The following is a 61,075-nucleotide window of genomic DNA, read 5'->3' as shown; positions in this document are numbered from 1 at the left end:
GTGTGTAGAATCTCTAACAGATCTGTGTTATTTTAGTTATTAGAGTTAATTTAATCTTTTTGAGTTGTTCAAATCAATTCTCATGGAGTTATTTTTTCCTCATGTAAATTTAATTCGGTAAGTGATTATGTTAATTTGGCATTAATATCTATAAATTAATTGTTTAATTTTAATTATGCAATTTCATGTGAGTTTTAGATTCCTCCATGGATGATAATCTATTTTTCGCCTGATCAATCAATATTATTTGTATTGTTTAACATTTTTTTTTTCTTTTGTGTGAATTGTATTTGCTTCATTGGATGAAGTTATTCTTCTATAATTGTTATGAGTTGTTCAAATCTTTTCCTGTGTTGTTTTGTTTTACTTCTTTTGCAGAACTGTGATCATCTATACTTGCACAAATAAAATACAATAAATTCACAATCAAGGTGTCCCAAAATGTTTTAGTAAAGTAGAACTGTGATATTAATTAGAGCTATGTTATGGAACTTTGAGATGTTCTGTGATTTTCCAAGTAGATTAACATTTTTTTTTGTAGAATCTCTAACAGATCAGTGTTATTTTAGTTATTAGAGTTAATTTAATCTTTTTGAGTTGTTCAAATCAATTCCCATGGAGTTATTTTTTCCTCATGTAAATTTAATTTGGTAAGTGATTATGTTAATTTGGCATTAATATATGTAAATTAATTGTGTAATTTTAATTATGCAATTTAATGTGAGTTTTAGATTCCTCCATGGATGATAATCAGTGTTATTCTTCTATAATGGTTATGAGTTGTTCAAATCTTTTCTTGTGTTGTTTTGTTTTACTTCTTTTACAGAACTGTGATCATCTATACATGCACAAATAAAATACAATAAATTCACAATCAAGATGTCGCCAAATGTTTAAGTAAAGTAGAACTGTGATATTAATTAGAGCTAAATTACTCCTTTGGTTTTAGTGAGCATGCTAATTTATGGTTATATATAGCCTGCTAATTTATGATTATATATAGCCTGCTTCATGAGTAACCAATTGACTCTTAAATACTTATGTAAAGTGACAGATGCTGAATTATTCACCATAAGGATGCATTACAAAGTGGATGAAATAGAGGGCATGGCAGGATATATAGATTATTGTTGTGCTGATCAAATATCCAAGATAGAAATAATTGCCATGGCAAGAGAGTTAAATTTGGTGGTAGAGGGTTCTTCTATATGGTGGTTAGACACAACAAGTGCTAACAAAGGTTACAAGGAAGTGAAAACTGACTTGGATGCCCTAAAAATGGCCATGTCTTTAGGGCCTAGCAAAGAAATTTGTGTATGTATGAGACTTCCTAGTACCAGGATGCCATTACCCCATGACCTTAACAGTACTTCTGTGAATGATGAAGATGTGGGACTAGGCCACTGTAGTAAGGTTGCATCGTTAAAACATGTTGTTGAGGATGAAGAAGATGAATCAGGTGATGCAAATTTGGAGGAGATTTTAATTGGGGTTCACGGCAGAAACAACAATATGGATGAAGGTGATTTGGAGGACTCTGATTATAAATTCAGTGATGAGTCTGAAGAAGAGGAAACACCCAATGTTGGTGGGTCAAGGCCAGATGCTGTCAGTGGTGATGAAGCTGCACGAGATGGTGATTGTGACAACTTTGAGTCTGATTATGCTGATTCAGAGGGATTTCAGTCATGTTCTTCAACAGATGAAGAATTTGTTAAATCACCAAGAGCTAGATACCCTGACTTTAATGATGAGGTTAACATGAGCAACCCACAGTTTAAAATTGGGATGAAATTTAGCAGTTTTAAACAGTTTAAAGATGCTGTGAGAAACTATGGAATCATGAATAGATATGAAATGAATTTTAGACCCAATACCAAGACAAGATGTAAGGCTTTTTGTAAGAAAGGATGCCCATTCTATTTGTGGGCCTCACCCATGGCTAATGATAAGAACACCATCCAGATAAAGTCAGGTGTGCTAGAGCATCAATGGGCTAGGGGTCATGATAATCGACATGTGAATGCATATTGGATTGCAAGGCATTATCTTGAGCAATTTAGAGCAGACCCCAATTGGAAAATTGCTGGTATAAGACAGGCTGTCAAGATTAATCAAGAAGTGGAAATTAGCAGATTAAAAGCTTTTAAGGCAAAAAATATAGCCATCAGGTAGTGTGTGGTTCTATCACTGTATTTTGATGAATTTTCTCTTCAATTTTCTTAATTTAGTCTTTCTGTGTGTGTGTGTGTTTTATATTATGAAGCATCATAGATGGTGATGAGGAGTCACAGATGACCAAACTATATGATTATAGGCTTGAGATAATGAGGACAAACCCTTCATCAACATTCATTATTGAAACCAATGAAGAAGGTTTCTTTAAAGGTATGTATCTTTGTCTTGCTCCATTGAGAGCAGGGTTCTTGGCAGGTTGTAGGAAGCTGGTGTCTGTTGATGGTTGCTTTCTCAAAGGACTTTATGGAGGACAGTTATTGTCTGCTGTCGGGATAGATGCAAATGACTGCATCTATCCCATTGCATGGGTTGTTGTCAAGAAAGAGGACAAGGAGAGCTGGACCTGGTTCCTGCAGATGCTAGCACAGGACCTCAAGATTTTTGACAGCCACAAATGGGCCTTTATGTCTGACAGGCAGAAGGTGAGTCCTTATTGTTGAATGAATTTTTTTATGTGTTCTGTTTATAGCATTAAGATCAAAATCAAGCAGGTCTTCATTTTTTTATGTGTTCTGCTTATGCCAAATGCCTAGTGAAAATGTAGATCTAATTCAATTTTTAAGGGAGAAAAATTATTTGCCTAGATCATAACCTTTGTATCTTAAGTTACTAACAGGACAAAGTGTAGAAAGAAGTCACAGAGCAAGGTTATGGATCTAACTTCCAAGTTGATTGCATTTATATTATGTACCCAGATTGTCAACTTTGTATCTTAACTTAAGAGTAACAAAATTATATACAGAATATAGAAAAAATTGATTGCATTGCAGTAATACGATAAAAGTTCTAATAGATTGCATGCCATGTTATGTAATGATTTTTTTTATGTGTTCTGTTTATATCATTGTGATTGAAATCAAGCAGGTCTTCATTTTTTTTCATTTAGATTTCTGTTTATCTATTTTAGCATGCCATGCTATGTAATGATTTTTTTTTTGTGTTCTGTCAATAGCATTATGAGCAAAATCAAGCATGTCTTCATTTTTTTCATTTAGATTGTTGCTTATCTGTTTGCTTGCCATGCTATGTAATAATTTTTTTAATGTGTTCTTCAATAGCATTATGAGCAAAATCAAGCAGGTCTTCATTTTTTTTCATTTAGATTGCTGCTTAAATGTTTTTAGCATGTGTTTATCTGTTTATTACTATTTAATTCCTCTTGATTGTGTGTTTTGTTTCATCTGTTGTACACTGTGCTATGGCTGTGGATGATGGTATACCCTTGTTAATGTGTAATAATTCTCAATTTAATTAATATTAGGGACTAATGCCAGCAATAGCTCAGATATTCCCCTATAGTGAACATAGATATTGTGTGCGGCATATTCACACCAACTATATGAAAACATTTAAGGGCAAGGCACTAAAGGACCAGCTTTGGTCTTGTGCTAAGGCAACATACAAATCAGCCTTTGATAGAGCCATGGATAATTTGAGAGGGATGTCCCTAGGAGCATTTGAATACATGAGAAAGATTGAGCCCAAACACTGGAGTAGATCACATTTCAAGAGTCAATTTAAGTGTGATATCCTTTTGAACAACCTGTGTGAAGTTTTTAACAGTCAAATTTTGGAAGCTAGGACCAAGGGAATTATTAACATGAATGAAATGATAAGGACACAGTTAATGAAAAGGATCCAAAAAAAGGAGGGATGCAATGGAAAAGGTTACTACTACCCACTGCCCTAGAATATTGAAGAAACTTGAAAGATCCAAGCAATTGAGTTGGGTTTATAATACCACATGGTCTGGTGGGGATAAATATCAGGTGCTAGGTCCTCATGGGCAGTTTGTGGTTGATAAGGTAGACTGTTTTTGCTTATGTAGGAGGTGGCAACTCAGTGGTATTCCTTGTTCCCATGCAGTAGCAGTTTTGTATTACAATAAAGAAAAACCATAAAACTACTTGCACTCATGTTATGAAGTTAAAACTTTTAAGGACACATATAGGAATATACTCTACCCAACCCATGGCAAGGATTCCTATCCAAAAAGTGACCAAGGTCCCATCATCCCTCCAGAGCCAGTGAACAGAAGAAGGGGCAGAAAAACTGTGCTTAGGAGGAGAGAAGTGGATGAAAAACATGCTTATACCAAGGGAAAAGTAAGTAAAAAGGGTGTTAGCATGAAATGCAGCATTTGTGGTAAGACAGGACATAACAAAAGATTCCATGGTCAGGTTAGTAGATTATTAACTTTAATTCATGACTGTTCAAAATTAAGTAATGTTTAGCATTCATCATATTATACTAACTTTATTTTATAACTAACAGACAAATAGCCCAGGGGCCTCAACAAGTATACCAATGGAACATCTTCCCAATAAGAATATTGCGGGGTTGGATTTAACTGTAGGTGATGCCTTCAACAGGGTGGATTTAATTACAGGGGATGCCTGTAAGAGTCAAGTAGAGCAACAGGTGAATGCACTTTACTTATTCATTTAAATGCATCTTGATTTTGAATTTATTCTATTTTATTTGTGCATGTACAGATGATCAAAATTGACATACAAACACTGCATATGAACTCATTTAAGAACCTTGAAAATGAAATTTCAGAGCCAATTGTATTATCACAGGTGAATAATTTTATTTTAATGTCAACAATATTTGGGTCTTGTTTCAAATGTTAGAGAAATTCCCAGTAGACTTTTTTCCCATGTGTGATACCTAATACATTTCCAATTATTGTACAGCCACTGCATAAAAGTGTTGCATCTTCAACAGAAACTCATTTAAGAATGCAAGGGACAAACATAAGGGGATACAAGGGTCACTGTGGAAGAAAACCTATCACTAAATCACTAGCTCCTCCATCAACTATTGATGGACAGAGGTCTCAGTTGCAACAGAGGGATGGCAGAGATAGAGACCAAATAAAAAAAAATTTCTCTGACAAGAGGAGAAGAGTGTGGTTACCACCAGGAGGTGGATCTTCTGCTGGTGTAAGTGACGTTTACAAGAAGGCACATTGACAAATGACATTTTAGTCTTTTGTAAAAATTGCAGCTTTAGAATCAATGCAACCTTTTGTAAAATGCAACTTCAGAGATCAATGCAGTATTTTGTTATTTCTGTAGCTTTAGAAATCTACAGATTTTGTTAATATTTATTTTGTAAGATCTCTGTTTAAGTTGTATTGTTGACTAATTGCATTTTTTGTAAATCTGCACTTTTTTTTTATAAACATAACCAGTTTTTTGTTAATTCTGTACAAGTGCGTCTTTTATTTTATTCTATATACAACTGGTATATAGAATTGTATTTCTTTTCCCTCCTTTGTCAATCTACAGCTATTGCAGTGAATTTGTATTATGTAAATACTGAAGCTTTTGGAATGAATTGCATTATTTAATTCTACAGTTTTACTTAACCTAATAATGTATGGGATTTTTTAGCTCTGCAGGAATGACAACATCTACTTTGTCCCAATTAAATAGATCACTTAATTCTACGGGTTCACTAAATTTGTTGTTTGGAATTTTTTAAATTATGCAAGAATGACAATATCTGGTTTGTTCCAATTTTCAAATGTTTTTATTTCATTATAGCATCAAGATGTTACCCAACACCATAATAAATGCTTTCATTTCATGCTAGCATCTGGAAATATAAATATGCAGTCATTCCAATTTATCAAGTTTGCATCTAATAGTTACAAGATCTTTTCCAGTACTCATGATTACACAAAAGAAAAAAAAAACCATGACTCAAAAAAAGGATGCCCTGACTCCTTTACCAGCAATTCCTCATCGATGACTCCCACGCCCATCTTTTCTAGCAAGTGCTCACTCTTGGTCTTTGCTATGGCCATGGACATACTACACCTCACATGAAAACATGCACTCACGCTACTCGTCCTCCTCCCTATGCCGGTCGCCATCAATCTGTGCCCTAGGATTGTTGGACATAACACTGAACAACGGGAGAAAAGGAAGATCGTTTTGCACACGTGTACACTAATATGTCATTGCTTGGCTGATGAGGAAAAAAACCGTGACGTGGATGCTCCAACATGGAATAAGTATGGTGATGAGGAGTGCTGACAGTGTATTCCGAGATCCACATCAGCATCAAGCGCCTGAAAATGACAGAGTGACCTGCCGGTGGACAGGAATTAAATTTTGGTAACAGTTTAGAAACAAATTAAAGTTCAGGTACCCAAAATAAATAAAGGAAAAGTTAAGTAACCTCACAAAAAATTAACTCAGAGCCTATATGTATGGGTTCTTTATAGATTACAAACTATATAAAAAGGTAAATCATTGCTCAAGAGAAAACACCCATTTAAGGGAAAAATTGATAAAATAATGTATCATGAAACATAAACCATATTTCAAAGCAAAATTATAAAATATGTTATGCATTTGTTGCACCCTAGGAGGAGAGGTGATTCTCTCTGCACTTAGGAGCCGTAGAGCCCTTGTTCCTTCTTATTGCATTAATCTTTAATAGATTTCTGCTTTGTACTTGTTGTTTTATGTTTATTTTATGTTTATTATAATTTTTTTGTTTAGTTTAGTCTCTACCACTGGACTCTTTTTATGTTTATTTATTTTTGATAAATGTGGATAAGTCACGTGCGAGGACACCCACATGCCAAAAGATGAGTTTTACAACACTTAAACTCAAGAATATGGAAGGGCCAAACTTGAAAATTTCAAATTAATGCTAAACATAACTTTGAAGTTCCAAGACATAACAAAGTAAATGGTTTAAAAAGTTCTATAACTTAAAAACAAGGAGACTAGACAAATATAAATGTCAAAGTCTTTAAGGATCAAAATTGAAGGAGATAAAATTCATGACTTATAAACATAGAAAATTCATGATTTGATACCCAAAAGGTAATCTAAATGCAAACTAATCAAAGTAGTTAGTTTGTAACTCGACAATGTTAGAGGATTATGATATGATAATATCAAAATCTCAAATAAATAACAAGAAAAGCTCTATAGTTCTAAAAAATAAATAAGTCAAAAGCTCAAAAGGTTTTACCAATTAAAAACTTGAAAGCTTCACAAATATAAAACACATAAGTCTTTGAACATTAAAGCCAAAAGGAGATTAAGTTTGTAACTCACAAACATAAAGGCATCACAACTTGAGATCTAAGAGATGTTTTTAGATGCAAGCTCAAATAAATTTGGAAAAAACTATTTAGCTATCAAAGATAATTAAGCTATTTTTTATTTTAATAAAGAATAATAAATTTTTTTTTGTTGTGCTCTAACATGACAAATATTTGTTGTCATTATTATTGAGACATAAAAATTTATGAAATTATGTTGTATTTAATTACTGTTTTATGTTGTCCTCTTATCTTATTTGTAAACCAGACAGTTAAAAAAATTACTTCAATTTTTCGCAAATTAAACCAGCCAGACCAGAGTTAAAAAAAAAAATAGTAATAATAAATTTAAAAAATAACAGAAAGACTTAAAATCTAAGCCCTCTAACACATTTGCCATCCATATTCTAATAAACTTTTTATTCTAATTTTATTTTCTATTCATATTTAAAACTAAAACTAATAACACCATCTCTTACTTTGTAACAAGCTCATCAATTTTTTAAATAAATTATTTTTATTATGATCGGAAGACAATTTTACATATCATTATCATTCTAACATTTAATTTTGAGGTGGACTTAGGTGTAGTGCAATAGGTGTAGTTGGTGTAGTGCCTAATGAGCTTTTGACACATGTAGCAAAAATATATTAAAATATAATAACTTTCCTATAATATCCTTACTCTTTCCATTAAATTACTCATTTCAGGACAAGTGTCAAAAATCCAATGGTGAATTACATGAACTTCACTTATTGCACTTCACCTAAGTTTTCTCCTTTAATTTTTACCAAGTGCCACTAATTTAAAAAAAAAAAATCCAAAAAAGATAGCAACAGTGATAGAATCATGGATCCTGGAAACCTTATCGGATCCAGATCCGCAACAAGGATAATCCAACCCGTTATCAGATCTCGATAAAACAGCGAGATTTCTCAAACGCACCGAATTCGTTTCCCAAATTTTGATCTTTCTATCTTCGTTTCCATCTTCTTCTAGTGCTCCATTTCGGATCTCGCCGGAGCGAGAAGGGGAGGGCTACTGCTGCGATGGGGGTTCCCGCATTCTACCGTTGGCTTGCCGATCGGTACCCGCTTTCGATCGCCGACGTTATCGAGGAGGAGCCGCTGAGAGGCGCCGCCACCGTGGATGCGTCCCGGCCCAACCCTAATGGCATGGCGTTTGACAATCTATACTTGGATATGAACGGCATCATACACCCGTGCTTCCACCCCGATGGAAGGGTTAGATTATTGATCCGAGCCTTTTCAATTTGAGTTTATGGTTTGATTTCTTTGTTTTCTGTGGTTTGGTTGATGGAGATGATGAGACTTTGAAATTGCTGGTGAATTTGGTTAGGGTTTGATGGGAAGATGTGTTGAATTTTGATTGTGTTGATGTTGTTTCTGACTATTAAAAGGAGTAAACCTCTTAATAGTCCCTCTACTTTTTCAAATGTGCCCTTTTGGTCCGAAACTTTAAAATGTAACCTTTTAGTCTAAAAAGCGATTAAACTGAGCCTTGTTAGTCCCTCAAAACCCTAAACCCTAACCCTAACAGGGACTAACAAGGCTCAGTTTAATCACTTTTTTGACTAGAAGGTTACATTTTAAAGTTTCAGACCAAAAGGGCACATTTGAAAAAGTAGAGGGACTATTCAGAGGTTTATTCCTTTTTTTTAAGGTGATAAAAATTAGAATTATAACATATTGGGGTTGGACTGATGGTTTCTTTGGTAAGTTTAGTCGAAATATAGTGGAATTTTAACATATTGGGAACTATAGAGTACTGGCGAGCAAAAATAATCCAGAAGCAGTATTTAGTAGGGGCATGGCTTGATTATGTGACATGTCTAATGCTCGATTAAAATTCTATATTTGAGGAGATAATGAGTACATTTAGTGCAGCTATTATTTCTAGTTCAGGCCTTTCTGTTTCGTATTTGTGCAGACCCATTTCAAGAAGTCAATCTTGATTCTATACAAGGATGCTTTTGGTTGGAGCAATTTGGAAATAATTTGGATTTAAAAGATAATTTTGTGTTTGCTTTATGAGTTTTTCTGCTTGTTTGGAAGGATTTTGAAATTTTGTTATTAGTCAGGTGCAATGATGTGATTATGTTACTCAAAGGTGGTGAATTTACCCGATAATTGTGCACCATTTAAAAAATTTATATTTTTAGTTTTGAGATTTAGTTTCAATTTATGCACAACAGCTATAATTAAAGATTGTATCATGTAATAAGTGATCAAAATAGCAAAATTTGTTCCATGTATTGTTATATTCTGCTTGACTATGGAAAATTATATAATGACGATTGGGGAGAAAATCTCAAGTTAAACAATGTGAATTATTTACTAATTTACATACTAATGGGTAGAAAACTGTGGGAAGTAGGTGATTATACACAAAGTAGAAGAATTAAATGCAATCCCAACCACCACAAACCGAAGATGGAAAACCAAATCAAGGTTTCAACTTAAACCCTAAATCTTTTGTGTAAGACAAAATCAAGATTTCAAGCATTATAATGACGATTGGGGAGAAAATCTCAAGTTAAACAATGTGAATTATTTACTAATTTACATACTAATGGGTAGAAAACTGTGGGAAGTAGGTGATTATACACAAAGTAGAAGAATTAAATGCAATCCCAACCACCACAAACCGAAGATGGAAAACCAAATCAAGGTTTCAACTTAAACCCTAAATCTTTTGTGTAAGACAAAATCAAGATTTCAAGCATTATTTGGAAAGTGATTGGTATTTCCAATGCCATGCTACAGTGAAGTACTTTTGAACAAACATTGGGTTTATTTCAATTGCCGGATTTGAAAATTTGGGTAATGGGTTACCACTAACCAAATGGCCCTGCATTGATCCTAGGAACTTATACTAAAGTTGTGTTTGGCACTCCCTTTAGTGGCCTATAATAATTTTTTTTTTTTGAAACACTTATTTGTTTGAAAATGGTTGTTTGGCAATATTATAGAAGTTATGCTAGGAGTCAATCTCAAAATTCAGGATAAATGGCCTTAAGAAAAATCTCCAATTTAAAGGTTTATAGGAGCACTTCTCTAACCAAGAAAAAGCTCTTTTATGAATTGGATCCCTCTCACAAAACACTTTTCAGGAAAGAGCTTCTTTTAAAAGCTCTTTTAATAGAAGCAAGTTGGAGGCATGCTGATATTTTCTTCCTTTTCTTGGATTGAGGGGCAACCAACTGTCTGCTTTATTAATCCCATAATTGTTTGTGCTTTTGCCAAAGAACTTCAGTACATTAGAATTCTGGAGGACATCATTTGCTAATTTGGAATTTTCATTTATGGGCACTGTTGGACCATTCTTACTTTAGCACTTTTTTTGTACTTGAAACGCCTAATTTGCTTACAAGTTCATACTCCTCTATTCTCTTTTTTTCAAAGTGATCAGTTGAGTAGACCCGCTATTTGGTACCATGGGTCTCCTATCTGGCTCTATTAATGGTTTAATTTAGAGTCACAACCATAAAAAGTAAGCTGTATATGAATGAGGTTTATGATGTTTGTGTCTTTGATGTGCCACTTCATGTCCAAAATGGCATAGACCTGTGGCATGGACAAGTGTTTGTACTTTTTTGGAGATAGAAGTAACTTTGGACATGTAATTGTAATAGAAGCATGTTCCACATTCCATTGTGGCATGTTTTGATATATGTACTTTGTACGATATCATTTGTCTGCTCTTCGCTGTTTGCTCAAACTAAATGCTTTAATTTATTCCTTGGGATGCTTCCATAAAGTCCACACCTGTGGTTGTTTGCGTCATCCGGTTTTTGGTGGTTTGTGATTTCATAGTGCATGTGGGAATCCTGAGCAGGTGGGTTTATGTTGTCGGGACTAAAAGGAATAATTGTCTGTTTCTTTCCTTATGTTTCCGTAATATTTTGTGCTACAACAGTGTAGATGGAATATATATTGAATAACTACCATATATAAATGTTTGAGAACGAAAGCACTGGTGGTTCAGTTTTTTCAATTTATTGGTTATCTTGACCTTAGGTTGTTGTCATATGGCTCACGTCTTTTGATAGAAGATGAACAAGAGGTTTTGCAATGTAATTGTACATTCAAAAGTTATGAAAAGAAATCATTTCATAACATTATCTTTTCCTCAATGCTAGTTTTTTCATACAGCTAAGCACCTGCCCTATTTTTTGTCATCTTTCCAGTTTCTTAGTTTGTTTCTACCTGCAACTTAATTATCTTATAATGTTCAGACTGTTGCACATTTCTCCATCATAGAATGATCTCCTTAATCTCTATATCTCACCAACTAGATGTCCTCTTTTTTGTAGAATTGTTTAAATTAATATTATCTTGATCACTTAATGTATTTGGGGCAAGCGCTTTTTTTCACTCTTTCCAAGAATTATTCCTAAACATGTGCTAGACAGAAGTCTATGTACTGCAGTTTCCTGACCTAGCAGAATACAATTTAAAGATGCTATCACATGTCACTTGCGTGATCCAATCGCATGCTTCTACAATCAGGTGAAGATAAAATTGAACCCAACTTCTTTATGTAGGAAGACATCTTTATTCTACTAGTTCTGGTATTCTGGTGAAAGACTGCATGAAAAGCTAAATTGAATTAAATGGCCCACAAAATTTATAAAACTCGAATATTGTTCTGTTCTCAGCATTCATTCGTTTTCCCATTTTGATTACCTGACTTGACAATATTATCCCGTTTCCCAATAAACATTTATTGCGTTTGCTACTTGTATTCCCCTTCTCTAAATATATATGGGATTGATAACCTCACACCAAACTTTTATTCTGACAAGATTATTTGTGAGGTAAGTGCTGGTCATTCAATGCATCTTGTCCTTATATTACATGGCTTGATACAAATAGTGGGTTGCATGATATGCTGGCATACTGCAAGAATTAGTGGTCCTATGCTATTGGCTCAAGCTAAAAGAGATTTCCATATAATGTGGAATATTTCTATAGATATTGAACTCTCTACCATATTTACAAGTTATATGAATACTAATAATGCCTGGTTTTACTTTCAGCCTTCACCTGCTGCTCATGATAATCTGTTCAGGTCTTTCTTTTATTACATTAATGATCTCTTCGGGCTTGTCCATCCTAAAAGAGAAAACCTTGTATATTGTGGATTCTGGAATTCTTCAATCAGTATCGAGCTCTCGATCATTTGCAAGCTATATAAATGCTAAGAATTCATGGTTTCACTTGCAGCCTCCACCTACCACTTATGATGATGTATTCGGGTCCATCTTTGATTACATTGATCATCTCTTTGGTCTTGTACGTCCTAGAAAGCTGTTGTATATGGCTATAGGTAAGTTATTCAGTCATTTTAATTCCATTGGATGAATGTTAGTTTATCTTGATTGTCATTCATCAAGTCAACTTTATATTCCCAGATGGTGTTGCTCCTAGAGCTAAAATGAATCAGCAATGTTCTCGGCGATTCAGGGCAGCAAAAGATGCTGCCGAGGCTGTATGCAATTTTTTAATTTAATTTTTTTCTGCCGTGATCACCTTCCACAATTACATAATTTCCAAAAAAAACATATTTTCTTTTCATTTATTTGGCCTCATTTTTAGGCAGCTGAAGAGGAACGGTTAAGGAAGGAGTTTGAAGATGAAGGAAGAAATTTGTCTATTTCTGAGAAACCCGAAACACTGGACTCAAATGTTATAACTCCAGGGACTGGATTCATGGGTGCACTGTCAGTTGCCCTCCAGTATTACATACATCTGAGACTGAACAACACCCCTGGCTGGCAGTCTATTAAGGTGCGGATCTTAATCAAGTGGATTTTATCTACCTCAGGATCGTATTGGTTCTTTGATCCGCGGTGTAATCATTGCTGCTTTTATTTCTTTAATCACTTTGATTTTCAGGATACTTCTCTCTCTAATTGTATTCATGGAGCTCTACATTGGGTGATTATTTGAAGGTTATACTGTCCGACTCAAATGTCCCTGGTGAAGGAGAACGCAAAATCATGTCCTACATCCGGTTGCAGCGCAATCTTCCTGGCTTTAATCCAAATACACGACATTGTCTCTATGGATTGGTGAGCTTGAAACTGTTTCTTTCTTAAGATCATTCTTCAGGCTACCATGAGAAAATACTTAGTACGTTTTATTGTGCAGGATGCAGATTTAATTATGCTGGCTTTGGTGACACATGAGGTTCACTTCTCAATTTTAAGGGAGGTCTGTAGTTCTAGTCATCCATTATAGTATGTTTACAGCAGTGTCCTTCAATTAATTAGATTATATAATGTTATAGTATTCTCCTCTGTACCTGTCATTTCAGCATTCTTCCTAAGTAACTCTTTGACGCAAATACTTTGAAACTGACTGTACAGGTTATCTCGATGCCAGGGCAACAGGAGAAGTGTTTTCAATGTGGTCAAATAGGGCATCTTGCAGCTGAATGTAGAGGTAATTCTGATGCACAAGGCCCTGAGTTTCATGATAAGGACGAGACCCCAATTTACAAAAAGAAATACCAGGTGATGCTCTTATTCGGAATACTTTGCTCCCACTAGTGTGACACAATGGTATTATTTCCTGATTCACTAACGAGTCATTCTTGTACCAGTTTCTGAATATCTGGGTTTTGCGAGAATACTTGGAGAATGATTTGAGAATTCCTGATCCTCCATCTGAGATAAACTTTGAAAGGCTCGTGGATGACTTTGTATTCCTTTGCTTTTTTGTTGGAAATGACTTTCTTCCTCACATGCCTACTTTGGAAATTCGTGAGGTTTGCACAAAGCTGTCTTGGGAGTTTTCTTCTTCAATTTAGAAGTCATCCTATTTAGATTTTTTTTATTTGCTTCAATGGCGCCAAATTTATTTGTCTTTCTGGATTCTTCTTAGATGATTTTATGTGGCGACAATGTTAATCCAGTGCTTTGTATCTCCACAGTCTGATTGATTATCACTGAATCTCTTATAATGCTATAGGGTGCGATTACGCTTCTGATGTTTGTCTACAAGAACGAGTTTACTGCTATGGGTGGTTACTTGACGGAGGCTGGTGAGGTAAATTTCATGATGAACTAAGTTTCTAAATTGGGGCTAGTCTTCTGGCTTAAGTTTGTTGTGCTTCCTTTTTGACATTGTGAGAGTAATATTCTTGTTTATATTTACTTGTAATATCCACCCAACTACTGCCTCAAAGCTTTTGATGGAGAAACTATTAACTTTGTGTTTAAGTAGTTCCTACACACAAGGGTAATACTAATTCCGCTAAAGAATTTCCATGATCATGTTAATTAATGAGAAAATATTTATTAGTTAAGTATATTAGTTTCTAATCAAAATTGGAAATACAAATAAGGATGACAGCTAAATTACAAATATTTACGGAAAATTGTTAAATTGGTGCACTGAAATTAGTTCCTGCATCGTTATTATGTGGAAATGGAATAATGGTGTAAAATACCAGGACCTTTCGTACGGGGGATTAAATGTATATTTAGTTTTGATGAATACATTAAATTGGATACTATTTTTATACCACCTTATTGTTATTTTTGAACATGATTGTGCTATAGAGATTATGGCCTAAATGCTTTGATTATTTTTGGGTTCTTCATTTCTTCCTGATCATGCACAGGACTGATAACTTGTTCATAGTTAATTGGGCATCTTGACAAAAGCAGATGGCTAGGTGGTAATCAGTGAACTAGTAGCTGGCTAGCAATTAATCAGCTGATTAAATGGGTCATTACCCTTTTGTTGATATTGAATGACCAGTAGTCCAGACTCCCGTATTTGAAATTAGATGATTCTCATTGTCTGTTTAGTCTAGTATGGATACAAAATTAAATGATTCATTGCGCGTAATTTGAAATTTAATCCCAAATTTGTCATAGTTCAGATCTTCAGAATTGGTGAAGTTTGCGAGTAAAATACACTTTCATAAATGAAATGAGTGTATTTTTGAATTTTTTATGAAAAGCATATTTTATTTTATTTTTTTAATTGTCTGGCATATAACTAGAAGTATACCTAGATGCCCAAGCAGTTGTAGATTTGCATTCCCAGGCCCTGTCTGCCTTATAAATTAATATTTTGCCAATTACTAAAGTATCTTCTGGAGGTAGGTTTGGTGACTTGGGCTGCTTCTATTGGAAGAGGAATTTGATGCTTATGCAGAAGTGGTACTCCTTACTCTTCTGGTGTAAATATTCTGTTTATAACACCATGACCAGTAAACAGGATAAGTCTGTAACAGTTAACGAAGTTAAATGTGTGCATTTGCTATGTGGATTTGGACCTTTGCTTGTTTAAATCAGTTGATGCTTTTCTCAATGTTGATTATCAATCATTTGAGCAGCACTGTATAATCCACATTACATTTAAATGATAAGGATAATAGGATATGTTGGCTGCTTATTGGTTGGCCATGTTCCAGACTTCAGTGAGCAATTAGCATCCAAAAATCTATCCTGACACATGTTAAGGTGTGAACTTTATACAGCATGCCTTGATGCCTGGTTTTGATAAAATTTAAAGTGATTTGACTTTTCGTCTTTATTTCATTTCAAGGATATTTTAAAATATCCTCTTATTGATAACACTGAAACTGTTTCTGTCATTGTGTGTTTAGTTGATTGCAACGTTTCATTAACTTTGCTCCACTTGGATTCTATAATGCATTTAGGTTTCATTGGAGAGGACAGAGCACTTTATACAGTCAGTTGCGGTTTATGAGGAACAAATATTTCAAAAGCGGGCCCGGATTCAACAGGTTACAATCTAAATTTTGGATGCAACAGTTCTCAATAATGAATATTTGAGGGGTTGAATTGTTATTTTATGCTTTTTCTTTAGAAATATTGGTCATCGGACAGTGTTGCCCTACAAGAAGTTATTTTTGCACATTTTACGTTTAAGAAGAGTCCATTATTGGTTAAATCAAATGGCTTTAACAGACTGAATCAGAATTGAATCGGGAATGTTTATAATCCGAGCAGTCATTAGCTCACTAAATTGCTGTCTCATCTTTTTCATTTTCTTAACCATGATGTCTAGTTAGTGACAGTCAATTCTTTTGTTCTTGCGTGGTATCACAGTTTCCTTTCTCACATGTAAATCTTCTGTGCCTCATTAGTGAAGTTGTCCTAGAGATTTTTGTTTATTATTTGAATGTATTTGGTGCAAACCATCCACAGGGTGACTGTTTTCTCTTATATTCTAGCCTAATTTGCTGTTTACATGGTGATGTGCTGTCTACTATTCCAGGCCATTGAGAACAATGAGGAGTTTAGACTTAAAATGCGGAGAGAGAATTCTGAGGGTCTTCCATCTGTGTCTACAGAAAAGGTTTGATCTATTACTATTTTGGTTTTTGTGCATGTGAAATGAGGCCATCTGGTTTAGAGCTTCTCTGGAGCCATTGCTTTTTGGTTTTGTATAAAACTAACTTTTTGTGGTGTTTTTCTTTGCATAACTATAAAGGGTAAGGTTCTTTGCATTAGTAATTTTTTTAAAAAAAGGGGTGTGGTTGGAAAGCAAATAGCATGCCAATAATTGCTGCTGATTTATGATTTTGTCATTGTTGTTTTACTTTAAAACTTTCCATCATAATATGTTATTGGTAACGAGGGATCTGTTTTGTTTTTTGTCTTTTTGGCAATCTATAACTTTGGAGCGAATCTTAAGTTTCAGATATAAAATCACTTTTTTTTATATCTATGCTGCTGGTCATGACTGTTGTGTCGATCTCCTTTCTCAGATATTTTTTTATCTGTGTGTTTGTTACAGGTAAAATTAGGCCAACCTGGATACAAGGAAAGGTATTATGCTGAGAAGTTTGATGTAGAAGAGCCTAAGCCCATTGATGATATCAAGAAAGATGTCGTGAGTTTCTTGTTTTTCTATAAGCAACTTGATTGTGGGGATATCTTTTCTCCCTTCAAATGGTTTTAATATATTTCTTAGATGTAACATTCATATATTGTATTTAAATTTTGTAATTAACTGTTCCATGTTAACTTTTACGATTTGCAGTTTGTCTTCAACAATATGTTTCCTTTGGTTGGAGTGGCAGAAATGTTAGCCCTTTTAGATTGCTCTAATCTTTGATTGAGCATGTGGAAAATATCATACTGTTTTGGTTGAAATTCTATCCACTGGGATTGATGTATAACGGGGTTCTGATTTTTGAGCTAACTCTTGCCATTGATCCTTAGATTTATATATTCCTAGTATCATTAAATGGCAACATTTTATGGATTATAGATTGAATTATCACATTTTGTTGGTGAAGTGCTTAAGTTTATATTTAATACTGTTTATCTCATTTTTGTTTTAATCCAATCAGCGGTTTCATTCTTTATTTATGTTAAACAAGTTCAAACCTTGGTTTGACAGTATTCGTTTGGAATGCCATTAAATTTTTTGTGACCAGACAAGGCATATGCATAACTATTGTAATAAGGGAAGAGCAATTGCTTGTGCTTTTATTCGGTTATTACCCTATCAAAAGGAATATTTTGTACTTCTATGTTCTCTTGTTCAAATTAACTACAGTAAAGTAGGATCGCATTGGTAGCATGTAATGAAAATCTGTCTCTATTGTATCATACCATATCTAACGTAAATTTCCAAAGGCTGCCATTTGAATAAAAGCCTAGTTTAGTCTTTTTATGGAGTGAGGGCCTGACCAGTGGAAAGGGCGGTGAAGCACTCTACTGTTTGCATTTCGCTAATTTACTGTTGGTCTAGTATTTATGTATTTTCTGCGATGTTTTGTTTACAAAGAGGAAGAAATCATGGTTTTTTTTTTATTTATTACTTTTTCAATAATAATCATTTGATTCTTTCAGGTTCAAAAGTATGTAGAAGGCCTGTGCTGGATCATGCGATATTACTACCAAGGTGTCTGCTCTTGGCAATGGTTAGTTGAAATCTTGAAATGTAATATTAGGTTATATGCTAGTCGTTTTATCGTCCAAGCATCTTGTGAAGTATCCTTAATAATATCTATGTGTTTCTGTTTCTAGGCTAAATAATTAAAGATGCTGATGCCTTGAATAAACTAATTTTTTTAGGATTGTTTCATCATAGTTTTAGCAAAAATAACACCAAATGATTCACATATTTATGCGATATGTTGTTTTCCTGGTTCTGAACTTTTAATTACAGGTTCTACCTTTATCATTATGCTCCGTTTGCATCTGATCTCAAAGGTCTGGCTGATATGGAAATCTTTTTTTTTCCTTGGACAACCATTTAAACCATTTGACCAGCTAATGGGGACTTTACCTGCTGCCAGGTAAGGTGAGATCTTGTTAGTTAATATACTCAAGTAATAGGTTTTCTTTTTCAAATGGAATAGTGTGATGAGTTCCCTGTTTTTTCCCCCTGCAGCTCAAGCGCCTTGCCTGAGCATTACAGGGCTCTTATGAATGATCCAGAATCTCCTTTAAGTTCCTTTTATCCAAAAGGTTCAAGTTTTCCTCCTCTCTTTTGATGGATTCCTTTTGATTTTTAGTTAGTCTGTCTATATCCTTCCCTTTTCTCAGTGCTAGTATCAGTTAAATATTACCAAGAGTTTTGGTTTGTTTCATTTGTAGATTTTGAAATTGATATGAATGGGAAGCAGTTTGCATGGCAGGTAAGCTATAGTCATTCTCTTTGGAAGGGCATCATTCGTTATTTGTGTAATTTTTTTCCAAATATTTTGTTGTAACTCAGGGTGTCGTAAAACTGCCATTCATTGATGAGAGACGTTTACTTGCTGAAACGATGAAGCTTGAAGACACTCTAACCGTAAGTTGTGTGAAAGTTGTTCAATTTTAATTATCTTTGTGTTCCTTATGAACAACCTATATGCTTAAACAGGAAGAGGAAAGGTATCGGAACAGAAGGATGTCTGATATAATTTATGTCAATCGAAATCATCGTTTGGCTGAGCAAATTTTTGCACTATATCAATGTGTGTGCAACTTCCGTTTGAAGAACGATTCGTTTGTATTCCTATTGATGCTAATCTTAGGTCAGTGTGTTTGATATTGTTTCTGTTACTTTTTTATTTGTATCCACTTCTTTAGGTTTCTACCTCTTTATTTTGTACTGGTTCATATATTTGCCGTTTTGCAGTGCTGGGATGAATGGTTTTCTTTCATTGTCTGAGAGAAACTTTTTCAGCACGTCAATACTTGCTCCAGTTAAAGGTTTGAAAAATGTTGACCACAACCAAGTCTGGTTAGTCTTTTGTTTGATAGTATTGTTTCCTTTGTATGTTCTCTGGAAAGTATTTCACCATGAATCATGCTGCTCCTGTACATTTCATTGAGGTTTTTTCTTTTCTTGTTTTTTTGGGCAGGAATGCGACTTATCTTAATCCTCCACATCATGAACACATTTCAGAACCACCTCAAGGTGTGGTCGTGCCCAAAAAGGTAACAAGAGAGACTATGGATACTGTTTTAAATGATATTTATTTGAGATTACTACTTTTCCGTGATTCAACGAATTAATTTTTTAGCCTTTATGTCTTACTATCCTGCAATGTAGCAATGACTCAAATTGCAAAATCAATCGAAAGATTCATGTTCTTTTATTTCAGTTTTCTTTTCTCTACAGATTTTGTGAACAAAATCTTCTTAATGGAGTTGTAAATGTGCAACTGAGCATTGAATATAGATATCTAAACTAGCTCTGTCCATATTGATGTCGATCTTGAAGTACAATATTCTTTGTTGGTTTTAGTCTACAGAATGGTTTTTGGAGAGATAAACACATCAAATTTTTTTGACAAATTAATGCTTTTGTGAAGAGAAGCAAATTTATGCACCATCTTATTGGTAAATCTATGGTGCCAATGAAAAAAATATGATGCTTTCTGTTGATCATGTTGGCTATGAGCAATGGAGTCCAACTTTTAATTGCCGATAGATAGAATAAACTACTTTTTGTGTGTAAGAATAAGACATTATTCATCGTGGAATCCATCTTTTTTGTAAGATGGCTTTGATGATTTTTGGAAAGAAAAGACAATGAAGATAAGCTTCGCTTAATGTGAATATTTTGGTAGGCATGAACTACATCTACTATTAGTCAGCCTCCTGAAAACATGCAGCAAAGAAAACTGCAAATATTGAGTGAATTACTTGCAAATTAGTCCTTGGCTTGTTATTCTCAACTGTATTCTAGTCATCTGCTCTCTAATTTCCTAAATCCTGGTAGAACTTATATTTTTTGCTGGTAGCTTGATTCAATATATGTGTGACCTCATACTTTTCAATGGTTGAGCGGTTAAAGCATGGGACAACCGCAAATAGGATGCATGTGTACCAAAAAAAAAAAAAATCGTTCCTAAAACAATAAAATTATTTAAGTTGAAGTGGAGGACATTTGTATGTGTGTGAACATATATATGAAATATTTCAAGGTGTTTATAGTAAATTGGTGCTTTATATATATATATATCTTGCAACCATTTTTCAAAAAAAAAATTCACTAAATTTATTATAGATATATATAATTTTATGTTTGAATTTTTTTAAAACTATATTTATATAATTTTATAATAAACACAATTTCTGTTTTCATTTTTAAAAACTCATTTATTGAACATATCAAAACAAACATGTTTTCTTAAAACAAAAAAAATGTCTTACAAAAACAAAATTAGAAATGGAAAATAGGAAAAAAAGAACTCTGAAAAACAAACCAGCCTTAATTTTTAGTCAAGATTTTCATGATTTGAACTGACCAAATATGTTCTTTCTAGGTCCACACCTGATCCCAGGGATTGGTGTAAGCTTTATTTCTGGAGTTATTGATCTTAATATTATGGATGAAATTGTCAAAAGCTACCAAACTTCACATTTAGGCAATGTCATTGTGCATTCATGATTTTATCTTGCAATTTGAAAGGATTTATGTGGTTTGACAAATTTTCAACATTTTCTGATGCAAGGGCAATACATCATCAATTCATGAACATATTGGCCTATATTCATTTGTTTTGTGTACATAAAAAGAACATGCATCATTTATGCAAACAATTTGGTTTGTGTAAATAATTGAAGACTGCTAGAAAATGTAGTTTGTGAAATTTCTATTCAAGATTTCTGTTACTCTAGATGAGGATTTACACAAAATACAGTCACTATTTCTTGATCTTGATGTACTTTGTGGGTTTTATTTTTTTTCAACTTCTTTTACTTTGGATTTCTCTGCATCTTTTTATTCTTATTGCACATTAAACACCTAAATTTTGTGTGTTGGTGATTTGGCAAAAAGGTTTCAAGTGAAGAAGCTATTGAAACAGCAAAACTTCTTGCACTGATGGAAGGGTTGTTGGTGAATTTATCAATGCTCTCTTACATTTACAAACCTCAAATGATGAGAATTCTATAATAGTCTATACATTGTCTAGTGTCTCTTGTTTGTGATGCAAAAATAGAACATTACTTTGTAGGTTGGTATATCATCTGGTGCTGCTGCCGCTGCTGCTATTAAGCTTGCCCGGAGACCAGAAAACGACGGGAAACTCATTGTTGTAAGCTTATACCTTTTTCAATTGCTTCATAGATTATTTTGTCATCTTAATTTTCCCATCCTGAAAGTTCTTCACTGCAGATGAATAAATTGCTGAGAAAAAAATCCATGTCCTTCAAATGAATATTGCATTGCATATCTTTGCAAAACTTTTCCGCATGTGAAACATCAATAGCTCACATTTTGCTGATAATCAATTCGTATTCTTGCGGAGTCTACATAATCTTTTGAGTATACTACTCGACTTCTAAGTTCTGTAAAGACTTAAGAGAATCATATTATTTGATTTCCTCTCCAAATTATATGGAGTATACAAAGTGCAGCCACTAAAAACTTTCAATCATTCCAAAATTAGTTACTAATCTGGCAGTCCGAAGATCTTAATCGAGGTAAATTTGTTGCAGACCTTTACCACTAACACAAATGTCTGCTCTTGTTGAATTTTCACAAAAAATTCTTTGAGAATCTCCCTCAATAAACTTCTCCGGTTTTGTGCTTTCATGTGACTGCCGTATTAAGCTTTGGTTACTTTAGGAACCAATCTTAGAAACTGAAGAACTTCTCTTGCATCCATTTCATGGCACCAGTGCACATGTGGGGCTATAAATGTGCCGGTCTCAGCTTGAGCTCAAAATTAACTTAAATATATTTGCTTGAGGTCGGCTTTCTGAAAGGTTGAGCCTAGGCACAATGTTGTCAAGAGCTCAAAATTAAATTGTTCTATACAATAGGCAAAACAAACTAAATTTAAATTTCACCATGAGGGTCGAAATATGTTCTTGTTCCTCATATAATAATTGTATATAATTGAGCCAATCTCGGCTTGAAATTAATTTTGAGCTTGAACTTTTACCCAGCTCAAGAGCGGGCTTAATCAATTGACAGGCCTAGGCATAGTACTATTTCTAAGTGAATTTTGCTGATAAATGCAGGTGATTTTACCTAGTGCCGGAGAGCGTTATCTTTCCTCTGTGCTCTTCCAGTCAATCAAAGATGAAGCGGAGAACATGGTTTTTGAGCCTTGAGAATTCGAACAATCAACATTGTTTTACCAGACATCATCGTGTCTGTGTTTCTTTGGAGTGATTGGAATAAGAGAAGTTATCTACTGAAGAAGCACTGTCTATGTGCTTCATAATGTTCTTGAATAACAAAGAACTTTAATGTACTGAATCTTCTATTAAATTTCTGCCTGATTTAATGTTCCATTAATGGATCAAGGAAGTAGTCTTGTTTGTTTGTTATGTTTGGAATAAGTGAACCAAGATGCCCGGTGGTATTAATTAATTTCTAATTATGGTCTTTAATCATAATTAAGGGTAATTGTTGCTTGATTTTTGGCATTAATTAACAGTAGGTGTTGGAAGAGCTTAGGTTTTATGTTTTCTCTTCTTGTGGTTGGTTATTTGTAGTTTTATGTTGTTTTGTTGTTATTTCCTTCATTACTAGACACTAGACAGTGAAGGGTTGTTGTTTCCTTAATTAAAGTAGTTTATTTATTTATTAAAATTATTGTGGGAGCTAATTCATGATGAGAGTTGTGCATTGATTGGTATTATAAAATTCATTCTATAATATTTCCCCTGGTAACAATGAATAACTCCAAAATTTGAATAGCAAATAAGGTTATAGATTGCATTTTCACAAACTTAAAGTATAGGTGTGGATTACAAATATGATTCAATTCATCTAATTATCGACAATATTTTCTATGAAAATTCATAAGTCAAAAATAACACTTCACTTACAAAATTTGAGCAGGAATATAATAAATAATAATTAATTCAGAATATTCATCAAACTCATTCACAAAATTAAGACATAAAAAAAAGTTGCCGACCAGGTGTCACCCCGGCCTCTATACTAATCAGATTTGAGGACAGAGCGCTTCTTCTCTCTATTTTTAAAAAACCCGGTTATAATCAGCAACTAGAAGGTGATTCCAGCAAGGGAAACACTTACAAATCTTCACATCTCTCTCCTCTGGGGATGACAGTAACAAAACTTCAGCAGCGATATACTATAGAGAAGATGAGGTGCTGGTTTTTTACTAGTCCTCGGGATGTGAACCGGTGTAACAGATAAAAGGTTACATGACTTTGAAAATGGCGGGGTAAATTTTTTAGTAGGTTACTAAACTTTGCCTCATTTTCACTTTGATCACCAAACTTCAATTTGTATTAATTTGGTCACTCAACTTTAATTTGATTTCGACCGATAATAAATCAAAGATTTTAACCCTCAATTGATAAGATGTCTTTCTAAAAATCTAAATCAATCATTCCCATGACACATTATTAAGAGGTGTCCATGTCATCGAAAAAGAGCCACATTATTCATTTGGTGGCCAAAATCCCTTAATTTACTACCAAATGAAATCAAATTAAAATTGAATGATCAAATTGATACAAATTGAAGTTCAGTGATCAAAGTGAAAATGAGCCAAAGTTTAGTGATATGCTAAAAAATTTACCCAAAAGAGGGGTTTTTTTTTGCCAACGACCATTTGGTCTATTGACATCGGGTCTTTTGTGTAGGGTGTTTGTCTTGAGTGTCGAGCGTGGCTTCCCGAGTTCGATTCCCATCCCTCGTAAGGTGAGGGCACGGTTCGGTGGTGAGTACGGCTCCCTCACGTGTTCGTCTCTGAGTTCCAACGTTTACCGCCTTTCTCAAAAAATAAAAAATAAAAAAAATAAAATAAAAGAGGGGGTTTTTCGTAATATGTCAAAATCAAGGGTTTTTTTGGATATACATTAAAAAAAAAAAAAGTGTTAGGGAGATTATTCATTTATTTGAACAAATTTTTCAAATTGAATTTATAATCAAATATAAATTTTATAAAAAGGTTAAATAAAAAATAAGCCCAAACCCTTATCTTCTTCTTGGTTTCTGGAGCCCTTCTTTCTTTCTCTTGCTCGCCGTCAGTGTGCTCGGGGGTTTGTGCTTGGCACGATCGGAGTGAGTGCTTGGGAGCCTACATCGGGGACTTCTGGGTGCCGTGATCGGAGTGCTTCCTTGGGTCGGGGACTCTTGTTCATCGGATTTGGAGTGGCCGTTCGGAGCTCAGGCAAGACGCAAGTTGGTATCGGGGACTTCTGGGTGCCGTGATCGGAGTGCTTCCTTGGGTCGGGGACTCTTGTTCATCGGATTTGGAGTGGCCGTTCGGAGCTCAGGCAAGACGCAAGTTGGTACCATGCTTCCCTTTAGTACTTTTCCCACCTCATGGAAAAATCTATTTTGATTTACATGTATGGTTGCGTTTAATATTTTTATTTTCTAATTCAAAAAGTTCATCAAAGTGCATTGCGCCATTTGTAGGTTTACTAAGTTTTTGATTAGATTTTCCTTCTGGACTGTGCCAAATCTATAAACTTCCAGATAAATTTGTTGTCTTTGGTATCCATGATCCATCTGAAAGTATGAGTTGTCACATGAAAAAGAATTATATCGAATCAAACAGGAATTTGCATCTGAAGAGATAAATCGGATGGAAATTTTGGTATAATCTTTTCTTAGTGTGAAATTGTTTAATATCGAAGTGATGACACACTTGCTAACTTTTGAAACATTGTTCACCAGTTGATCCTGTTGACGTTCCCTTTACTTAACTACTATTTCTCAATTGTTTGTCAGAAAATATTCATTGGTACATGTCGTATCTTTGAAGAACATATCTTCTCTGTTTTTATTCTGTAATAAGAAGAATGGATTTTCCATCCATTTTGTGATATTGATGTTATCTATCACCATCAACTCTTGATGGAACTATAAGATATTTTAAAGAACATGCCATTTAGTGTGGCCTTTATTACAGCATGTTTTGAATGAAGCCTTTGCTCCATCGCCCCTTTTGTTGAATTGTGGTCTTTAATGGTTGTTAGATAATGGATTTGGTAATGTAAGACGCTTTGCCTTGACACCCAAATGGTTGGTCATTCTTTCAAGTTTAACTTACATAAGAATATATGAAGCTGAGTGTTTTGCATTTGTGTTGAAGAAACAACCTTAGGGAGATTACCTTTTATGTAATTAGAGAACTTTTGGAGTTGGTACCTCTCATGTTTTTTCCAACCTAAGTTGCACTAAGTTAAGAATTGCCTTCAGATTTAGGTGATTTTTTTTTTCATTTTACCAAAAACATCAGGATTAATTTTTTGTTCCTAGAGGATATTCAAATCTATTCAATCTAACAAAGTTCCCTGTCAGACCAAGAGTTCATCTAAGGCCCATCACCATGACTTGCCATCTTGGAATTTTATTTTAATAACTTATTAAAGATCTTGCCAAAGAAGAGAAATCTAATTTGTAATCATACTTTGAGTTTGTTAGTTTCAGGGGGTTAAAATGAGTTGTGCTTTCAATTGCAAATTTTAAATCATCAATTGTCTTAATCTAGGTATGCTAAGTCATAAAAGTTTTGCCCAAACTTCACTGTTTCCTTGTGTATCTTAACAGAAGATTATAGAGCTTTATTGGTGCTACTTTTGAAATGTTCTTGTTTTATCATTTATAAGATGTTTTTTTAGTTTCATATAAAACAGTAATTATGTCTTTTATTGTTATGTTAATAACTTTACTTTCTCTTGAAATTGTTTAAGTTATAATTCTTAACAAACATCATTTTTTAATAAGTCAAAGTTGTTGAATAGGATGCAATTTTGTTCAAATCAACATTCAAAATTTATTTGGTGCCCGAACTATAGACACCATATTATAGTTGTATTAATTAAAGATTAGTAATAAACATTAACTTTGTAGACTTTTGAAGCCATGTGGGTGAGTGTTTACATGAACTTGACTTTCCCTACTTCACAGGCTATAGAACTCATCTAAATTAATGGCTTGAAATAAATTATAAGAAAATGATATACAAAATTATTATTATTATTATTTTTTGTGTTCAAAGAGCTTGCTTGTGCTGGGGACTCGTGTCCACCGGGTTTGGATTGGGTGTTTGGAGATTGGACGAGACACAACACCGGCGAGAGCTTCTCGGTTGGTATTATGCCTCCCTTTAGTCCTTTTCCCACCACATGGATCTATTTTGATTTACATGTATAATTGTGAATCTGTGATTGATATTTTTATTTTCAATGGTGAAAACACACTGAATCCTAAGGCCTTGGCGAGGGAATTATATAAAGCATCTTGCTTGTATGATTAGAGAACTGCACTGAATTGTTCGGATCCACATCATAGCCTAGAAGGTGCAAGTAAAACAAACACATTGTGTCCAAAATCAACAAAAGCGCACAAAAAGCTGGGATTTTTTGGGGGAAATGCAACAAGTCGGTGGTTTTTTTCTTTGCACCTTTTAGGGTATGATGTGGATCTGATCAATTCAGTGCCAAGCAAGATGCTTTATAAAAGTCCCTTGCCAGGGCCTTAGAATTTGGTGTGTTTTCACCATTGAATGTACAGTTGCTTGGCTGGGTGAATGATTTATTGTGTTCTTAATCTATTCATTGATTTTTTTTGGTCTAAAAAGATGATTATTTTCGTCTCTTTTGCAGGATATCCAAGTTTTAAGGGGTAGGTTCTGGATGAGAAGTAATTGTGGGATCTGATTGAAGGCCTTGCTGGGAATGATTTATTACACTACACTCATTTGCTAACTGGTGAGCCATTGCCATTCTTTTTGCTGTTGTTGGATCAAAATCATGCCATAATGGACGTTGTAGAATAACTTTACAAAGGCCTGCATTTCCCTGAAGTCTCGTTAGTTTTTTCTGGTGGAAGGCCATATGATGAATAAATTATTTGTAGTGTCATTTAGGTTTTTTGTATACTTAGAATTAATTGATATGATTCATGATCATAGACTACAAGCGATCTCAATGTGTCCAGCAAAAAAAGAATCGAAAGTCACAGACAGCACAATTGAGCAAGTGGCATAGAAGTGTGACAAATCTCCAAGCAGATAGAATCCAGGCACTGAATCTGTCTTCTTTGTGATTATGTCATTACATTTTTGTGTGGGAACTACTCCAACATGATTTTCTTTAGTTTTTATATTTTATATTTTAATTAAATGCGTTGTATATTTTGAATAAAGTAAGGCAAGTATACAAGTGTCATCTACCGATCTGAGTTGATGAGAGAATATATAAGTTTTACATCATTGTATCCTCGTAGTGACTGAATTCATCTTATTATGTATTTTCCATTAACTCAATTGCTTTTTCAAATTGTTGGTTGGCTTGTCTTTTTTAATCACTGGTATTATATTTAATGTCCTCATTTATGTTTCAGCTAAAACTATTTCCATCCCGAGTCTTCCCAAGTCTATTACTCAATTGGCAGCCTGCTTAATTGGTTCCATCCCAAGTTTGCTCTATTGGCAGCTTCCTAAGTCTACTTCTTTGGCAGCTTACTCAGGTTCCATCCCTAGTCTTCACTTACTTTTCCACTTGGTTGTCAATTGTTTTGTTTAATCATTCACCCTACTTGACTATTCATCTGGGAAATATCTTTAAATCTGAAGTTCAACCCGAATCTGATTGAAAAGGCAATTGAATTTAATTATTCATCCTATGCATTAATTAACTATTTTGAGGTTTTATCTCTTGGTTCAAGAAAGCAAGAACCTTTGTATTTCTTTAAACGATGATGCTTATTCCATGCACACTTTAGTAATACTGTTTGTTGATTTTGGTGCTTGCATGTCTTGATGCCTTATGATACGCTAAAACTTTTTCTATTCATTGTTAATCAAAGCACATAATATTCCAACACAGAATTATTTTAACTTTTGGACATTGTTATGAATGAACCATGCATATCAAAACCTTATATTAATAACATTTTGATTTTTGGTGACAAACCCTAGTGTGCATTCGTCCATGGCGAGCTATGGTGGGAAGATCAACTCCACCTCCATTAATGGTGTGAAGCTCTACTCCATCTCTGGCCAACGCTCTCCGGCCTCATGGCTCACTCCCAAGAAGCTCAAATCCCTTCGCAAAGACAAAGGTGTTTTTATAATACTTTGAATTATTATATTATTTTGTCGGTTAGTATCATACTTTTATGTGAAATATAACTAGTAAAGTTGGCATAATTGGTTAGTATTTGGGTATAATCAAGTAAAATGACAGGGTCTTTAGCAGCTTTTCTTGAAGATTGGATTGCTAAACATTGAATCCTTAGTTCTTGATTTTGTGCAGTGTCTTCTTGATAGGATATTCTACTTTGTTTCATTGAAATTAGTTCAAACGTTCTTAATCTTTTCTAGGGAAACATAAGAATAGAAACAATTCATGTTATTGTTTCCTTGTGAAATATTCAATAATATCCACTCATGTTGTCTTCCTTTAATAATCAGATAGGTTAGTTTAGTTTTTGGTGCTATCCGGTTTAATGGTGGAATTTCCCTTTAATAATTTTTAAATAATGCTAGGCTATCTTCAAAGGGTGGATTTGATCCAAGATTTTAGGTTTGAGACCGCGACAACAAAAATTAAGGTTACTGCTGATGGAGATTATGTTGTTGCATCAGGTATTTTTCGAGTTTAAATCTTTATCTCAATGCTCATTAGTTGATGCTGGCATCACAGCTTGGTATGCTAAGTCGTATAATTCGTACAAATTGGTGTATGGTAAACTTAACATTTTTTCTGTTCTTGTGGAGGCTTCATGTTTAATTTGATCATTCGGCATTGACATTTAGGTATATACCCTCCGCAAGTTAAAGTGTATGAATTGAGGGAACTATCATTAAAGTTTGAAAGACATCTTGTTTCAGAAATTATTGATTTTCAGGTACATCCTTTATAAATTTCCATGTCTTGCACATTAGAAGAAATGTGGCATATTCTATGCTCGATAATCTTCATGTTCAAAGCTGTTGAAATACTTAGTTTTGGAAATTGAATGCATGTTCGCTTCAAACAAGGAGTCACAGGAGTATTCGACTTTTGACTTGACAACACTTCTTTGTAATGATCTAAAGAATCTTTTTATGATGATTTCAGTAAAAAGCGAATTTTCTTTTATGGTTTAATCGAGGAAAATACCTCTTTGTGATGGTTGTGTTTGAAGATAAACTTTCTATTATGGTATCTCGGAGGTGTGTTTTTATAAATATCTTTGGAAAACTTAACTAAAACTTTTCATATGTTACATTTTGAAAGGGGTGCCTTCTTCCATGGTATTGCTTTTTCTGCCATTGTTATCTTGTTTCTGAGATAGGCCTACTAGATTTATTCCTGTGCTTGGAAAATATTTCTTGAAGAAGTTAACATTGTGCGTTGGAGCCAATTTTTGAATGTTCTTTTTAGAGTTTTGATGATGTAAAATTTCCTTAATAGGTGCTGTCTGATGATTATTCAAAGATTGCTTTTCTATGCGCTGATCGCTCTATATGCCTACATGCAAAATATGGAAGCTACTACAGCTTACGAATTCCCAGGTTGTTTTCTTTTATATTGATTATTCCAGTGTAGTGCTTTGTATGCTTCTTGTATCTTAAAGATAACCATATTGCTCATCATGGTGGATTAATGAGGGATTTTCATCCCACAAACCTATTATCTTATGAATGGTTTTATTAGGTGTGAATTGAATTATGGCTTTTAATGAAATGTTTATGGATTATTTTTTAGCCCTTTTTCACGATGGGACTAATACTTTGGTTTTTTAAGAGATTGGAAGTTTTCTTTTCAATCTGCATCTTTTGTTGCTGATTTGTTTCAATATATACAAATAGACAATCACATCGTGTATTCTTTCCTTGTGAAGCTACACATAACATTGCATATTTATAACCTTTCTAAAATTCACTACAAAATCAGATCACCAACATATAATGTAAAACATCAATCCTAGAATTGTGCATAGAAAATTGATTGTTTCTATTTTGCCAGGATGGGAAGGGATATCGCTTATGATTGTTGGTCATGTGACTTGTTTTGTGCGGCTTCCTATCCTGATCTGTATAGAATCAATTTGGAACAGGTTTGTTCAAGACTTTACTTTTCCTTGATGCTAGAAATTGACAATTAGTCATTATCGTCATTTACACATTCTTAATATTGAACTGTGAAAATGTTTTGACCAATCTTTTAGGTAATTAAATTAGATTTTTAGAATTTCCTTCATTTATTTGTTATTACTTATTCCTTAGGTTTCAATTTGTTTTTGGGTTGGCAGGGACGTTTTCTATCATCACTTAGCACTCAATCACCTGCTATAAATGTGGTTTCAAGAAGGTTATCAAATATATTTTTGATTGTTTCCTAGTGTCTTTTTTTTTTTTTTCTTGGGCTTAACTTGGAATTTTGGATTCATTTAGTTAGTCGTTATATGAAAACTAATGAATAATTCTCTTTTTATTAATGTAGTGCGTTGCATGGTCTTGTTGCCTGTGGTGGTGAAGATGGATCTGTGGAATGTTTTGATATGAGAAAGAAAACTGCTATTGGACGGATTAGTGCTGCTGCTCATTCTGGCGATATTGACCAGGTAATGCTTTAACCTATTGTTGCTAGTCTTTTCAATATTTGGGTTTATTCTGGTGGATCTTTTATTTTTCTTTTGCAGGAGGTTACTTCACTGCAGTTTGAGGATATTCATGGTTACCAGATGGCTGTTGGGAGCAGCACTGGAAAGGTGTGATAATATCAATTTTCTGTATAATTTATTTTATTTTATAAATTTTCTTATTTAAAGATGCTTCCCCGTTTCAAAAAGTATGATGTGTGGTTTAAATCTATTTTTGCAATCTCTAATAGACATTTTATGCATGACTTTTTGAAGTTGTTGGTTTAGAGTGTTGCAAGTAATTTATCACCTAATAATATTCATCATATGTTATATTATTATATAATATACATTTCTATTTAAAGGGATACTCTTGCCTTTCGAAACATGCACTTTATGGATGATCTTCAATGCATTTAATCATTGGAATGACAACCTATATGTTTATGGTGTGTAAGTTTGTTCTTCCTTTTGCGATTTCCATCTTATATTTCTCATATTTCTTGAATTTTGAGTAGTTGGGTCTGTTAGCTGATAAACCTAGAAATTCTTTAGTTAGCAGGAGTAATTACCTCCTTTCTCTCATTATTTCTAATTAGCAGCTAGACATCTATTATATATATTTCATAACATCCTAAACCTCCATATGTCTCAGTTGTAATCTCATAAAAAAGAAATAATGTCTGGATATAGGCTTATTTCTTAAGCATGTGTGGTTTCTTTGTTGTTCACAACACTTTGCAAATTTATTATATTTTTATTCTTGAATTTGGTTTAGTGAAGTTCAATATTTCTTGTCAACTTGAGATGTAATTTGGAAGAGACTACATGGAGAGTGTAGGAGGCATGTCATATTGGGATGAAATGAAGCATCATTATATAGAAAGGCCTTATAGTTCATATAATTAGCTTTATGTTACTAAACAAAACTTAGTTGACCTTTCATTATCTTTAACTGACTTAATTCAAATTTTAAATCCCAACAGTGGACTTGGCTCAGGTTTTACCAATTTAGAATTTTGTAGACTCACTTTTTTGGGTTGGCTCTTGTAATGTTCTCTAGGATTAAGCTCCAGCTCCTCACTGCAGTCATCCCATTCCCCAAAATTTTATCTTTATGTACTTAAAATTACTTTTGTTTTCATTCATGATAATTGCCTGTATTATTATTTCCTCAAACCTGTCTTACTTTAAGATCTTATGCAGATATTAATATATGACATGCGTATGTCTAATCCTGTTAGGATCAAGGATCACATGTAAGTGTTTGTTCCTTATTTAATATTGTAAATGTTTGGATGGATTATTAGGGAAGAGAGCATGATGCTTAAATTCTGCTTATACCAACTTGTTGCTTTTGTTGTAGGTATGGTAGTCCTATATTGGATATTAAGTGGCATCAAACACTTAATTCTGCAGAACCAAAAATGATCAGTACAGATTGCCATGTTATCAGGATTTGGGATCCTGAAACGGTGAGTAGTTTAAGTAATTCGTATGTGAAATTTCTGGGTGGTGGAGTTTAATTCTCTTTGAACTTTCTTTTTGGTTTATGCCCTATAGTTCACCGATTTCTTTCTTTATTTAAATCTTTTGTATATCATGGTCCTTTTTAAATTCAGTTGTATTTGTATTTTCTTTGAAAATATATTAACATAGTAGCAATTTGTGCTATATCTTGTTCTTCACCTTCTTCCAGGGAGATAATATGACCAGTATTGAGCCAAGTACAGGAGCAATCAATGATGTTTGTTTGTTTCGCGAAAGTGGCTTGCTTTTGGCTGCTTTGGATTGCAGCCAGATACCAGTTTATTTCATACCTGCTTTAGGACCAGCCCCCAAGTGGTGCTCGTACCTTGAAAACTTAACGGTTTGCTGTTTTCCCTAGTTACTATTAATTATACACCTCAAGATTACAGTTTTGTCTTTAAGATCATTATTTTATGTTGTTTCTCACTGGATACAGGAAGAAATGGAAGAAGGATCACTGACGAGCATATATGATGACTACAAGTTCTTAACTAAAAAGGATATTGAACAGTTGAATTTGACACATTTGATAGGAAGCAACCTCTTGAGAGCCTATATGCATGGGTTCTTTATAGACTATAGACTATATAAAAAGGTAAATCATTGCTTTCTCATTTTAAACTTTTAACTTTATTTATACATCTGTGGTTTCCCTCGAAATTAGCATATTTTGTTAGCTAAGCTGAAGCTATGTTTAAGGTTTATCCTTTGAAGAAGGTGTTGTCTTGGTTGTGTTCTAGTTATTAACATGAAGGTCAGTCAATTTTGGAAAAAGTGATGAGCATATCCTTTCAATTGGCTGACTCTTGGCATCATCCATTTGGAGGTTCATAGGTGATTCTTAGCACAAACAAAATTATTTATGATAGGGCGACTTGTACTTCATTCGATAAGTTTGTGGGACTATTAGAAAACTATGTAATGTAACTAGCTGAAAAGTGAAGTTAGGAACTTTTGCTTATGGTGTGGCATGGATGTCTATGGCAAATTTTAGAAGTGAAGAATGAAGGAAGGACAATCCTCATATGACAATTGTATGTATGATGCCAAAGGACCAGGAAGAGAATAAAGAGGATATTACCAAGCTACTTAAAAGTATCATATGAACAAAGAGGAATAAAATGTAAAGAGAATCACAATGGCATAAGAGAATATTACCTAGCTACATAAAAGTATCATGTTTTCTCTTATGTTACCGATTACTTCTTTCTAGTTCATTTCATTCTCTAGGTATATATTTGTTTTTTATTGTCTGATGATTGGTTTTGTTGTTTGACTTGATTATAAAGTAAATGACTGTTTTAATGTTTGATTTGCAGGCTCAAGCATTGGCTGATCCTTTTGCATATGATGCCTACATGGAGAAGCGAAAGCAGGAGAAGATAGAAGCTGAACGTGCTTCTCGTATTACTGTAAGTTCCTACTTTGCGTCATCTTTTTTGTTTTTTTTCCTAATCTTATTGGTTTCTCGTTTCTCTTTCGTAGATCAAGAGGAAATTACCTAAAGTTAACAGGCTTCTTGCTGCCCACCTACTTGAAAATGAAGAAACCAAACAAGCTGAACAAGAAAATGTTGGTGAAGGTACCATAAAGAAAAAGAAAAACAAAGGGTTAACTAGTGATATCTTGCGGGATGAACGTTTTAAGGCAATGTTTGAGGATAAGGTATATTTCCCATTTCACCTGTGTGTGGGGTTGTATCATTCTTGGTCACTTTTATTGTATAAATTTACATTCTCTGCAGGACTTTGAAATAGATGAGCAGTCAGCTGAGTATCTCTCCCTGCATCCTCTAGCACAGCAAGCTACCAAGAAGCGCCCATCCTTAATTGAGGAACACTTCGAGCCAATCTTGCAGGATGATGAAGGAAACAGTGATTCTGAAGGTCTGGCAACTTCAGAAGATGATTTTGAGAAAGATAAGGAGGAAGAAAAGAAGAATTCCAAACGTGTGAGGTAAGGGATTCATTATGCACATGGGTACATCATTATTTATTAAAAATGAAAATTAATATATGATCTAAGGTTAGCTTAATTTTTCACTGACACTATTTGGTGAGATAAATATATTTAAAAAAAAAAATCACTGAACTTGCAGGTTGTATGAAGTCAGGGATGAGCGCCATGCTGAAGCATTCATGAACCAAGTATCTCTTGTGAAGGAGGATGCCCTCCCACTTGGTGAGAGAGTAGCCGCTCTCCAACAGCAGCAATCTTTTACTAAGCATGATGTGGTGAGATTTGGACCTGGTGGTTCACGGGAAATATCATTTGTACCTAGGAGATGTTCAAAGAAACAAGATGACAATGAGGAGCCTCAAGATGGAAAGCTGCGCCGGGGCATACGTCCTCTTGGCTTGAAGCTAGACAAATCAGAGTTCCTTGCTAGGGTAAAGCATGGAGGTAGAGGTGGGGGTAGAGGTCGAGGAAGAGGCCGGGGTAAAGTTCCGCGATGATATTTAATTGAATGAACTTGTCTTTTTGGGCAATGTCTCATCCTGCAATTGTCCAGATTTGCAGCAAGTCTATGCAAAGGGCACGAATACCAGGAAGATCACAACATCTAATACTCCACAAAGTTTCATTTTTGTTTCTACAATTCCTGGAATTTTATTTTGGGTGAAATCTTTGTATGCTGTAACAATAGATTCAAGCATTACTTTTTGTGGTGTTTATTTATTTATTTTACATTTTATTTGATCCTCTAGTGTGATTTGTAGGGTTTTGTGATTTTTGGATTTACATTTCAATGGATCTGGCTTGTTTATCCTCTATTGAATTTTGTTGCGGGAATTATTTTTATTTAAGAGTTGTCTCAAGATTGAACTTGGTTTTGCAGTGTTACCAATAAATTGAGAGAATAAATTGTTTGTTGGAGAATTTGATTCCTTAAAACCAGTGCATGTGTTATGAGAGATGCCAATTTTCCTTTCCCTATAGAAGGGCTTGATGATGATGCCTAAAGGATCTTATAGATTTTTATGTTTATAAATATTGAATGAAATTTGTGATTTTAGGCCTAAGTGGGTGTGAACAATGCTGATATCTTCCAAATATTTATGTGAATGAAGGTGCTGAATTTGATTGTAGTAATGTAGTTCTATGCCAGGATATAAATCAAGGTTTTCCAGGATAATTTAATTTTGTTGCTTCATACATTTCAATCTTGAGTTTCACATTGAAGTTGTTCTGTTAGGTACAAACTTTTATGAATGTACAATGATCTGTTTTTTTGTGCAAGTAGCTGTCCCTTTTAAACCATTCACATGATGAAGTTGATGAAATTAATCTTGCCATTTATATGTGCATAAAGACTTGATGTCCATCATTAGTGGCTTGGGGCAACTTGATGCCTATAATTAGTGGTGTGGTGATAACTTTTACATGACTTTTTAGTATACCAATCTTTGTGATCTTGAACTTGTAAAATTTTGAAAGGGTGGTTTAATTGAAGCGCTTATTCACCGCTTGCTTATATTTGGGAGAATGATAGCCTCTTGGTTTACTACCGCCTTGTTATGTATTATATTTGGGGATGTTCAGTGATTGATTTGTATGAGCTCGTGCGGCATATTGGGAACATTTTATCCAAGTTGTAAGAAAATTTACCTCTTGATCTTCTTGTTTTGTCTGAAATTTGAATGAATGGAAAACCAGTTCCTACTTGTTCTACATCAGTAAAAATTGAAGGAAAAACAAGCAACAATAAATGCCTTATGAGTCCATAAATTCTTCTTAATCAAGCTTTAAATTTTGTTCAATGCCATTTCATTGGTTAATAAGATAAAGATTTGATTCTTAGCTTATAATAGAAGAGATTATGACCAATATTTGCACATTAATAAATGGTAGTTGTTATCATATAAATATATAGTTTATTAAGTCATGTGAAAAATGGTTTTTTTATTTTTTTTGGTTTGAATTAAAAGGAAAGGTTACAGTTAGCTAATGATAAATTAAACAAGCAACAAGATTTGTGGTACTTTTCTCTGAAATTCTTGGTGTAATTTTTTTTTTTTAGATTTGCTTATTTTAATAAATAAATTTTTTTTTGTAATATTAAAAAAAAAAATGTCTCAAGAGTTATTTTCTTTTGTGGTGTTTAATCAGAATGCTAATAATCGGGGCCTATTGAATAATGGACATAAGTAATATAAGTATATTACGATATTAGCTCCATAATTACATACATCTTGAGTTGTTAAAAATATAATAAAAAGATACAAATCAAAATTAAAAGATACTATGAGAGAGTGTTTTATTGAATTGTATAGACGTAATTGAATAAATTTTTAGGGAAAAAAAAAACTTTATTATAATTATCAAATCTTTAGGGCCAGTGATTTGTTTCTTTCTTTAAGGGACTGATTTATAATTTTAAAGCTTTAGGGGCTTCTATACAAATAAACCACAATAAGGAAACGCAGTAATGCTACTACAGTGATTGCTTCCATCTCTTAATCAACATCAGTTCCGCCGGCGATCCTCCGGCAATTAACAACCGCCGTGATCGCGCGCTCCTTCTCTCAATCAACCTTAATTCCGAAGAAGCTCCAGCGCCTCCGCGATCACGCCTTTGAAGACCACATGGAGATCCCGAACAAGGTCCGCCGCGCTCTCAAGCTTCAAGAGATCATCATCTCCCACCCCCGACGGTCCCGACCTCACTGTCTGCGCCATCGCGCGGCGGCGATGCCGAGGACCTCCGCTTCTCCTTCACCGTCAATTTGCCCCTGGCTTCAAGATCGGAAAGTAATACCGGATCGCCGTATGGAAGTGGCAGCGGCTGCCTTATTGGTCTCCTTATGAGGACGTCTCTGGTTATGATCTCTGGTCGCTGGAGGCGCAGAAGAGGGTGGAGAAGCGGGTGGTGGCAATGATAAATGAGTTCATATCGCTTACTATGGAGAAGAAGATGACGTTGGAGAGGATCGCTCAGTTCAGAGAGGCAATGGGGCTGCCGAAGAAGCTCAAGGAGTTATTGTTTCTGCATATCGGGTGATTTTCTATGTATCAAACCAGGGGAAGCTTCGCACTGTGTTCCTGAGGGAGGCTTGCTGGATGGGGGAGTTGATAGAACCTAATGAGTTATATCTTGCAAAAAGAAAGCTTGGGGAGCTGGTGCTGATGAGCCCAGGAAGGCAAATTTTGACAGGATGTTGAGCATGGGAAGAGGGGATGGATTTAGTAGTGGTGGTGGCATGAGATAGTTATTTGGGGGATGATAATGGTGATGCAGAGGAAGATGATAAGGGCAGTGAATCTGGTTCTGGGGTTGAATCCGAGATCGTTGAGTGAGGATGTAGAAGATTGTGATACATCGGTTCTTGGGTGTTGTTCGTGATGATTTATAAATCAAAGACTGTTGTGGTGATGATCTCGGAGGATTGCATTTGAAGTACATGAAATGAAGCTTGATGAGCTTTTGCTAATGAAGTTTGTCGGATTTCGGTGCTAAAGATTACTTCTGTATGGAGTGTTGAGTTTAAGTATCCAAATTTTGAAAAGAGGGACTTAATTTCAGAAGCTGGATATGATTCAGTGGGAACACAGGTACTTAGTTTTCGTTTTGATTTCTGGCTGTGCTTTGGAGACTTATAATTGCCTTCCATTAGTAGGGTAGGATTTTCCCTGTCCCTTAGAATTTGCAGTTTAATCAGCTGCTTTGTCCTCAATGTTAATTGTCAAGCTGATGCTTCATTTTTGCTGATTATGCCACATTTCATCTAGTTTATTTCTTTATTTCTTTTTTTAATTAGTTTACATTCCTACCAATATGACTAGGTTGTTCGCATCGTTTTGTTTTATTGATCATACCAGTGGTGTATATTACTGCGAAAACTCTCAAACCAGAGAAGTCGAAGGTATTTCTAGAGCTTCTTAATAGCAAGAGATTGAATCCGAAACATTAAACAATTTATGCTTTTTCTACTTGTTTCCTCTAACTTTCCAAAGGTGCCATCATTCGTTTTCCCTTTTAACTATTTTATATCTTTCCTTTTCTCTTTCTCTTTTCTAGTGTGTGTGTGTGTGTGCTTTTTTCATGCTTAAAACATTTAGATTTTTTAGTCTATATCCCCATATTATCGCGGAGAGTTCAGGTAATAGGCATTAGAAAATAGCATGGAGAAGATATAAGCCAGTTAAAATGCTCATACATCTCATATATGGCAATTGCTTGATTTTATGCCATATCTTCTTGCAAGTGAAAGCTATACAAGTGTTTCTCAGAGAAATATGAGATTCTTAGGGAGGAAATAAGTTGTAGAAGTTCACATGTGAAAACATGAAACTTTTCTAAATTCCTGTTATACTAACAATTATGATCACTTCTCCCCTGTATCTGGAAATGACTATTCCCAACCTAATTCTATTAGCTTTGAATCTGAAGACATGCTACTTCGCCTTTCATATTTTTATTATTATAAACCATGAGGATGCACCTGTGAACATTTTCAAGATCTTTCCAGTAGGATCAGAGAATCGGGGAACTTTTAAGATAGTACTGATATGATTTTTGTGAATCAGAGTCTCTTATGCACATTTTCCTTCTAATCTTTGATGATTGCTGTAATGATCTTCATGGTTGGTGGTTCACTATAAATCGCTCAAGTTTATCTCGTTTTGGTTTGATTTCTTGGAAATTGAGGATTATTTTTTCATTTTCGTGGAAGAAAGTTTTGAAGGACTGAATGCTGTGAGAGTAATTCCTCTCTTTGCAAATACCATTGGGTGTTCACTGTCCTAGTGCGAGAAAGAAATCTCCTTTGTTTACTGTTGAGAAAGAGATGGACACAATATTATGCATAAAGTTTGATTATTGCCTCTGCCATTATGGGTGACTCTGAGGCTTAGACTTAAATTCTGTTAGTTTTGATTTGCTATGAATTTAAAGTGTGAAGGCCCCTAGTCCTCTTTCAAAGGCACCCAAAAAGAGTGCAAGCACACCTACCAGTATCCTACTTTATGCATTCACCTCTAGTTCAGTTGTTATAAACAAGAATGCAAGTACTACTTTACGACTTTGAGCAATTCTCCTGTTGTTTTTGTAATTATTGCTAAAATGGTGGGTTTTCCGTCCCTTGGTAGAAACAAAGTACAATCAGAACGAATGATGTTGTGTTGGGAGCGCAATCTTCAATTTAAAAATGGTGTAGGATAACCTCCAATAACCTGTTTTTTTCTTAACATTAGTGAAAATTGATTTGAGGTTACCCTTAGGCGGCAAAGTTGCATAGAAGATTAAAACTATATTTATATAACGTTGGACGGAGACTGATTTCCTACTCATCATGAAAATTTCTAGTTTTTTGTGGAACTCACTGTTACTTTAGATTGGATATATCATGAATTTAGGGCATTGCAAGTGTAGCTCAGAACTGATCACCACAGAGAAGCTAATTAGTTGGTTGAATAAGTAGCGTTAAGCAGAGGGATGGTCCTTTCTTAACTGAAAGGTCTCAGCTCCAGAATCTAGTTGGGTGCAAGCTAGAGGTTTGTAATGGTAATGAAAACATTCTAGGCCTGAATGCCATTGTTTATTTGTTTTGTGTAGCATTATGATAGTTCAAATTACTCCCCTTTTAAATAGAAGCCACGTACTTAACTTCTTTAGGGGGAAAAACGGAAACTAGCTTGTCATGAGATGGCTAAAATTAATTTTTTTGATGCCTTTGAACTCGAAATTTTCTTGTAGAGGCCCTGTGACAAATTTAAGAAACTATGCATTCTGATATCTCACAAGATATCATGTGTGATTGTTTTGAGTCCAACTCTCTTTGCAATAAAGCTGTTTGACTTGGATGACATTTACTATGCCCAAAAAAATGGAAAACACTAGAACTTCCTGAGATAGTTCTAGTCAGAACTTTGTGTGCCCTTATTGACAAATGAAAGAGCTCTATCTATACATCTTAATCTTAATCTCTTACAAGTTGATATATTTTAAGACCTTTGTAGTTCTTACTTATCATCAGCTGTTTGTCTTTATTGTAGTAATGCTATTTTCTTGGATGACATTTTTTTACTTTTTTTTTAAAGAAAAAAGGAATTGGAAAATATTGTAGATGCTTTACACTGAAATTTATATTGTACATACCCTTATGACAAGCAAAAGAAATCTATAAACTATTAATCAATTACAAGTTGATTTTTTTTTTTAATTGCAACTCTCTTTTCATTTCTTCTTACTTATCATCGTCTGTTTATCTTAAATGTAGTCATGTTCTTTGGCTCAGATGATATTTGCCGCACTGAAATTACTCCAACATTGTTAGTAAGATGTCTCCTCTGGGCCTGTAAGTTGGAAATTATCAGAAATGCAGGTTAATTATCACTCAAGGTCTCCACTGCTGACTAGAAAAGTTGAAGTCGGACTTCTCTGAGCTCTTCATCATCGGTGGCCATGGCGATGAAGTCGGTCTTATTACCTTGACAATCAGCCATCGTCTTTGATGAGGAATTTTGTTTTCAAATTGTTAACAAGTTGGTAAATTTGATAAATCACATCATAGTTTCTTCATTGATATTAGATCAATGGAACTATTTTGCAGGTCCATGGTCGTTCAAGAAAATGTTTCCGTTCAAGAAAATGTTTCTTTTTTTATTTATGAATCAGTTATATATTGTTTCAAATTATAATTTTAAAATTATCATATTATTTTTACATTTGAGTTTTAATCTAGAAGTAAGCTAGTCCATATGAAATGCAGGATTATGGTTTAATCTGGGATTAAACTAATTCTAGAAAGTCTAGTCCAAAGAAGTACAAATATAATGTGTCTTTGCAGTTTTGAATTTTCACAAGCTGCCCAATGGAAATTGAATTAAAAATATATTTCAATTTATCTCGAATAATTATATACAAATAAATAAACCATATTTATTGGATAAAAAGGTTAAGGTGTACCATACGTATAAAAAATAAACGCGTGAGGGTCTTTCTCTCGGTGACAGACGAGCACTCATTTTAAAAGGCATAATGAAGCGAATATATAATTTTTAGATTTTATTTGTATATTATTATTGCTATTTTTTAATTGTTTACGTGCACACAAATCATGGGTAATTGCTGTATATTAACTCCAGCAGAGAATGCAAACAATTTTTTTTTAAAATTATTTACTCTCTTCGTTTCTTTTTATCTGTCGTCAATAACTGAATCTTACATACCAAAAAAGTTGATTGTTTCACATAATTTAATAAAAAATTAGTTATTTTTCTAAAATTACCCATAATTTATTTTGGAAAAAAAAATAATAAATATTTCTTGATGTTAAAAAATGACAGATAAAAAAAAAACGATTTGATGTTCAAGCTAAATAAATCCATGTAAATCGAGTTGGTCAAAACACCCATAACACTCATGCTTTGGCCATGAATTGAACCCAAGCTCTTGATGGTGTTGAGAACTTCTAACCAAGTGAACTACAAATAGTTGGTGATGAATTACTACTAAAAATAACTATCCTTTACAATTAAAATACATTATTTTTATAACTATTATTTACCCCTATTATTTATATTATTTAAAATGAATGAAATTTATGCAAAACTATTCATAAAGAAAAATATTGTTATACAAAACAACATAATTTAATTTTAATGGTGTGTGCTAGTATAAATATATTATTTATTTAAAATCGTAAATATTTTTACAATAATTTTTGTGTATTTTTAATGGAATTTCTAGAATATTGTGTTTTTTAAAACAATTATGGACTTAAAATCATAACATTATTTGAAATCATGATTAACAAATAATTAACTTGAATTTTTTTTCGTTAATTTAATAATAAAGTTTTCAAGTAATTTATAAAAGAACTCCTTTAATTATACATTTTTTTAACCATTTTCACGTTAACAATATATTTTATTAAAAGAAGTCTAAATTAGAATAAATATATTCACTATGAGTTAATGTTAACAACTATCTCGTTAGGGAAAAACCATTATTATTTAAAAAAGAATTTGTAGATTTATCATTTCTATATATGAATGTTTTTTTTTATAGAAGAATAAATTTCTCATTAGTAAGATATCTTCAATTCGCGCACTGCCTAATGATGTTTTTCAATCAAATGAATTTTAAAAAGATTTACATTTAATCCCTCTTCAACTAATATCTGGTTTTAAAAATATTACAAAAATATGCCATAATAAGTAATTAAAAAAAATGAATGGATAACTATAAAGTTTTTTTAATTATTGGGATTTATATGAAACTATCTTAAAATATTTTTGAATTTCAAAAAAAAATTTTTTTTTTGAAAAAAAATTATTATCATTTTAGTTAAAAACTCATGGCATCATTTTTATAACAATAATACTTTAGCCAATACAACAACAATTTTTTTTATTAATAGCGTTCCTTTACTAAATTATATAAACAATAAGTAAACCTTATAGTATTCAAATTTAGTACCACATAGAGACTAACCTAAAGAAAATAACATGGCAATTGCCTATAAAAGAAGTCATAGGCATAGTAAAATTTTGTTATTGATTTTTCCAATTAAATTATTTTTTAAAAATGCATTTTATAATTTTATTTTTAAAAAATTAAAAACCCGATAGGCTGGCCATGAACCAGAGGTTTGTGTTCAGCCTACCGGTTTGAGATGTGCCCCAAGGAGGTTGGTTGGTTATGGGTAAGCCTTTGGCCAACTTGGACATGCAGGGTTACTCTCAGGGGCCAGGTTAACTAGCCCGTGCCCACCTCCATATATTAGCATGTATTTACACACACACAAAAAAAAAAATAATAAAAAAAATAAAAAAAATAAAAAACTCGATTATTAATATAAACACTTAGTAGGTTTAAATATAGATTGTGCAGGGGTCTACAATGTACATATAAAAACCTTTTAAAAAAAAGATAAAGATGGATCATATTACTCATCTTCAATCCTTATCCGTTGTGGAGGTGTTTTGATAAAAACTTTCCTCAAATTTTGCTAACTATTGATAGGTAAATTAATACTTGGGTCTTTGCAAAAATACTTCACAAATGGTGTGAGTTCAATTCAAGGGTGTGTGAGTTTCATTCGAGGGTGAGAACACCCTTCTGGGAGTACTGTAAGTAGCGATTGTGCATAGGTGATCGCAGCGTCCACATGTATATGGGTCTTTGTTGTGAGAGGATTTTAAAAATGAAAAGACATTAATGTAATAAACACCACTTGTAATACAACTAATGAGAGCTTATCATTTGTAATTTCATTAATTAATGAATGATTATTTTATTTTATTTGAAAAGATGTCTAATTAATGAAATAGTTTCTCATTAGTAAAGTGGTGTGTCTATTTAATGAAGTGGTGTCTCGTTAATGAAATAATGTGTCTATTTATTGAAGTGGTATAATGAAGTGATGTGTTTTTTTAAATGACACTTATTATTGAAGTGGTGTGTTTCTTTACTAAACACCACTTCATTCTTATAAAAATAATCTCCTATCATCATTCAAGTTAATTGAATGAAAAACAAACTCCTCACAAGTTCATTTGCTTTGTTCTTTGAGTGCACAAAAGATAGAAGCAAACTTTCACTTTGTAAAAGCCATTGTTGTCTTTGCTTGAGTTTGGAAGTGCAAACCATACTCAAGGGTCTTCATTGTATCCTAAAGGAAATTCGTCATTCAATCCATTTTGCATCCAAGGTTTGAAATTAGATGGAGGCGAATTAAGCCTAAAAGAAAGTGTTTCCCACGCCTTGAAGACGGTGCACTACTTTCTTTCTAATCTCTTCCTCTTTATTCCTCAAAAAACCATCCCCACCAACATTTGTTTCCTAGTAGCTCCATCAAAAATTGTGCATGCTCTTACTTATTTTAGCGGTCTAGCAACTCATTTCAGGGGGAAAAAACTTTTTCAAACTTTGAAATATCTTATTTTTTTAGGCATTTTTTTTATATTTGTTAAATATTTGCTGTTAATTTCTATATAGTCCTTTATCTTAAAGTGGAAAACATTCAAAGTGTGGTGGAAAAACCTTGACATTATTAATAATTATTATTATACCAATAGTAATAATAATAATAAAATATTTAATTATTTGTTATTAAAAAAATTGAGTACTATGAGCAAAATAAAACCTTTGATTAGTAAAATGCTATATCGTACCAAAGTTTAGTAATTTTCATTTAAAAGCATCTTTAGAAATAAAAATTCAAACAATTTTTTGATTATAAAGCCAAACATTGTCTACCAGGTATGTGTTAGTGAAAAGACAAAAGGTCGAATCCATCTACTATAAACGCTGTTGTAGTATTGTGCAATAATGAAGAAATGTTGTATAATACTGTTCACACATTGCTCACACATTAATGCTCACTGTGTCTTCTTTATGAGGAGTCGTATTCTCCATCCCTCTAGAATTACAGGGTATGGGAGATTTACTATTGTAGTATTATGGCCTTTGATTTATCATTTTGGGGCTCATGTGGTAAACCATCATTGTCCCACATATTTGTTCACCTTACATTGCAAATCTCTATGAATCATTAAGCCAATGTAATTAGTGTATAACAATACGTGCCTATTCTTTTGACAATCTTGTCATATGGGGTGGCGCTTGTCTCCCTTGTGAGAAAAAAAACCTTCTTGATTATAAAAGCACTTCTAAATTAAGATATCAAAGCATCCACACATCTCAAGTTATTTATATAAGCATTTATATAAAAAAAATCTTTTTATCAAATTTAAAAAGTATTTATTTCAGAAACTAATCCAAACATGCCTTACACAAAATAATATTTTTTTTTCTCAATTTAGAGCAAATAAAATAGAAAAAGACACTTTGTAAATTTACCCCAAACTAGAGGATTCATAGGTAATTTTTAAAAATAATAAAAATTAAGTTTTCCCAGATAAATTAAATTTTATATTTATCACATTAAAGTGAAATCTATAGTTAATCTTTTCTAAGCTTAAACATTTTATAGATTTTTTCTTGAAATAAAAGCTATAATCATGTCATTTAAATTATTTATAAATTATGGATTTCATAATTGATTTTGGATGTATTTTATGTATGTATAATTATATGCATACATAAAATTTTGTACCTTTTATAATACATAAGTTTGGAATCTTAATTTACTCAAATGTGAATGAGTGAACCAACACTTAACCAAAATCTAGAATTCATCATATGAAGTAAACAATTAACTAGTTATAATTAGGAACTACTAATTATAAATAAACCAACAAACATTTTACCACATTATACTTTAAATATGCGAACTGATTTTATTTTCATTCTCAACTAATTAACAATAAGAACTAATTACTTTCTTTAATCAACAAATTCCCATATTTTCAGTTGTCAAGAAGAATACAACGAATAAATTTTGTACACCAATCACATTATCATTATACAATCTTTAATTATAAAAGTTGTGCAACTAGAGCTAGGCAAGGTTAGTTAACTCGGCCCTCGGAGCCCAACCCATCAAGCCAAGTATAGGTTTTGAATGAACCGTGACATGCTCGGTCTTAGACAGTTCACATGTTTCTATTTAAACCAGTCTAGCTCACTGGTTCATAGATTAACCTCTAGGTTTAAAGCATAACTATGAACCACGTAAATGGTGGGTTGAAATGTCAGAATTAGGATCGGAATGTCGAGTAAAAAAGGGCTCGCTACATAGGGTATCTTTGCTACATGGATAAATTTAAGATTCTCTTGAATAAAAACTAAGGAGTGTGTTATTCCTATGTTGGTATAAAGCTTATGAAATTATTTCTAGGAATCATTTATTCCTAGGTACACATCATTCAAAATCATTCCCATTACTGAAGGCTTTCTATATTCCTATAGGGGGCATTTGGTATGGAGATTAATCTAAGATTCCGTTGAATATAATGGAGGGAATATGTTATTCCCATGTTTGGTACAAAAATTTTGAAATTGTTCATGGGAACCATCTATTCAAAGTTATACATTATTCCCACAACTAATGGCTTTCTATATTCCAATGAGAAGATTGGGTATTAAATATTCCCAAGGCACAAGAATAGGAATAAACATATATAAATAAAAAGACAAAAAAAAAAAAATCTAATTTCTATTACTGTCTCACATCCTTTTCGATTCTAAGGCATTAGGCCTTTATATTTTACATTTAACTAGTTTTCCTTAATATATTAAATCATGTAATAGTGGATTTGTTTATGTCTATTGTTGAATCCTTTTCATAGTTCAATAGATAATTTGATAACCAATGATTTTATGGCTAATCAATATGTTAACGAACTAATTACAGTAATTGTATAGATTTTTTGCTCTTCTGCAATACCTTGAGGTGACAAGGGCGTGAAAGAAGATCAAGAATTAATTTTTTCCTAAGGACTTAGGGCTTAGGGTTTAGTTAATTATGCAATACTTGATCATTTTAGAAGAGAGTAATCAATAATTTGAGTTGATTGATTTATTATTTATTTTATTTTTGTTATATTGTATTTAGAGGTTATTTTGAGAAAATTATTTACAATCACAGGAATGTTGTATCTAAACCAAATAGCAGAATGGAATATTCTTTAATATTAATAACATATTGTCATGAATATTTTATGTAAACTAAACAAGAACATGAAGTACATTTAAGTTTATCATTCCCAGAAATCTAAATTGCTAAGGATCCACATTCATATGGGAATATTTCAAAATTTGTACCAATCACCCCATAAGGGGATTGGGTATATAATATTCTCATGTAATATTCTCATATTTAATATTACTAACATATTCCCAAGAAAGTTTTTTGTAAACTAAACAAGGGAATGAATTATTCTTTGGTTTATTGATGAGTGCATTTCATATATACATTTCCATACCCTTTTCATGTATTTATCTTGTCTTTAAGCGTTTATTTATTGTGATTCGGTGCTACTATGGGTATTATTATTTATTTGTGCAGGAGAATAGCTTCCTGTGTAAAAGAACAGGATTCGGCGCTGTTATAGTACGAAAATATGAGAAATTATAGTGCTATCAGGCCTGACACGGTCTCAACACGACCGTGCGCGTCCCCCTAATTATTCCAGGCGATTTTGGTAGATGAGCATTATAGCATAATCATTGTAGCAGAATCAATGTAGCAAAAACTACTGTAGATGAGTCACTGTAGCAAAATCAATGTAGCACAAATCTAGAGAATTGACAGGTTTTTGTGCCCCTACAATGATCGTGTCAAGCCTAACACTATCGTATCCAGGGTGTGTCGTGCATGGAATTTGCTTTTCAATTCAAATTCAATTTCCAGTGATATTCAGGGGCATTGACACACCCGTGTCCAGGGGGTGTCGTGCCTGGAATTTGAGTTTTAAGTCAGATCTAGGGCATTATTTTGGGGATTCTTTCTTCTTCTTCTTGGGGGTGGCTGCCATGGTTTTCTTTTTCACATTTCTGGGGCCGGATTGAACCTTGGTGCTAGAGTGCGAGTAGTGGAGGCACAAGAGAAGTGGGGCTAGCAATGGAGCTCAACATAGGAGGTGATCTTGAAGAGAAGGGAGTTTTATCTTCTTTCTTTAGATCTGTAGTTGTTTTCTCCATGTTGTACCCATTCCTCAAGGGCTAACCGTCCATGGTGCCCCGGGATGTTGAACTTTGATGTTTTGAATACTTTCTTCTTATGATCTACGAAGTTCTTTTGGTTTCTTGTGTTTAATGATGTGTTTGTATAACTTGATGTGTTTGATGAGCATAGATGCTTTGGTAAAACTTGGTGTATGGATGACCATAGTTGTGATTGCTTATTGTGATTGCAAAACTTGATTGTTTGAGATGTACAGTTACCTTAGCATACCTTGGTGTATTTGAGAACCATAAATGCAATATTGCTTTTGAGCACACACAAGAACCATAGAATGTACCTTGTAGGCATTAGAGGTCAGTCGGCATATGATAGCTCATAGGAATCATCCCGGGCATTGCTCTCTTGTTGTGGAAATATTAGATCCTAATCTACCTGATAATTCCTCTTGTTCTATCTCTGCATCTCTCACCTAGTTCAGTTTCAGCCCTTACTTGTCATTCTTCCTTCCTTAAAATTCTGAATTATCATCTTTACCCTGATTTTGTGATTCGGTTAGACATTAGAAGATCAACTAGTACTTTGAGTCCAGTCCCTGTGGTTCGACAACCCTACCCCTCACGGGGTATCACTACATTACTTGTGTGCGACCCGTGCACTTGCAGAGAACACATCATTTATTATTCTTAGGAATCCATATTCTTATGGTAATATTTCAAATCTTGTACCAAATGGCCTCTTACGAATGAGAGAAATCCTACAGAAAGAGAGGGGGTTTAATGCCTCATGAGATGGTATTAAAATGAAATGATTATTTTACCACTGTGCGTTAACACTGTAATGACTTACTAATGGGTTTTCTCTTTTTTGTTAGCTAGAGAAACCACATAGTTTAAAAACAGGGGAAAAACACTATCTCCTTTTTTGCAAAACTGGGAAATCACAAGTTTTTTTTTTTTGAAATTTCTCATCAAATTTAATCATTTAAATTTTTTATTTTATTTTCTTCCACTTATGGCGTTGTTTTGGTCAACCTTGAAGGGAAGAGCTTACCCCTCATAGTAAGGTTGCTCTCAAAAGCAAGGACATCTCCTCCGATGTTCACCCCTTGACCTTGGGGAATTGTAGACAAGAAGAATAAGAATCGTAGAAGGGAAGGATATTTATTATATATATCAGCGAAGAGAAAGAGGGGAGTAATGGAGATGGAGAAGGAAGAAATAATGGCGGTATATTTATTGTTCCTCAGATACGGTCCAACTACTCTTATTAAATGCATCCACGGCATATGTATCTCGGAATCTATAGAAGAGAACCCTTAACCGCTACTGGAGTACGTCAACACACTTCACAAGCATGAAGAAGCAGTGTACCGTATGCTACGATTAGTTGCGATAACCAGCAAAGACCATGAAGATGTTACGAAAGCTTATACGGTCATCAAACCTGGTGCTGTCAAGAAAAAACTGAAAGTGGAAGACCTAGGTGATCTAGGAACCTCTAAAGGAGCTGTAACAACTGACTGGTGAGCTGTACACTGGTTGCATTATACATATCTATTAAAATATATGTGTCTGTCCTATAGCTTAAAGGAATGTAAGCATGTCTTGTTATGTAGTAATGCAGTTTTATAATAAATAAGTAAGTATATCATTTCGGATTATACGGTTGGATAGAAATAGATACATACACTATACATATAATCATAAAACAACAACAGTCAGAATTAATTGAAATGTATACATACATTATACATGTTGAATTGAATATGGGCCGAGTTATCAACAGAAAGGGTATGCCGTTCAAAACGACAAACAAAGTGTTTAACAGCCCGGATTACAGAATTAATTGAAATTACACCGAAATCACTTAGAAAATTTATAACATTACATCTGAAAACATGAAGAAAATTCTCAGTCCGGGGGCGTAAGGTAGTCCATATTCTGAAAAAGAGCCAGCATTTGTGAATCCCTACAGCTTTCCTCAGATTATAGTTGAACCGAATCTTCATTTCAAAATATCAAATTTTAGCTTAAACTATAAGTCGACATAAGTGGTTAGTAAGATTAAAGCTCATCTGTTCAATCTCCTCGGAAAAACCCCTCTCAAGAAGAAGAACCCTTTAAAACCCTGTCTTGGCTCATCATCTCCTTCTCCATCTTCTCGTCGTCATCACTAGTGCTATTGCTCTGGCTTGTGCCCCTCGATGAGGCTTTACGCCATTGGACATCCTTCTCCCATATCTTTGAATCTCTACCTCCTGAATTGGATCTCTTCATCTAAATTTTATCTTTGAATTAGAACTAGAGGTAAAAATTTCTTCTGATTTTTGTGGTGGAAAGCCCTAGTGTTCCGATGTCCATGGCAAGCTATGGTGGGAAGATCAACTCCACCTTCCATAATGGTATGGGGACCTAATCTATCTCGAGTTAATGCTCTCCAGCCTCATGGCTCTCTCCCAAAATTCACAAATCCCTTGGTAAAGACAAAGGCATTCTTATAATACTTCAAATGGCTATGGTGTTTAGTTGGTTAATTAAAATCATGCATGCTTTTGTGTGAAACATACCAAATGGAGTTGGCGTACCTAGTTAGTATTCTTGTGTAATGAAGTAAAATGACATCACCTTTTGCAGCTTTTCTTGAAGATTGGATTGGTACACATCAAATCCTTGGTTCTTGGTTTATAGGAGTGCCTTCCTGATGGGACTTTCTATTTTGTTTCATTGGAATTGGTTCAAATGTTGGTGATTTTTTTTTCTAGGGAAACATAAGATAAGAAAGGATCCATACTATATTCTTTTCTTGTGAAGGATTCAATAATATCTACTAATATTATCTTTCTTTAATGATTAGATAGTTTAGTGTAGTTTTTTAGTGCTATCTGGTTTAATGGGGGAATTTCCTTTTAACATTTTTCAAATAGTGCTAGGTTAAATTTTTGCATCAGGTACTTTTGTTGTCACTTTAGGTACTTTTGATGGGGATTATATTGTTGCGTCAGGTTCTTTTGATTTTTAAATTTTGTCTCTGTTCTTGCTAGTTGATGCTGACATCACAAATTAATTTGTAAGGTTGCATAATTTGTACAAATTGATGTATTTTAAACTTACATCATTTCTATTCTCATAGAGGGTTTATGTTTGATTTGATCATTTTTTGTTAACCTTTAGGCATATGTCCTCTACAAGTTAAAGTGTATGAATATTGGAAATTGTCATTAAAGTTTGAAAGACATCTTATGTAAGAAATTATTGATTTTCAAGCATGACCATCATAACTTTTTATGTCCTTTACATTAGAAGAAATTTGGCATAATCTACGGCTGATAATCTTCAAGTTTGAAGCTTTTGAAATTCTCAGTTCTAGAAATTGAGTGCATGTTTGTTTCAAACATCGAGTCATAGAAGCATTTGGTTTTTGACTTGATAGCATTTTTTTTTTGTAACGATCTAAATAATCCTCTTTTTTTTAAAGATGTCTCCACTACGGTTTATGAAGACATACTTTAATTTGAAATGAGTAACCCACCATGGGTTCAAAGCTTTGGTTGATTGTTGTCTTTGAGAGAGGCCCATCTAGAGGGGAACAGGCCCGGTGAAACCCGCCGGGTCAGCTGACCCGGCGGGCCGGGCCGGCAACCCGTAACCGGATGGGGATTAAATTTAAATATGTTAGATAATCATTAATTTGTTTTTAATATTATAAAATAGCTAAATATAGAAATGATAAATTTAACAAATTTTAAAATATTAATGGTTATGTTATAATATGACAATTGTTAATATAATCTTATAATTAATATTTATCCTACTGTAAATTTTTTTATTAAAATATATTGTTAATATGAAGATTAATAAAAATTTATAGTTAAAAATTTTATTTTTATAAACTATGTTGTAGGAAAAAAAATTTATTGATATGTTAAAATTTTAATTTAATTATTTATTAATCAAGATTGAGTATTATGATTTTAACTTAATAATATGTTTAGGATTTTGGAGGTTATATTAAAAGAAATACATAAAATTGTTGTAAAAGGAATTATACATAATTATGGTTTAACCACCTAATTATAGAAACCAAATAGGATTATGGTTGAAGATTTTAGAGATAACATTACTAAGATAATAATATAATAACATGATGATGCTCAATATTTACTGATATCAATTATAAGATTTTAGGTTATATTTACTTTATTGCATGGACAAAATACAAAAAAATATTTTTTTAGGTTATATACGATCACCCAAGATGTAGAAACAAGGAAACGTTCAAGAGGTCCAAATAAAGTAATGCCTACACCAACAAATCCTAATGATCGAGTCCTTATTACCACTTTACATGATGAGTATGTACATTTGCAATTCATCTTATTTTATACTAAATCAAATTTTTAATTAATATAAACTAATGTTTCTTTGTCTTCTTATGATAGGAAATTTATTGAACCTAAAGTTGCTAGAACAATTACAAAATGTATACAACTTAACTTCAATGATGCATGACCAACATGGAAACAAACAACTAATGGTATCAAAGAGGATATGTGGGCAAAATTTCAGGTGTGTGTTTGTTTTAATTTCCTATATACCTTTAAACTTATGTAGTACACAATATATATGCGTTTGAAGAATATGGAGTTGATAATCTACGGGAAGAAGTAGTGACTATGAAGAATAATCTACAGAGCTTTGAGGATTCTCATAATGAAATCAAGACATTTTTGTATCGCATTACTGAGATGTTAAATCCTGCAACATTTTGTAGGAATGCTGGATTTTCTCAAATTGGCACGAATGACAAAGACCATGAAGATGAAACCACCGATGGTGAAGATTGAATGTTTGAGTGATTCATAAAACTTGGGTGTTTTATGGTTAATTTTACATATGACTTCTCCTATAATGTTTTTAAATTTGATGAAACATTGAATGTTTTTGTCTTAAACAATGTTGGACTTGTTTTTTTAATGAATAAATAATTTTAGACATTATAAATAGTTTTTGAAATAGCATTTGTAATAGTATTATAGATGGAATATTATGGATAATGAAAATAATTAGTGACCAAATTCCATTGGTAATTAGTACCTTTAGTGACGGAATTCTGTGGTGATAAATATTTTCAGTGACGGAATTCCGTTGTTAATGAAAACCATCAGTGTGGAATTCCATGAGTGATAAACACTTTCAGTGACAGAATTCCGTTGGTGTTGATAAGAATCAGTGACGGACTTCCGTGGGTGATAGATAACATGTGATAAAGGGGTGAGAGATCTTCTTTTTCTTTTAATGCTAGGTGGCGCATTTAATGCTGAGTGGAGGGGCATCCTTGCTATTGGCTTGTTGACAAGTCAACCATCCTTTTGCTTCTCCACATTGTGTCCCTTGTATTGCTGACTAGTCAACTTCTTCAGTTTCAAGCACCTTGCAACACCCTTCCTTGCTTGAAACTTCTTTAACTCCCAACTGTAATCTCAGATAATTATGCTTCTTCACTGGTAGGGTTTTTGTGAGAATATCAGCCTTCTGATCTTCGGACTTACAATACTTTAACACAATTAAACCATCAGCAACTAAACCACGAATAAAATGAAAGCGAATGTCGACGTGCTTTATCCTCCCATGGTGTGCCGGGTTCTTTGCAATTTCTATAGCAGACCTGTTATCACACCAGACTTCAATGGCTTTATCACCCTTCATTCCACAATCATCCAGCATTGTTCTCAACCAGATTCCTTGACAGGCTGCAGCAGTGGTAGCAACATACTCAGCTTCGGTTGTGCTTAGAGCTGTCACCTCTTGCTTCTTGGAGCTCCATGAGATGGCCCCTGAACCAAGATCAAACACCATCCCAGAAGTGCTGCGTCTGTCATCTATTGAGCCTCCCCAATCGCTGTCACTGTAACCCCTTAGCTTCCACTCTTCAACTTCAGTATACCTTATTCCAAAGTTGGTTATCCCTGCTATATATCTCAGTATGTGCTTTGTAGCCCCGAGATGCATTTTGGTAGGTTTGCTGACAAACCTTGAGAGTAAATTCACAGTGAAGGCAATGTCTGGACGTGTGTGTGTGAGATATAACAACCTTCCGATCAAGCTTCTGTAAACCTTTGGATCAGCATCTCCTGAATTGTCAATGCTTTGGAGTTTCTCATGCATTTCATAGGTATGAAAACTGGGTTGCAATGTTGCATCTGAAACAGCTTCAACGTCTCCTCCGCATATCTCCTTTGAGTGATGAAAATCCTCTCTCGATTTTGCTTCACTTCCAATCCTAGGAAGTAAGTCAACAACCCCAAATCTGTCATCTCAAAACACTCATTCATTTCTTGCTTAAAACTCTCCACCATTACTTGCGATGAGCTCAGATAAATGATGTCATCCACATAGATACTCACCAGCAACAGGTTTCCATCTCCATCACTTTGTTTATATAGAGTATGTTCATTTGCACTCCTAATAAACCCTTTACTCAGAAAATACCCGTCAATTTTCGAGTACCAAGCTCTAGGAGCTTGTCTCAGACCATACAGGGCTTTTCTCAACTTGAGCACTTTGTTCTCTTCTCTTTCCTTTTCATAACCAGTTGGTTGCTCAACATATACCTCTTCAAGGATTTCCCCATTCAAAAATGTCGACTTGATATCAAATTGATAGACTGGCCATCCTTGTTGAGCTGCCACAGCAAGGAGAAGACGCACGGTCTCCATCCTAGCCACTAGTGCATAGATTTCATGAAAATCAACCCCTGCTTGTTGAGTGTAACCCTTCGCGACCAAGCGGCCTTGTGTCTTTGAATTCTTCCATCTGACAGATACTTGGTCTTGTACACCCACTTTAGCTGCACTACCTTCTTGTCATGAGGAAGATTAGTCAGTTCCCAAGTCCCATTTCGTTCTATTGCATCCATCTCCTCTTTTATAGCTTCTCTCCACACCTCAGTCTTCACTGCTTCTTCATATGTGGTTGGGTCACAGACGTTTAGAGCAAATATGCAGCTCTCATAGATGTCCTTGAACAATTTCACCTTTCTCACTGGTAATTCTCCCACGTGATCATCATCATGATTAGCGTCATCTCCGGTCTCTCTTTCTGTATTAACTGCATCATGTGCACCTATTTGAGTTGCTGGAGATGAACTGAGACTCGGGCAAGCGTCTTCACCTGAACAACATGCGTCTGCAGCTGAGTCTTCAAAGAAAATCAGTGGAGAATTCCCAGTCTTTGAACTAGAATTCCAATCCCAACCTGCACCTTTGTAAAATATTACATCTCTACTTATAATAACCTTAGATGTAATGGGATTGTAAAGCCGATATGCCTTAGAATTCAGGCAATAACCAATGAACACACATCGCTCAGATTTGGAGTCTAACTTTTGCAGTTTATTTGAGGGAATTAAAGCATAGGCTATACACACAAAGACCCTGAGATGACTCACCTTGGGTTTGCATTTGTGCCAAGCTTCGTATGGTGTCATGTCTCTCAGAGCACTGGTAGGCGATAGATTGATGAGATGGACAGCTGTGTTCACTGGTTCTTCCCAGAAACAATTTGGCAGCCTCCTCTCCTTCATCAAAGCTCTGGCCATGTTCATAATGGTTCTGTTCTTCCTTTCTGAAATGTCGTTCTGTTGTGGTGAATATGGAGCTGTGAGCTGCTTGATAATTCTACATTCCTCATAGAGAGAATTGAAGTCATTGCCGGTGAATTCTCCTCCTCTATCCGTGCGTAACACCTTGATCTTCAAACCCGATTGAGTTTCCACCATCTATTTGAATGTTATAAAGGTTTGTAGAGCCTCTGACTTTTGTTTCAGGCAATAGATCCAACACATCCTGGTGTGATCATCAATAAACAACAAGTAATTCTTGTTGCCGCCCAGAGAACTCATTTGCATAGGCCCACAGATGTCAGCGTGAATCAGTTGTAGAGGAGCACGAGCATTTCCCCCTGTCTTAGATTGAAAGGATTTCCTCACTGGCTTCTCCATGGCACAGGTTTCGCATTGATTTACCTTGCCAATATTGCCAAGTCCCAACACCAATTCACTACTTTTCATACTCCTTAGTGCATCAAAATTCAAGTGACCGAGCCTGAGATACCATAATCTTGTTGTTTCCTTCACAGTCATTGCAACATTTGCATGCCCCACGTCTGAAATATTGAGTGGATACATGTTGTTTCTTGTCCTGATTATCCTTGCCATTATGTCACCGCTTTTATCACTACGAATCACACACCCACTTCTTGCAAATGTTAGTGAGTACCCTGTGTCTGCGAGCTGGCCAACACTTAGGAGATTGTGTGCCAACCCCGGGACATACTGTACACCATGCAATAGCTTGGTCCTTCCACTAGATGCAGCTAGTGATACTGTCCCTCTCCCTTGAACAACCATCTCCTTATTATCTCCCAGCCTTACATTGATCTTCTGGGTTTCATCAAGGTTAGAAAACAGCTCCCTCACACCAGTCATGTGATTGAAACACCCACTGTCCAACAACCAGTCCGATGAGGTCTTCTCTCTTTCTTCACACACAGCCATGAAAAGATTTCTTGTGTCTTTCTCCTCAACGACCATTGTAGGTTCCTTTTCTGTGTTCTTGTCTTTATACCAACAATCCATCTTAATGTGGCCAAACTTCTTGCATATATGACATTGTATGTTCCCTTTGTAACTCCTTTGTTCACCTAGTTGTTGCCGATTCTCACTAGATCGACCTCTTCCTCTTCCTCTAAATCTCCCTCGAGAGCATCCTCTTCCTCGACCTCTTGAAGCAAACTTTTCTTTGTCTTTTCTTCCTGTCGCTTCACCCTTGACATGAAATGCCTTTTCTTCCTTCTCGGACTGATCATCAGCTTGTCTCAGCAACCTAGCTTCGTGAGCAAGCAGCGAACCACTCACATATTCCATTGTGAGTTTGGTGAGGTCCTTGGACTCCTCAATGGCAGTCACAACATGGTTAAATTTGGGTCATAAGCTCCTTAACAGCTTCCTAACAACCATAGCTTCTGAGATAGTGTCTCCCAAGTTCTTCATTTGATATTCCACCTCTTGAACCCTTGTAATGTAGCTCTGAACTCCTTCAATCCCTTTTATTATGAGATTCTCAAAGTCCTGTCTTAGTGTTTGAAGCTTGACAGCCACCACCTTCGGGTTCCCATGAACGACCTTCTTCAACGCAGCCCATGCCTCAGTGGCTGTGTTCGCTGAAGCAATGCGTGCAAGAATGGGCCGTGAGATAGCTTGCTGTATGAAGAACAGCGCATTGGCATCCTTCTTCCTGTTCTCTCTCACTTTGGCTTCATCTTCCTTCTCTGAAAAACCCTTCTCCACAAGCTCCCATAGGTCTTGTGATCTGAATAGAGTCTTCATCATGAGACACCACAGGTCATAGTCTTCCCCATCAAAGATGGGCATAGCTGGTCCTGAAATCCCTCCTGGTGGATTGCTGCTGGATACCATGGATGTTTGACAAAGAACCAGCTCTGATACCACTGTTCAGGATCGATCTATCAAAGTTTGGTACCCAAAAGGATACAGTTTCAGTAACCAGAAAGAGACAAAGTTCAAGAGTGGAGGAGAAACATATTTTTTTTTGCTTAGCTTTCATTGGGCTAGACCAAATCAGTTAAAAGGTTTACAAAAAGTTTCTCATCATGACATTTGAGTTCTAAGACAAAACAACGTTAATAAACCTAGTACTATAAAGACGATCAAGAGCTTGAGCATACATTGGCTGTAGTGATGGTGAGAGATCTTCTTTTTCTTTTAATGCTGGGTGGCGCATTTAATGCTGAGTGGAGGGTCATCCTTGATATTGGCTTGTTGACAAGTCAACCATCCTTTTGCTTCTCCACATTGTGTCCCTTGTATTGCTGACCAGTCAACTTCTTCAGTTTCAAGCACCTTGCAACAGCACTTTGAGTATGACTTTTGTGATTACGTTAAAAGCTTTGCTGATGATTATTTTACTTTTCTATCATCCATGTGGATGATATGTTGATTGTTGCTAATATATGCATGATGTTATTGAGTTAAAAAATTTGTTGGGGCAAGACTTTGATATGAATTAAGGACTTAAGTCTTGTTAAGAATATTCTTGGAATAAGATTTGTAGGTATAAGGGCTCCAGAAAATTGTGATTATCTCCGCATATTTATGTGGATAAGATATTAGTTACATTTGACATGAACTGTACCCAATGTGTACCTCATTAGAAAATTATTTCAAGTTATCCTTAGATCAATGTCCAAAGGCAAATGATGAGATTGTAGATATACCCACAATTTCATATATATCCTAGTGCCATTAGTTGTATGATGTTTGTAATAGTTTGCAAACAATATTTGGCTCATGCTTTAATCAGTCAGGTTAGCAACTTTACGTAAAACCCTAAGAGAGTTATTGGGAAGTAGTCAAGTGGATTTTCAGGTATATAAGAGGCATTGCAAATTATAGCTTTGTATTTGGTAGTCATCTTGGGAATCTTTCAGTTGTGGGCTATGTGGATTGAAATTATGTAGATGATTTAAATATATAACAGGAGATATACTATAAGGTATGTGTATATTTTTGTTGGGGGGCATATTTGTTGGAAATCAATTATACAGTCTATAGTTGCATTATAAACAACTAAAGAAGAATATATGACAGTAGATGAGGATGTTAAAGAAGCTCTATGGCTTACAGGATTAGTGAAGGAATTGGGTATTGAATAAGGTGGAGTTCATGTACATTATGACAGTTAGAATACTGGTCCATTATGCTAGAACTAAGTATATTGTTATAAAATTACCGAGTAGGTCACATTCGGTGATATATTGTTATAAAATATTTGCACATCAAAGAATAGAATAGTTATTATAACAAATTAGCTGTGAATATAAAAAATTGAGTTATTAGGCTTGCTAAGAAACCATCCTAAATTAATTGTAGTCTTAGCTTGGTTCAGGGTTAAGCCCACCTTGCAGTTGGCTTGAGATCACAATTCTATTAGGTTTTAAAATGGGCATCAACATCATCTCCCCTAACCAAATTGCTATGATGATAACATTCATTGTCATTCTATACATGAAGCTAATATCGTCAATAATATTTTCAACACCCTTACTATAAATTCTCACAAGCATTGCATCAATGTATACAATCTTCAAGGCTTTTATAGATTGTTTCATTCATAATTGTTTCTACATTTAACCAAAATGCCTAATATATGATTCTAAATAATATAGACTTATAGGGCTTTTCCCATTAAAATCTTAGAACACTCTAAGCTTTTCTCAATTTATAGCGTCTTTTTAGACCACACTCATTTTTTGAGCATTTGTAAATTGGATATGCCTCTCTCTAAATCCTACATATTGTCCAAAATATACCTCAAAATCCAACCCTATATTGTCACCAAATAACTAATTAAGATACTAATGAACATCTTTCTTATTTTACAATTCATGTAATTTAGACCTTAAGCTTATGATAAACCCTGCTAAACATCTAACTCAAGCATAGGATCACCAGCCTCTTATAAGGGGCATATCTCATAATCTATACATCCAATGGATCTACAATTTTATAGGTTTTTAATAAGCCAAATGTAATAGAATTTTAGTTCTACACTCTCCTAAATTCTTACACTATAAATTCAAGATATAATTCCTGTCAGTTCAATATCTGCTCTAAAATTCATAATTCCTACAATTTCATGTATATCCACACATTATTTCCACTTTCATCATCCTTTCAAATCTAATTCTCTTGTCCAAGTAATTAGCCTTATTCTAAAGCCAACTAAAATAGACCGATTACCATATGATTCAATCAACTTAAACATAATACACACATCTTCTCATGCCATTTCAAGCAAATTAAACAAAAGAATTATAACATCAAATGATATTTGAAAGAATGTATACAATCATAAATTAAATTAAAAAAATAACAGCCATAAACCAGTACCCACTCACATACTTAGAGCTACCAAAGTCTCTCTCTTCTTCTTCTTCTTCTTCTTCTTCTTCTTCTTCTTCTCCTCCTCCTCTTTTAGCCCCTTAGCCCTTCAAAAATCTTCCTTCTCTTCAATAACCTACAATTTAGCTTTCTTCCACTTTTTTTACCCTTGATTAAATCTTGAAGAAGAATAAATCACACTTGGATATATTATAATGATGCTACAATCACCAACCATAGTAGCACAATAATAGAAATTGGATTCAATTACAATAATGAGTTGTAGCAGCAAGAGTTACAAGTGACATGTTTGAAAGGATACACAATGATTGGACTTCATCATTGTTTATAAATACTAGATAAGGATGCCACCCAACCTATCTTATATGTGAGAAATTAAAGTGCTTGTTTTATTTTCATGAGGTGCATTGGCCAAGGTGGGGATTATTGTATATAGTTTGTATGTATTAGCAAGGGTGATTTCACGATCATTAATTTGTTGGAGGTACAATAACATATATAGGTTAGGGGTGGGTTAATTTCCTCTTGCATACTTCTCAACACTTAATCTTTTAAGTGTGTACCATTTTAGATGCATGTGTGATTGCATCAAGCATGACTTATGATAGATTCATGAACACCCATGAAAAAAACATCTATGAAAATTTTGTCAACCTCATGTAACATCAATAGACACCAAACA

General features: G+C 34.1%; 2 protein-coding genes and 1 pseudogene across 15 annotated transcripts; all 3 read left to right on the top strand.

The window, feature by feature from the left end:
• The first annotated feature begins 8,256 nt into the window (after positions 1-8,256).
• LOC120254169 (5'-3' exoribonuclease 4-like) lies at positions 8,257-23,088 on the top strand. The gene is given in 24 exon segments (XM_039262306.1): positions 8,257-8,557; positions 12,563-12,665; positions 12,751-12,827; positions 12,935-13,126; positions 13,291-13,410; positions 13,490-13,552; positions 13,708-13,854; positions 13,944-14,108; positions 14,312-14,389; positions 16,017-16,103; positions 16,598-16,678; positions 17,120-17,215; positions 18,184-18,254; positions 18,503-18,566; positions 18,568-18,632; positions 18,728-18,804; positions 18,934-18,974; positions 19,055-19,129; positions 19,202-19,286; positions 19,289-19,355; positions 19,460-19,564; positions 19,686-19,761; positions 21,789-21,869; positions 22,801-23,088. Coding segments are annotated over 24 exon segments (2,304 nt in total). The 5' UTR covers positions 8,257-8,362; the 3' UTR covers positions 22,894-23,088.
• Positions 23,089-24,731: 1,643 nt separating this feature from the next.
• LOC120254172 (nucleolar protein 10-like) lies at positions 24,732-35,650 on the top strand. 14 transcript variants are annotated; one of them, XM_039262315.1, is made up of 20 exons: positions 24,732-24,946; positions 26,775-26,863; positions 27,382-27,486; positions 28,121-28,246; positions 28,698-28,840; positions 29,268-29,366; positions 29,538-29,629; positions 30,178-30,278; positions 30,733-30,823; positions 31,019-31,077; positions 31,210-31,330; positions 31,409-31,477; positions 32,555-32,607; positions 32,715-32,823; positions 33,048-33,218; positions 33,315-33,473; positions 34,198-34,290; positions 34,364-34,543; positions 34,623-34,834; positions 34,977-35,650. In XM_039262315.1, exons 5-20 carry the CDS (start codon positions 28,711-28,713, stop codon positions 35,332-35,334), a joined length of 2,097 nt encoding a protein of 698 aa, XP_039118249.1. In that variant the 5' UTR covers positions 24,732-24,946; positions 26,775-26,863; positions 27,382-27,486; positions 28,121-28,246; positions 28,698-28,710; the 3' UTR covers positions 35,335-35,650. The 14 variants fall into 14 exon arrangements, with proteins under 14 accessions (XP_039118249.1, XP_039118251.1, XP_039118250.1 ...); XM_039262317.1 differs by having other exon boundaries at positions 26,775-26,867; XM_039262316.1 differs by having other exon boundaries at positions 24,732-24,950.
• Positions 35,651-37,418: 1,768 nt separating this feature from the next.
• Positions 37,419-41,543, top strand: LOC120254170 (annotated as a pseudogene).
• Positions 41,544-61,075: the final 19,532 nt, after the last annotated feature.

This window comes from Dioscorea cayenensis, unplaced genomic scaffold (genome assembly GCF_009730915.1).
Source record: "Dioscorea cayenensis subsp. rotundata cultivar TDr96_F1 unplaced genomic scaffold, TDr96_F1_v2_PseudoChromosome.rev07_lg8_w22 25.fasta BLBR01000374.1, whole genome shotgun sequence".
Lineage (NCBI taxonomy): Eukaryota > Viridiplantae > Streptophyta > Magnoliopsida > Dioscoreales > Dioscoreaceae > Dioscorea > Dioscorea cayenensis.
This window is presented reverse-complemented; position numbering and strand designations above follow the sequence as displayed.

Bases quoted from the DNA above. Each gene is read 5' to 3' on its own strand.
- LOC120254172 (XM_039262319.1), top strand. From the start codon at position 28,711: ATGGCGAGCTATGGTGGGAAGATCAACTCCACCTCCATTAATGGTGTG. The intron at 33,219-33,314 runs GTTTGCTGTTTT...CACTGGATACAG, and splicing joins CGTACCTTGAAAACTTAACG to GAAGAAATGGAAGAAGGATC. The intron at 34,835-34,976 runs GTAAGGGATTCA...CTGAACTTGCAG, and splicing joins AAGAATTCCAAACGTGTGAG to GTTGTATGAAGTCAGGGATG.